This window comes from Mus caroli, unplaced genomic scaffold (assembly GCF_978045245.1).
Source record: "Mus caroli unplaced genomic scaffold, Mus_caroli_1 scaffold_2, whole genome shotgun sequence".
Classification (NCBI taxonomy): domain Eukaryota; kingdom Metazoa; phylum Chordata; class Mammalia; order Rodentia; family Muridae; genus Mus; species Mus caroli.
In genome coordinates, this window is record NW_028227257.1 from 24909260 (window position 1) to 24970207 (window position 60948).

The 60948-nt window shown below is 48.2% G+C and overlaps 1 protein-coding gene and 2 pseudogenes across 1 annotated transcript; 1 reads left to right on the plus strand and 2 right to left on the minus strand.

Annotated features, from left to right (window-relative positions):
- The first annotated feature begins 4952 nt into the window (after positions 1 to 4952).
- LOC110307954 (ATP synthase F(0) complex subunit e, mitochondrial pseudogene) lies at positions 4953 to 5196 on the plus strand (annotated as a pseudogene).
- Positions 5197 to 17909: 12713 nt separating this feature from the next.
- LOC110290345 (small ribosomal subunit protein eS28 pseudogene) lies at positions 17910 to 18223 on the minus strand (annotated as a pseudogene).
- Positions 18224 to 23839: 5616 nt separating this feature from the next.
- Positions 23840 to 60728, minus strand: Chmp4b (charged multivesicular body protein 4B). Its single transcript, XM_021156597.3, has 5 exons — positions 60386 to 60728; positions 28290 to 28467; positions 26687 to 26801; positions 25339 to 25465; positions 23840 to 24163 (listed from the first exon to the last, which is right to left on the minus strand). The coding sequence occupies exons 1-5, from the start codon at positions 60573 to 60575 to the stop codon at positions 24099 to 24101; spliced, it is 675 nt and encodes a 224-aa protein (XP_021012256.1). The 5' UTR covers positions 60576 to 60728; the 3' UTR covers positions 23840 to 24098.
- Positions 60729 to 60948: the final 220 nt, after the last annotated feature.

A 60948-nucleotide genomic window follows, 5' to 3' on the forward strand; every position in this document is an offset into this window, starting at 1 on the left:
TCCTGCCTTCCCGTCAGTCAGTTTGTCACCCTAGAACCCAGTGCCACCAGCAGGCAATCTGGAAAAGCATGTCACCCCCTTAAACTAAACTTCCTCCATCTCCATTGTTCCTGGTGGCTACTGGGGCAGGCACCTGACGCCATCCTCCTTCAATCATTCAATGGGTCAACCAACAACCCTGGGAGAGTCAGCAGAGGAAACTTGTTCAAAGATTTGAGACTCTGGAGCTGGGGATACAGTTCAGTTAGTAAAATTCTTTTTATTTATTTATTTATTTATTTATTTATTTATTTATTTATTTATTTATTATTATATGTAAGTACACTGTAGCTGTCTTCAGACACACCAGAAGAGGGCGTCAGATCTCATTACGGATGGTTGTGAGCCACCATGTTTGCTGGGATTTGAACTCTGGACCTTCGGAAGAGCAGTCGGGTGCTCTTACCCACTGAGCCATCTCACCAGCCCCAGTAAAATTCTTGTTTGTCTTGTTTTGTTTTGTTTTTGGTTTTCAGGAAGGGAGTTTTTCTATGTGGCCCTGGCTATCCTGGAACTTGCTCTGTAGACCAAATTGGCTTCAAACTCATAGATCTGCCTGTCTCTGCCTCCCAAGTGCTAAGGTTGAAAGTGTGCACCACCATCCGTGCCTGGCAAGGACCCAAGCAATGAGTCCAATGCCCAGAACCCACTTTAAAAAGTGGCATATACTTGTTTTGTTGTTGCCTGGTTTTTGTTTGTTTGCTTGCTTGCTTTAGATTTATTTTATTATTATTTTATTTTGAAAAATTTTAACCTTTACTTTTTACTTTATGTGTTTTGTCTGCATATATATATCTGTGTACCAACTGTGTACAGGGCCTGAGGAGGCCAGAAGAGAGCATTGGATCCCCGGGGACTGGAGCTACAGACGTCGGGGAGTCGCCATGTGGTTGCCGGGAATTGAACCCAGGTCCCCTGGAAGAGCAGTCAGTGCTCTTAAATGCTGATCCATCTCTACAGCCTTCTATTGGTTTTGGTTTTTTGGGTTTGTTTGGGTTTTTTGGAGGGGGTATTTATTTGGTTTAGTTTTTACGACAGGGTCTCTCTACATAGCCCTGGCTGTCCTAGAACTTAACACACCCAGAAAACCTATGGTATTTTCAAAAGATTGATTTTATTGATTTAAATGTGTGTGTGTGTGTGTGTGTGTGTGTGTGTGTGTGTGTGTGTGTACAGACAAAAAGTAGCTGCCCACAGAGATCAGAAGCATTGGATCCTCTAGGAACTAGAGTTATAGATGTTTCTGAGCTGCAAGACAGGGTGCTGGCAACTGAACTGGGATCCTCACAAGACTAGTATGTGCTCATAACTGTTCTCCACCACAGTGTGTGTGTGTGTTGGGGTGGGGTGCCCACAGAAACCAGAGAGGGGGAGAATAGCTAGAATACTCCTTGGATCTGGAGTAACAGCTGTGAACTGTTTGACATGGGTTTGGAAACTCAGCAGTGTCCCCTGGAAGAGCAGGCAGTAAGTGCCAACTGCAGAGCTGTGATTCCAGCCCTGGCAGAATGAATTTGTAATCCCAGTTTTTGGACTGCCAAGAGGAAAAGATCCCTGGGGCCCTCTGGCCAGCCAGCCTGACCAAATAAATCAACAAGTTATGGGCCAGGTTAAAAAAAAAAAAAAGGTAAAAAGAGTGTTGCCGAGTTTGAGACCACCGGGGAAAAGATAACCAGACTCAACTCAGATAATTAGCCAAATTTATTAAAACTCCTAGTAGGGCCACCACAGTCTCTATCCCAAACCAGCGACTCGCCATGCAGAAGCAGATTCAGGAAGGGCTGGAAAGGGCAAAACCCCCAAGAGCTGTTCTGCTCTGCCAAGATTACAGGGTCAAGGTGACCTCACAACACTCCTTAAATGACCGCATAAGCAAATTACAGAAGCCAAAAAGCAGTTAGTCATATCACAGTGGGCAATAGTCGCAGCTGTACATTCTCGGGTATGGGTCAAGGAGCCAAAGATGCTGGGAACTTATCTCCGGGAACTTCAGTCAGAGACAAATGGCTGCTAGGTACCAAGGCGAATTAATAGTACAGAATGGATTTGTTGTTGTTGTTTTGTTTTGTTTTGTTTTTCAAAATAGGGTCTCTCTGTGTAGCCCTGGCTGTCCTGGAACTAGCTCTGTAGACCAGGCTGGCCTCAGACTTATAGAGTTCTGCCTGCCTCTGCCCACCAAGTGCTGGAATTAAGGGCATGAGCCACCATTACATAGCAAAATTGGTTGGCCATTACAAATGGTGTCCTGAGAAAGGACACCCGTGAGTGACCTCTGACCTCCACAAGCACACACAGGCTCACTCATTCTCACACCAATATAATTAAAGAGTTGAGACACCAAGACTTCAGCCCAGGTCTGTGAAGTGGAAACTTCTAGTTCTTTGGAAAGTTAGTTATGTCAAACGATGTTTTGCTGGGCACACAGGTGAAAGGATGTCTTGCTAAAGCAAACACATGAAAGGATGCTTGATGAAGTAGTACAAATCTGATGATGCCACGGACAGTGGGAGACGGGCACTGAGCCTTGCTTTGGTTTGCTCCGCCTCATTATTCTTCGCCAACGACATGCACGTATTGGTTAGTCTTACATAGTTGTTTTTGAGCTTAACTTGTAACGCCACCCACCACTGAGTGGTTCCTGCGCCAGCTTGCCATTTCTGCAGCCTCACCTCAGGCTGGTTGGCTAGCCTGGTGGTTTCTTCAGGACTGAACTACAGCTGCCTGGTGTCTGCTTGCTGAGAGGCTGGACTCTAGCTGCCGGTTCATGCCTAGGGTCTGCCTGCCTACAGGACTGGTCTGCAGCTGCTGAGGCATATTTGGTGTTTGCTATGGGACTGAGCTGCTGCCAACGGAGGTCAAGCTCGCCCCCAAAGAGCTATTGCTGAGCAGGTCCACTTCCCCCACATCCTAACGACTTCTCTCTTCCACGACCTCTGCTGGGCGGTGAGCGAGAGGAGAGGTTGGACCCTTATTAAAAGTAGGTTGCAAAAAAAATTTATGCCTACAGCTCTGTTTGAAATCAGAGCTCACACTGTCTCTCACAGCCCTGCGAAATAAGAAAATTCAGGGTTCTTTATGGTTTGGGCCGGGCCAGTGGTTCTGGCTGCTTCTGAGGGTTAGAGTATAGCTGTGGAAATGGTCTTGGAAAAGGTGAAGTGGCTTTAGTCTTTTCTTTTCTTTTCTTTCCTTTTATTGGATATTTTATTTATTTACATTTCAAATGTAATTTCCTTTCCCAGTTTCCCCTCTGCAAGCCCTCTACCCCCTCCCCCCTCCCCCTGCTTCTATGAGATTGCTCCCCCACCCACCCACTCCCACCTCACCCCCCTGGCCTTCTCCTACACTAGGGAATCAAGCCTTCACAGAATCAAGGGCCTCTCCTCCCACTGATGCCAGACAATGCCATCCTCTGCTACATATGCAGCTGGAGCCATGGGTCCCTCCATGTGTTCTCTGGCTGGTGATTTAGTCCCTGGGAGCTGGGGGTGGGTGTCTGGTTGGTTGATATTGTTATTCCTCCTATGGGGTTGTAAACCCCTTCAGCTCCTTCAGTCCTTTCCCTAACTCCTTCATCGGGGACCCAGTGCTCAGTCCAATGGTTGGCTTTCAGCATCCACCTCTGTATTTGTCAGGCTCTGACAGAGCCTCTCAGGAGACAGCCATATCAGGCTCCCTTCAGCAAGCACTTCTTGGCATCCACTATAGTGTCTGGGTTTGGTGTCTGCATATGCGATGGATCCCCAGGTGGGGCAGTCTCTGAATGGCCTTTTCTTCAGTCTCTGCTCCACACTTTGTCCCCGTATTTCCTTTAGACAGGAGCCATTCTAGGTTAAAAATTTGGAGATGAGTGGGTGCCCCCCCCAAACCGGGGAGGCTCCCAGGACCCAATGGGAATGAGATTAGCTGAAATGCCCAACAAAGGGAAGGGAGAACCTGTAGAGACCGTTCTAGAGGCTTTAGTCGTTTCTCTGCTACTTCCTCAGACTGCAAGCTGCAGGCCACAGCTCCAGCAGCAGGGCTGCCCAGAACTTCCCACTTAATTAAAAAATAAAATCAAGGAAAGACAACTTTTTATTACACTTCCCTAATCGTGGAAAATAGTTTCAGGCATAAAAAGGGCATTCAGCTGGCTACTTCCCAGGCGTCAAAAATTAACAGCCACTACATTTTATTCCGAGGAATTAATGGAAATTTTTACACGGTGGTGTAAAATGCAAGGGACGAAATGAAGGACATGATTCTTCAGGGCAGAGCTCAGCCCCTGGCTTGTGGCTGGATTTGGCTCTCTGCTCTGAGCTAGCATCTGGGGCTCCCAGGTAGGGTGTAGGAGCCTGGAGGAAAAATCTAGGGGGGATTGCGGACAGCTTTGGGGGGAGGGGAGCCCAGCGCTGACCCCTGAAGTCAGCAACTTCCTTATACATCTCTTCTCTGGGGTAATGACTGCTGGTGGTGGCTTCTGGGCCAGGAGCCCTGAGATCAGTTCCTGTTTCTGCAATTTGAAACAAGAGACCTGGCTGTTCTCAGGACCCTAATATCAAACTTGGTCATTGTTCTCCATTGTGAATCCAAACAAGAATCGAGGCTTTGGAGCTAAGTGGGTCTGCCCTTGAACACCAGCTCAGACCCATATCATCCTCACATTAAACAGGTCATCTCCTGGGCCTCGGTTCCTACCTCTGTAAGATGGGGACAGTTGCACAACACTTTTGGGCTGACTATTTAAAGAAGACGTCAGTATGTCCTGTTTTGTTTTGTTTCTGGCTCTGAGGCCTCTGAGTGAACTACAGAATGCGCACACCTAAGGCCCACTCCCCTCCCACCCACCCCCATCCCCTTCATTCGACTGGAGAGATGGTTCAGCGGTTAAGAGCACTATCTGGAGTTGAGCTTCCGGCGCGAGGGTCACAGACAAAATGGTGCCCCCAGTTCAGGTCTCTCCACTCGTCAAGTTCGGCTGGTACTCAGCTCTGATCCTCGGCCTGGCATAGGGTGCCAAGCACTACGGTTACCACCACCACCCCACCACCCCATCACCCCACCACCCCACCCCACCCCCGGCAGAGGAGGAGAGAAGAGCGGCAGAGAAAGAGACTAGTTGAGTTGAAATGGATTGAGAGAGAATTGGCAGAAGCCCAAGATGACAGCATTCTCAAGTGAGGCGTCAGTGATCTTGCTTTCTCTCTTGAGGATGAAGAAAGCTTCTTTTTTTTTGGGGGGGGGGGAGCGCTGCCTGCTCTTGCAGAGGTCCTGAGTTCCATCGCCAGTAGCTCACAACCATCTGTGATGGGATCTGATGCCCTCTTCTGGCCAGCAGGAGTACATGCAGATAGAGCACTTACACATGGAAGGAAGGGAGGGAGGGAGGGAGGGAGGGAGGAAGGAAGGAAGGAAGGAAGGAAGGAAGGAAGGAAGGAAGGAAGGAAGGAAGGAAGGGAGGGAGGGAGGGAGGGAGGGAGGGAGGGAGGGAGGGAGGGAGGGAGGGAGGGAGGGAGGGAGGGAGGGAGACAACTTCATTCTCAATGATGAGCCACGGATACTGTACCAAATCCTCTGTGGGCCAGAGGAAGGCGAGAGGCAGTGTATCACCACCAGCCTTCAGAGCCCACTTTGAAGCCAATGCTACAACCCTCCCTGGAAATGGGGACCTGCGGGGAATAAGAGACTTTGTAACATACTAGCATTGGGGACGGTGGTACTGGTTCCACTGTTACATTCTTGTCTATGTTTTTCCTAAAACATCTTTCCGAACCCAAACTTTAAAAGTTTAATTCTATATTTATTATTTGGGGGGGGGGGTGGCTGCAAGTGTCACAGCATTCCTGTGGATAAAGCAACTTTGTGGTGCCACCTGTAAGGGTTCTGGAGAGAGGATTTAGATCCCCGTGTTTGTACACGTATCCACGGTGCCCTCTCCCCAGCTCCAAATTCTATTTACATTTCAAATATGGATGTTTTAATTATGTGACAATGAGCTTGTCAGAGGCCCCACACTGGAGCCCCATCCTCCCAGGGCTTCTGTCCACTCACAGCTTCAGTGTCCCTTGCTCCTCTCCTCCGAGGCTTCTGTTGGCCAAAACAGGCATGGCACAGCTCTTTGCCAGGCTACCGGTGCTATTTCTGTAGCCCAGTCCTTCCCCAGACCACTGAGTCTGCAGCTTCCAGATTGTTCCCTGATGCTTTGCCTCTCACTGGGCCAGACATCAACCATCGCTATTCCTGCCCCTTGCTGCCTCCAGCAGCCCAGAGGTCTGTGAATCAGCGTTCCCCCACCCTGTCCCTCCTCCCCGGCACTTCTGGCACCTTGCTCAAGTCTGCCCCCTGATGTTCAAGTCTGTCCTCTCCACCTTAATCCAGCCACGCCGAAGCCCTCCTGGCCTGGCAGTACGTTGCAGAGGCTGACATGGTTCCTGAGGAAGACACCTGACATTGTCCTCCACATGTGCAAGAGCACCCCTTGAACACACGCAAGCACACACATGCAAACACACACATGCAACACATACACGCAGAAAGGTAATGAGGACCTAATTTGTGCTGGGGACTCACTGCTAATTTTCCACAGCCCTCCTGATGCCCCCTCATGCCTTGTCCCAGCACAAGGCCCCCACCAATCTCCTCCAGGTCTAACAATACCTCCCTGCTGCCCACTCTTGTCTCTTCCTGTCCAGGCCCACAGGGCAGAGGCCAGGCTAAGAATCCCCACACGGCTCAATGCCCCCTTGCCCTTCTAGACAACCCTATCTCTGTAAGGAATCCCTCTGAAGACCGCCCCCTCTCCTCTTGTAAAGGGATAGATACTAAATGGCTTCCTCCCAGGCCAACGAGCTATGATTCAATAACCCTCATGGCCTGGTGCCGTTTTATGCTGATGGGGCCAGGAAAGGCCTGGCAGCCAGGAGAGTGGCTGGAGGGCAGAGACTGTGGCTCTGCCTTTTGTTAGCTTTGCAGGCTGTGCCTGGCCACAATTTAACTGTGCTCTTTAGAATTGGGGTATGATGCATGTGCCTGGCCTCAGTCACCATTTCTGGGGCATGGTGGCACTTCATACTGCTGGAAGGTAAGTAGGAAGGAGGGAGGGAGGGTGGGGAGGAACGGAGGGAGGAATGTTCATCATCTGACCAAAACACTGGAAGCAGGAGGCCTGGTGGCTGACAGTAGAGGAAGGCTTGAGCATGAAAAAGAACAGGCATGGTGGCTCACATCTGTAATACTAGCACGTGGGAAGGCAGAGGCAGGTAAATCTCTGAGAGTTCGAGGATAGGCCAGCCAGGACTACATAGTGAGACTCTGTCTCACCACCACCACCACCACCACACACACACACACACACACACACACACACACACACACACACACTTCTAAAACAAAACAATCCCTCCAAAAAATTCAGGACCACATCTGACTGTTCAATGTTATACCCTAGTCCCTAAGGTGGTACCTAGCACACAGTGGGTACCCAGGAAACATGGCGAAAGGAGGGATGATGGGTGAGGAAGGAGAGAAAAAAAAAGAAAGAACTTAAGAGTGGTTCTTCCAGAACAGCAGGAAGCAACCCGGGTTCCATTCATCTTCATCCATCTTCATCGGAGCTGGAGAAGATGCATGGTGGGGTGGGGGGTGGGGTGCAGGGAGGCTGCTCATTTCAACACTTCCATCAAGTGACATCAGAATCCAATTCCATCCTGAGCATTTTCCCCCTCTCATTTTCATCTCCTGCCATCTTTTTAACACTCTCTGTTGAATTTCGCGTTTGGAAAGGCTGATTGAATTGTGGCTCCAGGGACTTGCGACAGTCACTTTAGATACTTAAGAGTTCCAATCATACTGCCGCCACCCAACCTCCCACCACCTGAGTGCTGGAGAAGCCATCTCTTATGAGAGCTGATTATATCTTTACAGCCCGGAACGTCACATTCTAAAACAGGGGGCTGTAAAAATCAGAATTCGCCATGACTAACACAAGTCATAGAAAAGGCCCCAAAATGCCTATTTATGAGAAACAGGCTGGTGGAGTTTGCAGCTGACATCATTTGAGTCATGGGTGGGTCTAAGGCTAGGGAGGGCTGTGAGGTCGTTCCTGCACGAGTCAAGCTGTCCAGTCTCTAGACAAGCGCCCAAGGTTCTCCCTCCACTGTGACTGAAGAAGCTGCTGGTTCAAGGAGAAAGATGCACACTGATTGGACCGTGCCATATACAATCTTACAAAATCCTAAAAGGTGTTTCCACCTGTTTCTGGGTTGGAGGGTCTTCCCATGGGGCTTCAAAGGATGAACGGGAGTAATGGGAAATGGGAGAGCCTGGAAAGGTGTCAGCTGAAATGGGAACAGCATATGTAAAGTCAAGAGACAACAAATAGAAATGCGTAGTTTGGAATTGCTGCAGCTTTAAATGCCAATGGGGACAGGGGAGGGTGAGGTTGGAGGTGACAGAGGACAGTCCCAAAGAGTTATATGGACCTTATCACAAGCCAGAAGCCAGGGAGGCAAGAGTAGGCTGTCACCAGTTCCCAGAGACAAACCACGAGAGAAATACCCTGATGCAGAGTTAACAGAAAAAGGGTGGCCCGCGAGATGGCATGGAGGGAGAGAAAGCTGATGCTTCAAGTCCAGTCTCAAGGGACAGTGGGACCCACGGGAGGCACCAGCCTGGCAATGGCTCCTAAAGTCACAGGGCTGACAATGTGCCAGGACAATGGTCATAGGAGGCCACGTGGCAGCCCTAGGCCCCTCCCTACACACAAATCAATTCAGCCCGTACAAAATCTTTGAGCTCCTTTTCTGAAAGGAAATGGAGGAACAGTGGATCTGGGGAAGAAGTGGGGGAACAGGCAGGAGAGGAGGGAGGGGAGGGTGTGGTCAGAATGTATTGTGTGAAAGAATAAAGAAAAAAGGAAAGAAAAAATTATTTGAGCCCTCTAGCTTGTCTTGGGAAATATGAGCTGGGAAATCCCAGCGTAGCCATCTCTGACTGGTCTCCACTTGGACAGGATACATGTTCTGCACCCGTCCTCCTCGCCATCCCTGTGTGCAGAGGCTTTGGGTCAGAGGCCATGGCACTTGCCAGGATTTCTATGGCTATACCTCTATCCGTTTCTGGGAAACTCAGAGACACTGTTACTTGTTCCAATCAAAACAGGATAGTGCACTCAGGAGGCAGAGGCAGGTGGATTTCTGAGTTCGAGGCCAGCCTGGTCTACAGAGTGAGTTCCAGGACAGCCAGGGCTATACAAAGAAACCCTGTCTCGAAAAAAAAAACAAAACAAACAAACAAAAACAAAAGACAAAAAATAAACAAAAACAAAAACAGGATAGTATAGCTCTTTGCCAAGACAAGTCCTTGTAAGAAGCAATACAAGGCCAACTGAGATCCAAAGCCTAGGCCAGGCTCTCTTCTGTCATTTGTAAGACCTGCTACTGGGGAATCCTGATCTAAACAAAGACAAGATGTTTTGGTTACTTTAGAATTTCTGTGACCAAGGTAACGTATGAAAGAGAGCATTTAATTTGGGGCTCATGGTTCCAGAGAGTTAGACTGTCATGGGAGGAGGGGGCTTGGCAGCAGGCAGCAGAGCACTGGAGCACTTCATATTGGTGTGGAGCTGAGGATTCACATCTCGATCCACAATCACAGGGTAGAGAGAGCTATCTGGAAATGCCATAGCTGCACCTCCTAAGTGACACACCTCCTCCAACAAGGCCACGCCTCCTAAGCCTTCCCAAACACTTCTACCAACTGGAGACCAAGCATTCCAATGTATGAACCTGTGGGGACCACTCTCCTTCCAACCACAACGCAAGAGAATGAGACACAGAGAAGAGAGGTGAGAGGACAGAGACAGGGGAGGCGGCCAGGGAAGGAGCACAGCGAGTTGTCCGCTGCTGCCAAGAAGTTACATGGAGTAAGATGTGTGAGTTGGTGGCTGTGACATGTAAGGGCCCTCCATGCCGTGCGTGAATCCACACAGAGGAGTGTAGACATGTACATAGACATGTGTGTACGCGTACTAGGCATATATGCAAGCCCACATATGACCCTGTATATTCATGCCCTTTCATACATAGTAGTATATGTATGTGCAGGCACAGAAGGGTGCATACAGGTGTGCCAACATGTGCACATAGACATGTGTATGCATACATATGTGTGTATATATATATATCCATATCAATACACATACACACATATTCATATATATATATACATACACACACATTTAAACATACATTTAGGCCAGCGTATGATCCTGTGTACACATGCTCTTTCATGCACAAGGGTATATATGTGCACACTCAGAGAAGACAGAAATGCAGGGACATAAACACATGTGCATGGACTCAGTCATTAGGTTTGCATGACTGACAGACTGACACACACATGTGCACACAGCCTGTGGTCCCCACCTCTAGGGATCCCCGCTCAGACCTCAGGAAACCCTGCCAGTAACAATCCAACAACTTGTAACTAAATAAAATGATAAATAGCCCCTCCAGATGGCTCCACGCACACGCCCACTCCTTGTGCTGGAGGGATGGCACACTCTGTGCCAATAAATCCTCCTGTTTGAAAACATTTGCCTTCTTAATTGGCCCGTTTATGAGTAAAATATGTTTGGAGAGAGTGCTTTGCCAGAGAGGGCCCCTGGGCCCAGGACTGCTGCACAGTATGAAAGCCCAGACTGGCCTACATCCTCAGGTGTCAGCGGAGTGGGTGTCACTGCTGCCAGTGTAGTCCTTGAAATGTCCTCTGGACTCTCTGCAGTACAGTCTTGGAGAGATGATCCCTCTGTGAGAGCACGTGTTCCCACCAGACCCTGTGAATGCGACATTCCTGGACAAAGGCTCTTTGTAGACGGCTTTGAGGGTTTTAAGGTGATGTCATTCAGCACGTCACCTCTGATGCCAATGACAAGTGTCTTTATAAAGATGAGAGAAGATAGTGGTGGCTCTGATGTGAGGACATGACAGAGATGGAACTGGAGCTAGAGAGGACCAAGGGCTTCCCAGAGTCCCTAGCAGGGACTCTCCACCACCTCAACTCAGACAACCCAGGGCCTCTTGAACCACGAAGGGATGCCTCGCTATCTTTTAAAGAGAGTTTGAAGTATGAGGCAGTGTGTCTCCTCACTGCTGCATTCAGCCAGGGTCTGGTGATGCTTAGGCAGCCTGAGAAACAGTCCCAGACAAGTATAAACTTGTCTACACAGAAAGGGGCCTCATGGCCTCCAGCCAGCTGGAAATTGCCTTTGCAATGTACCCTGAAGCCTCAGACTGGGGAGGACCTGGACCAGCTGAACTTACCTAGTTGCTTCCTCAGATGAGCTGAGTGCGTGGTGCGTGCAGCTCAGAACAGCCCAGTGCAGGGATCGGCTCTGGAATCCACTGGGGCAGGACAGAAAGGGTCCCCACAGGACTCTGTCTGTTTCTTCTGTCCAGTGAGCCCAGGATCAGAGCCACCCTCTCCTCACATACCCACCCCCACCCAGATATGTGGGTGCTCACATCTATCCTCCCCTGGCTTGGCTGGAAAGTGAGGCCAGAAAACCATCCTCCTGCTGAGCCCCCAGCTCTGGCCTGCCTGTGTCTGACCTGCACAGCCATCCTGCCTCCAGGAGAAACAGGGCTGCTCTCAAGTTGTAATTCACAGCAGGCCAGAGCACTGGCTCAGGCAACGGTGCTGCTTCTCCTAAGAGCTGGCCTGTGGCCCTGGGCCCCAGTACACTCAAGTCAGGTGAGTGGGAAGTCTGCACCACACATTAAGTCTTATCATTCCTCACAGAGACTCTGTTTTCTCATCTGAACAATGGTGAACACCATAATGGCCCCTAAGGATCACATGAGAAGGCCCTCCACATCATGCAGGGCACCCAGGTATGCCTAGCACATAGTTCCCGTTGTTAAAGAGACTTTAGAGGCCAGTACGGGACAATCACAGTGTGACAGCAGACTGCCTGACAGATGGGACTGAGCCCTGCACTGGGCTCACCACAGGACACCAAATCCTCTACGTGACTCAGCCTGGCCACTGTCCTCAGAGCCCAGGGTCACCATGGATGATTCGCACACAGGCATGGGTGGAGGTTGAGGGGACAGGACTGACATCTGGATTTACGGAAAACATGATAGCTGAAGTGACAATCTGCCTTACTGGAACATAAACCAGATTGTTAACACACGCCAGGGTCAGGGGCTGAGGTCAAGTGTCTTGGTGACAGTGACGTCACCTTTCTCAGTTCTCAGAGTCACTGTGTGGAATCCAGAGTCAGAGCTGAGGTCCTTTGCCCCTCCTGTGACCCCGTGGCAGGCTGAACAGATGCAGTGTTTTACGTCATAAAGATGCCATTTATCTAAACGATCCTGTTACCAAAAGCTACAGTCCTGGTCCAGGTGGTGTTTATAATCAGTTCAGTTCAGCAGTACAAGGTGCTCACAGAAACACCAAGCACAAGAGTGTCGTGGCTGCTGCTCTCCATGAATTTATGGTCCAGTAGGAGACAGCCCCCCAGATATGTGGGTGCCAGCATGTGTTAGGCATACCTGGGTGCCCAGTATAAAGTGGAGGGCCTTCTCACATGGTCCAGTAGGCACTGAGAAGGGAATGTAAGGTTTCCACAGCTCACGTGTGTGTGTGTGTGTGTGTCCATGTTCCAGTGTGTGTGCATGCATGTGGAGGTTAGAGGTCAGCTTTGGGTGTCATTCTTTGGGAGCCTTTCAGGGTGATTTTTGATAGAGAGTCTCTTTCTGGAATCTGGTGCTGAGTGAGCGTGGAGCTCCTCCCATCTCAGGTGCTTTTACATGGATGCTGGGGATCAGACTCAGGTCCTCATGCACGGCAAGCACTCTACTGAGCCATCTCCCCAGCCCTGTCCTAGCTCTTTTTTTTTTTTTTTTAAGATTTACTTATTTGGTTTATGTATATAGCTATAGGTTGTGAGCCGTCATGTGGTTGCTGGGAATTGAATTCAGGACCTCTACTCACTCCAGCCCCGCTGGCTCCAGCCCAAAGATTTATTTATTATTATATCTAAGTACACAGTAGCTGTCATCAGACACACCAGAAGAGGGCATCAGATCCCATTACAAATGGTTGTGAGCCACCATGTGGTTGCTGGGATTTGAACTCAGGACCTTCGGAAGAGCAGTTAGTGCTCTTAACCGCTGAGCCATCTCTCCAGCCCCTGTCCTAGCTCTTAAGACAAGTGTCAGGTGGAAAAGTGACAAGACCTGGACTAGATGCTAAAATGCTTCTCTACCTGCCCATTGGAAGCTGATGTGCAGGGAAGGGTTAGGCAGATAGCAGGAGGCAGGTGGAGGTCATGGCTGGCAAAGATGGTGGTGGGCTGGACTAGGTAGGTTAAGTACCACCACAGTCGTTCAATCCTTGAAGCTACACAGAGCTCTTACGCCGTGTCATGCTTTATATATGCTCTGCCCTAGGAGTGGCAATATTAGGAGGTGTGGCCTTGTTGGAGTGGGTGTAGCCCTGTGGGCATGGGCTTTAAGACCTAGCTGCCTGGAAGCCAGTCTTCTAGAGGCCTTCCGATGAAGATGTAGCTCCTCCTGCACCATGCCTGCCTGGATGCTGCCATGCTCCCCCCTTGATGATAATTGACTGAACATCTGAACTTATGAGCCAGCCCCAATTAAATGTTGTCCTTGTAAGAGTTGCCTTGGTCACGGTGTCTGCTCACAGCAGTTTGCAACACCCACCTCTAGTTAAGGCTCCTTGACTTGAGATTCTTATTTAGGTTTGTTTTTTCTTGTGTCTTGTTTCCTGTATCCCAGACCTGGAACTCAAACTTGGCTATGTTTCTGAAGTCGGCCTTGAACTTTTAATCTTCTTGCCTCCACCTTCCAAGTGCTGGGTTTATAAACGTGAGCTACCATGCCCAGACCAAATCCATGGCTTAATGCACGCTAGGCAAGTACTTTCCCCACTGAGCTACATGCCAGCCCTTTCATCTGTGTGTATGTTTAGTTTTCCTGTTTGATTTGCTTTGTGGTTTTTTTTTTTTTTTTTTTTTTTTTTTTTTTTTTTTGGTTTTTCGAGACAGGGTTTCTCTGTGTAGCCCTGGCTGTCCTGGAACTCACTCTGTAGACCAGGCTGGCCTCGAACTCAGAAATCCGCCTGTCTCTGCCTCCGGAGTGCTGGGATTAAAGGCGTGCGCCACCAACGCCCGGCCAATTTGCTTTGTTTTTTGAGACAGGATCTCGTATAGCCCAGGCTGGCCACAAGCTTACTACATAACTGAGAATAGATATTGAACGCGTCACTTTCCTGCCAAAGCATGGGCCACCACCCAGCTTGCTTTGCTTTCTTGAGGCAGGGTCTTACACTGTATGGAGCCCAAGCCGTCAAAACTTTCTAGGTGGTCCCAGCAGCCCCTCCTGGGGAGGGACTTTTCTTCCCCTGCAAAATGGGCCAGGGAAAACCTTCCCTGGACTGAAAGCTTTAAACCCACAATGCTAAATGTAGGCCCTAAGTCCCGTGACTGTCTCAATGGCCTGTTGGTCCCTCTGAGGTCTTCATATCCCCCTGCCTCTCTGGCAGGAGGAGAGCACACACATCCTTTCCTCGACTGCTAGCGACATCTCTGGACAGCAGGCAATGGTTGGTGGGTGTGTGAGGGCGATGAGATTCCTCTAGGGGTGCAAGGAGAGGGGACTCTCAGTGACACTCCTCCCAAGGCCCCCTCGCAACCAGCGGTCTGTGGCCAGCGCGGGAGGAGCCCAGTTACTTCACTGCCTGGGAGATGGCGCCACCTGCAGGCCTCCCGGAGCACTGCTGCCCTCACGCCCGACGCTCCTCTGAGTAGCCAGGTTCCTTTTCTGGCCACATACCACCGCATCCTGGCGACTCCCAAAAGGTCTGCGGGTCTAGGAATTTGGAAATGTTCCTTTTACGTGCTCAGTGTACGTCTGCCCCACATCTGACTTGAGTTAACCCTAAACAAGGCCTTGGGAAAGGTGTGTGTGTGTAGGAGGAGAGGGGAAGAGAGACAGAGACACAAAGAGAGGTGGACTCAGCCTGAAGCCTGGAAGCTATGACCAAGGAAGTTTTCGAGAGAGAATGGTAGCTTTTTTTCTCTTTTAAAAGAGAAGATCTCATTGTGTTATCCATGCTGGCCTGAAACTCACACTTCTCAGGTTTCTGTCTCTAGGTACAGGGATTACAGGTAAAAGCCACCAAGTCTGAGTGTGACAGGCAAGCTGGGCGGCAGGAAGACCAGTGAGGCAGGTACAGAAGTTCCAGTGAGAAAAGAATTGATGCCCTGTGGGCCAGTGATAACAACAGGGCGAGGGGAAATGGCAGATTTCATACGTAAATTCTTTCCCTCCTTTAGAACACAGGAAGATGCCACCACAAGTCTTTATATACATATTTCTTATGTGTCTGCCTTTAAAAACTTCAAGCAGCTATGTGTATATTGCTATCCAATCTAGCACAGTGGTATATATAGAATTTATAAATACAGACTATGGTATATATTAAAAAATAATCAGAGATCAGATGAATTAATTTGTATCTGGAATATACTGAACACTATAAAAAGCTGGGGGTATAGCTCAGTGGTAGAGTATTTACCCTAGCAGAGGCAAGACCATGAGTTCTCTAACCCAGGGAAACACACACACACACACACAATCTGCAAGCTGTCACAGATTGTTTCATGGGTTGGGGGACAGCCCAGTGACATTTCCTGCCCTCCATGCTCTTGTAGAATTAGTCATGTTCCTGTTGAAGTTGGTCACTAATTCCTTACCTCCTGAACTTGGGTGAGTTTACAAGCCAGTGTTTCTGTGTATCCTCCAAGACTGGGTCACATAAATGCTGCTCACTCCGCTGGCAGGGACAGTCAGTCACTCAGAACTCCGGGTTCCTACCAACAGCCCCAGCAAGCTCCAGTGAGGCATGGGCCATTTTTCACAGACTGAGTGAAACTGAGGGAGATGCAGAAGCCTGCAGCCTGGTCCTGGCCTTCTGAATTCTCACCCTCGGGCTGAGTATAATAATGGCTGCTTTTCACAACCTAAGCTTAAGGCTCGATGGCTAAGTGCTGGCCACGTGAGCATGAAAACCTGGATTTGAACCCCCAGAACCCAGGTAAAAAGTTAGGCATGGCACCACACCCAGTGCTACTCCTGGGAGATGGGAGGTTGAGACAGGAGACGCCCCAGAAGCTCATGGGCCAGCTGGCCTGACATACACAACAGCTAACAATAAAGACTCCACTCAAACAACATGGAAGGCAAGGATCAGCACTCAAAGTCATCCTGACCTCCATACATGACTCACGAACCATGGCAAGCATGCACCATGTGCACACGTGCACTCGTGCACACACACTGACAGACACATACACACACGTGCACGCACACACACCTTTCCGGTGCCCCCCCCCAACCCCCGCACCAGTAGAGAAGCAGGCAAGCTTCTTTCTTATATACCTTGATGGCTTTGTCCACTCTTCCTGTGAAGGAGCTGAGTGTCCCCAGAGATCCATCCAAGGTGAAGATGGAGAGGAGGAAACTGTCTGGGAGAAAAGAGGAAAGGCCTCAGGTTGTGGGAGACTCGCTGACCTAGGTTCCCTATCATATCAGTTGCTATGGAAGGACACTGGAGCCCAGTTACTGCACGGCTCTGATCCCACCGCTCTGTCTCATGGCTGTCTAGATCAGCAGTTCTCAACCTCCCTAATGCTGCACCCCTTTAATACAATTTCTCATGTTGTAGTGACCCCCAATCATGAAATTACTTCACTGCCACTTCATAATTGTAATTTTGCTGGTATGAAATATCTGATCTGCAGGATATATCTAATGTGGGACTCCTGTGAGAGGGTTGTTTGATCCATAGGTTGATAACTTTTTTGGCTCTCAGCAGCAGGCAGAAATGAGAGGCAGTCTTCTCTTTGGACCCAGTACTTGGTTACACTCAGGTTTGGCACCTTCTGAGACAGGTACGTGCCTCTGTGAATACGCCTCTGCCTCACCATGGTCACAGGGAAGAGTATGAGGAGAGAGGTGGTTCTTAGGCTACTTGCTGGATACTCAACCTTAGACAGATCTCTTTAACCCTTCTGTGCTTGGGCTCCTCCCACTGTAAAACAAGCAACAATAGCTCTGCCCCATGGTCTGTGTGGGTTGGATGGAATGATGGCTTTGCAGTGTTCCGAGCTGCTCCTTCAGAGCTGCTGTTCCTACTAAAAATCAAGTGTTCCGGCCTGGGATGCTCTGAGCCAGAGAAGACACCTCTGCTGGAAAGAGAGCCAGCGAGGCCAGTATGCAACTTGAGGATGGGGCTCTCTCGGCCTAATATGTTTCACCACACCAGATGGCAACCACCTTTCTCAACTTCCTGTCAGACCACAGTTTCATGAGGGATGGCAGAGACACTCAAAATAATACACTTGTCAGTTTGGGCTTATAGTGGGCCAGAAAGTGCTGGGTTCTGATCTCAGCAGCAGCAGCAACACACACACACACACACACACACACACACACACCCTGGAGAGGGGCAGGGGAGAGAAGAGAGCTGTGTTCAGGAGTGAAGACCCAGTCAAGGGTCTGAGAATTCTGGGTAACAGTAGCTGTGTGATGAGCAGGACCAAGTCACAGAGTGACCACATACGTTTTTCTGGGGACATAAGTCTCCTGGCTTTAAGGGTAGGCTTCTAGAGTTACCAAGAACTTTGTTAAACTGGATCCTCAGATCTACCCTATTTGGGGGTTTTGTGTTTTTTGACAAGGTCACACTCAGTCCTGGTTGGCCTGGAACCCTATAGGTTCAGGGTGGCCTGGCCTCAAACTGACAGAGATCCCTCCACCTCTGCCTCCTAAGATTAAATATTAGATGCACAGCTATTCCAGGGCTTTTTTTTTTTTAATATAAATGCTTTATTTAACAGTTGCAGATCATTCCGTGGGCTAAGTAGTGGATATCCAGAACCCCACCAGCTGCAAGATCAACGCAACCTTCGAGCTTCTCTTTCTGACTCCAATAGGGTGAGCACGTCACCCTCTCGAACGGGGCCTTTGACATTTCGGATGATAGAGCGGCTGGTGTCATCCATAAATTCCACTCGCACCTGCGTGCACTGTCCCTGCGAACCGGTCCTGCTCAGCACTTTGGTTACCCTAGCCAGCTTGATGGGCTGCACGCGACTCGTGTCCATGATGGCTGCGATCTGGCGGAGCTATTCCAGGGCTTTTAAGGAAGAGACTATAAAGGGATTGAGGACTTTGCACATGTTTAGATTCCATTTATTTTTAGGGGTTTAGGGGCTAAGCGCACGGGCTGCTCTCCCAGAGGATTAAGGTTTGATTCCCTGCACCCACTATAGCCCACAGCCATTTATAACTCCAGTTCCATGGTCTCGGGTACCTGCTTGGCCCTTCTCAGGCACCAGGCAAACGTGGTGTACAGACATACATACAGGCAAAACACTCATACATATAACATAATCTTTAAAACATTCAAATCCACGGTTATTTGCCACATGGCTGATTTTCAGTGTCTGTGTGGTGGACCCTGCTGCTGCTGCCACCTGGACAACATTCAGTCCCTTCTTCCTGGCACCAGACTCTGTTTTGTCTACATAGGCCAGGCAGACTGGCCTTGCCACTGCCTCTCAGCACTGAGATAAGAAGATGTGTGCCACTCTGCCCCAGCTTGTCCAGGCTTTGAAGTGGGACACCATCTTAGTCAGGATTTTACTGTTGTGAACAGACACCATGACCAAGGCAACTCTTATTGGGACAACATTTAATTGGGGCTGGCTTACAGGTTCAGAGGTTCAGTTCATTATTAAGGCAGAAGCATGGCAGCATCTAGGCAGGCATGGATCGGGAGGAGCTGAGAGGTCTACATCTTCATCTGAAGGCTGCTAGGAGAAGATTGGCTTCCATGCAGCTAGGACTAGGGTATTAAAGTCCACGCAAAACAGAGACACACTTACTCCAATGAGACCACACCTCCTAAGAGTGCCACTTCCTAGCCCAAGCATATATATATAAACCATCACATTCCACTCCCTGGCCCCCATAGGTTTGTTTAAATATATGAGTCTATGGGGGCCATACCCAAACATAGCATAATGCAAAATACATTTAGTCCAACTTCCAAGTCCCCATAGTCTATAGCAGTGTTAAAAGTCCAAAGTTCAAGGTCTCTTCTGAGATTAATCCCCAAAGCTAGACAGGAAACCAGCTGGGCACACTCCAAACTCTGCATCTCCATGGCTGATGTCAAAGCAGTCGTCAGATCTCCAACTCCTTTTTCATCTTTGTTGACAGCAACTAACTTCTCCCTCCTGGGCAGGTTCCAGTCTCTGTTAGCAGCTTTCCTCAGCAGAAAGCCCATGGCTCTGGCATCTCAAACATCTTGGAGTCTCCAAGGCAACTTCAATGTTACAGCTTCTTGTTCCAGTATCTGGGATCCACACATGATCTGGGCTGGTGTCACTTCTCCAGCTCTGCCCTCTGTAGCTCAGGTTGATCCACTCCACTGCTGTTGCTGTTCTTGGTGACCATGCCATGGTACTGGCATCTCCAATACACTGAGGTCTCCCACTGCAACTAGGCTTCACCAATAGCCTCTCATAGGCTCTCTTCATGGTGTCAAACCTCAACTCCTTTGCATGACCCCTTCAGTCCTGGGCCATCAACCACAATGAATGCATGAAAAAGGTGCTTTTCATGACACCTTCATGCCTTCAAAACCAGTACTACCTGGGTGACTTACACATTACCAAGTACAGCTGTAGCATGAATTACAACCTTGGCTATCTCTAGAACACAGCTTGTGTGCTCTCAGAAAACACTTCCCAGAAGATTTCACCTCAGTGATACTAGTCTCTTCTTAATCACCACTAATTTCTTAGCTCCAGCTAACCAGCATCAATTGTCCCAGTAGTCACTTCTATTCTGGACTCTGAAGCCAGAGCCACATGGCCGAAGCTGCCAAGTTCTACAGCTCGCAGGAGCTGAAACATGGCCCCCCTTGTTTCATCACATTATCACGAGCTTTCTGTTTCCCAACTCCTTCACTGCCTAAGCTTGGCTGTCCTGGATCTTGCTCTGTAGACTGATCTTGAGATCTGTGTGGCTCTGTCTCTGGAATGCTGGGATTGAAGGTGCACCACCATGCCTGGACTTAAGCTTTTCTTCACCTAGAACCTGCTTTGTTCAAGACTGGATGTAAAATCAGAGATCTGCTTGCCTTTGCCTCTTGGGATTAAAGGCTTGTACTTTGCTGTGTGGGATCTAGGCCCAAGGTTACCACTCCCTTAATTCAATTTAATAATCCCTGAACATACGATTCAGTTCCATTTCACTTCCTGGTGCCCCTTTAATACCATATATTTTGTATTTTTTCTTTTAAGCTTGCTAAGCTTGTTCAAAACGCTCTTCATAAGACTTAAGAGAACAAAGTCTCTGCTGGGCTTTTCTGAAACTTCCTTTGTCAATGCAATTAATACAAATCTCTACCTTAGCCCCAGGCAGACTCTTCAAACAAGGGCAAAAAGCAGCCACATTCTTCACCAAAATACCACAAAAACAGTCTCTAGGCTAGACACTGATATTCTTCTTCTCTGAAACCTCTTGGGCCTGGTTTGCAGTTACTCTCAGCAAGTCTTCCATATTCCTACTAGGACAGTCCATTAAGCCCCATTTAAAAGATTCCACCACTTTCCAAATCCAAAGTACTGAAATCCACATTCTTCCAAACAAAAGCATGGTCAAGCAATACCCCAGTCCTTGGTACCAACTTTTGTCTTTAAGTTAGGGTTTTACTGCTGTGAACAGACATCATGACCAAGGCAACTCTTTTAAGAACATTTAATTGGGGCTGGCTTACAGGTTCAAAAGTTCAGTCCACTATCATCAAGGCAGAAGCATAGCAGCATCCAGGCATGGTGCAGCAGGAGCTGAGAGTTCTGCATCTTCATCTGCAGGCCTCTAAGACTCACTTCCAGGCAGCTAGGACTCGGGTAGTAAAGCCCATGCCCATAGCCTACAGTGATACAAGGCCACACCTCCTAACAGTGCTACTCCCTAGCCCAAACATATAACTATCACAGACACTCTGGGACAGGAAAGTCCATCTCCTGCCTTAGCAGGGAACCCTAATAGACTCTTTTGTATACATCCCATCTCCCAGACTCCCTTGTAGTAGGAATGAGTCATGAGGCACATGACCCATGAGACCCAGAAATGACCTGTGTGTGATCTTCTGGGATCCGTTAACACAGGCAGAGGTGAAGCAAGGCCAGATGCCGATCCTCCCATTGTTTGCTCTGGAGTAGATCGTGACCCAGGGTAGGGCCTGGACCAGAGGCAGCAGTTTAAGGGAAAGGCCCATGTGCCTAGGCAGAGCAGGAGGCAAAGCATTTTTTGTTTTGTTTTGAAGCAGGGTCTCTATGCAGCCCTGGCTGTCCTGGAACTATCTATATAGGTCAGGCTGGCCTCGAACTCACAGTCTCCTCCCTCTACTTCCTGAGTGCTGGGATCAAAGGCATATACCACGTTTGGCTGTTCTGGTTGCATCTGAGACAGTCTCACCACTACACACATCAAGCTAACCTTGAACTTGTTGTGGTCCTACTGCTGGAATTAGTCATGCGCCATCACACCAGAAAGAGCTTTATTCTTGAGAACACAGTCGAGCCACTTAACCCTAACACTTCCATCGAGACTTCCTGTCCTGAGACCAACCTGCAAGTCCCCCAAGGTGCTCTGTTGCATGTAAACCCAAGTTCCTACACAGAGTAGGTGCTAAAAAAAAAACAAAACAAAACAAAACAAAAAAACCTGAGTGAATTTAGAGTAAGTATCATTTCTATGTGTTGGCTGTCTTCTGTTGCTTGTACCCAGAGTATCTAGTACAATAACATCTTTTCAGGTCTGAGAACAAAAAAAAAAAAAAAGAGAGAAAAAAAAGAAAAAAGAAAAACTTCTAGACACTGGTGAGCACTATGCCCCACGGACCCAGGCACGAGGTATATGTCTCGTAGAAATAAACACCCTTTTCTTGGAGGGAGCCCAGACACCGCCCTGGTGTCTGTGCCCGTCAGAGCTGAGGGGGATCAAGAAGCTCTACTCGTGCAGACTTAGGGATAGATGTTCTAGGCAGCTGGAGAGACTCAAGAAAGGCTGCTCTGGTTTCCCCACATCAAAGGATGCCTGGGAGCCCCGGTCCTGTTGGCAGAGAGACCCTGGCAAGTAGAGCTTGTGACATTAGCCAAACCCAATCTCCCCCAAACCAGGCAATTTCAACTCAGGCATCAAGCCTCAATCCTGAGTGTGGCAGCCAGGGTAGGAACTGCTTCATACAAAGAACACGAGACCGACCTAGGGAGCTGTGGGGTTTGAACGCTAAGTCTGGGGAAGGATTAGGAGGCGCAGCCATGTTGGAGGAGATATTCCACTGGGGAATAGGCTCTGAGGTTTCAAAAGCCCACGCTGGGCCCAGTCTCTCTGCCTCTAAAGTGTAGATTAGATGTGAGCTCTCAGCTACTGCTCCAGAACCATGCCTGACTGCTGCCACGCTCCCCGCCATGATGGTGATGGAAACTGTAATCAAGTCCCCAATCAAATGTTTAAACATTGACATGTGTCGGACTAAGGCAGGAGAGTAGGCAGCTTGATCTGGGCACACTGAAAATAACAATATCCCATTGTGAACTCAGCCTGGTTTTAATCTTAGGACATTGAGAAGCTGGGGGAGTGGGGGTGACTTCTCAATCCTGAACTTGACATCAGGAGGAAGGTGGAGACCTACTTGGCCGGAGGAGAGTGCCCAAAGCATCTGTCAGTTTCACAAGAGGGTAGAAGGATAAAGAAAAGTGCAGGGTGGAAGTGCTGGGCCAAAGATGCAGTGATTCAGCAGACACAAATGGAGCGTGTGAGCGTCATGTGAGCACCCGTGCATCGGTCCTCTGCCCACCACACGTTCCTGCTACGGGAACACACACCACCTGACTGGGCCGTGTCTCACGAGGGCATCAGTTTCCACCAGACAGAGGCTCCCACAGGCACCACCCTAGGTGCTGTCGGCAGACCAGGAGGGAAGAGTCTGGGCTGCATAAGCACCATCTCTCTGACAGTGGACCCAGGCAGTCCCAGGCTAAGTGGGACCACAACTCTGGGGCCTCCAGGATCTCTCGGTTTCTAGAAGATCCGTCTTCGCAAGCCCTTCAGGTTTCCCCAGAGGACCCTGGACGAGTGTTGGCCTGGAAAGGGTCAGCTCCCAGGGAAGGTGAGAGATTGACTGAACACACAGCGATATGAAAATTAAATCGAGATATTTAATAGACGGTGCAAACCATAATTTCATCTGAATATAAATGTATGCACACGTTTCCAATGAGCTATGTATCAATTATCACAACAGCAATGAGGACCTTAGAGCTAAGTTAGAAAACTGGATAGCTGGAATTAACTCTAACAATCTTATTCGCTCGCAAGAGAACACATCCATTTCAGATCTGTGTCAAAAACTCCAAAAGACCAGGGGGGCAGGAGTGACAAGGGCCAGGATGGTAGACATGGGGCCAGTACACAGGTGACAGACAGAAACACAGCTCTTGAGGGAACCAAAACTAGATGTGTTATTACAGCTAAGAACAAGGAAAAGCCTATCTATGGCTTTTAAAAAACGACTTTTCTGTCAGTACCGTACACGTCTTACAGAGTGAGACACGTCAGCTGCAGGGCTACATTTCCAGTTCGCTTCAACTGCAAACGGCCGACCCTCCACAGAGGACGCAGCAGTGGGCTTAGCGCAGCCCAGCAACTCAGTGTTGGATTTGCAAATACAGTTTATTTTACAGAAATTCAACATTATAAACAGCAGGCACCTCCCCCCCACCCCCCTCCCCCCACCCGCCCCTGGGCACAGACCATGCTATGCGAGAGTGAGCAGTGGTGCGGCTACTGCTTTGGGTGAGAGCTGAGCGATGGAGGCTGCCTGCACCGCATCCTGCCTGCCCTGCGCACGCACATGCCTGCCCGATGCACAGGCCACCAGAGTCCGTCTGGGCCCAGCCTCTGCTGGAACAGTTACATGGATCCGGCCCAGTTCTCCAATTCCTTCATGTCGTCGTCTTCCTCTTCCTTCTTCTTGGCTGTGGATACAGAAAAGACACTTTTTGAAGCCTGGCTGGGAGCTGGAGCCATGCTTCTCTATGTGTATGTGTACACACACACACACAGCCCTGTCCTGAGCGGAGGCACACCTTCCACAACAACTCCCTTCAGCCCTCAGCAGGGGTGGCCACACCAGGTGGGACTGTTTCCACACTGAGGGTCCCTTGGCTCTAAGCTCCCGGAGCTGGGGAGACAGACAGGAGCTTCCCTCCCAAGAGACACAATCCTTGCCAAGCCAACTCCACATGGATCTGCTGGAGCCTGCTTTGCTAGACTGCCTCCAACAGAGGAAGAGCTGCAGGCAGAATTGCCAGGGGTCTTTCCTCTTTACCATGGCAGGGGGTGGGGTGGGAGGGGGCTCTCCTCTTTACCACGGTGGAGGGAGGGGGAAGGAAGTGCCCTGTTCACACCCTGCTGCTGGTAGGCTCTTTTGCCACTCTAGACTGGCAGTTCTGACTTTCTAAGAGCTGTGGGTGGAGCATCTCTGTGAGGAGTGAACACTCAGGGTTGGGGGGCGGGGTGGGGGGGGGGAAGAGGGAGAAAAATGCAGGCAAGGAAAGAAATGACAGAAGCAGGTTTCCACCCAGCTAGAGCCGTTTCCCTCCCTGAGAACAGCATGGGCTCCTAGCTGGGGCAAGACTTAAGTTCACAGTACACACAGTGCCCAGAACGGACCTGTATTTTGGTGGTTAAAAAAAAAAAAAAAAAAAAAAAATTCTAGAACAGAGGTTTTTTGTTTTTTTTCTTTTTCAATTTTTAAATTAAAAAAACAATTACATGGTTCCCTCATTCCTCCTCCCTCTAATCCTTTAACCTCCCTCACTAGAACAGAGGCTCTTAATTCCCACTCCCAACCCACACGGGACATGCAGTAATGCCGGGAGACACTGAGGGTGACACACCGGTGTGTCAGTGGCTGCTACTGGCATCCGGTGGGAAGTCGGGGGTTATGCTACGAGGCATCCCCACTGCTCCCCCAGAATTGTCTGGCTATGTTGCCCGTGCTGAGGTTAGGAAGTCCTGTTCTGGAGAAACCCAGCACACAGCTCTGGCACTGTGGCCATCACCACACATGCCAAACCGAAGTCAACTGACCATGACATCACCCCTTTCACATGGCACCAGGGTGTGTCCCAACTGTGGGCATACTCACCAGGTTTGGATGGTAGGGCTACGGAGGGGACATTTGGTAGAGGGACTGTTTCGGGCCCACTGATCTCCAACAAATTCTTGTCCAACTCCTCTTGTTCAAGTTCCTCCAACTCTGCCATGAGCTCATCCTGCAAAAGGAAGTGTGCTGGGACTGCAGCCACTTGGCCCCTGATGCCCTGTGAACCTGCTGGGACTCTCCCTGCAGCCACACCTCCCCTTGATGCCCTGTCAACCTGCTGGGACTCTCCCTACTCCCTGCAGCCATCAGGTCCCTTGATGCCCTGTGAACCTGCTGGGACTCTCCCTGCAGCCATCTGGCCCCTTGATGCCCTGTGAACCTGCTGGGACTCTCCCTGCAGCCATCTGGCCCCTTGATGCCCTGTGAACCTGCTGGGACTCTCCCTGCAGCCACTCGGCCCCTTGATGCCCTGTGAACCTTCTGAGGGGATCCCTGGTGTGCGTATACATCTGGGGTCCTGGCCATGAGCTTCTTAAGAGAGTGAATTGTATCTTTTCTTTCCTTCCTTCTCAAGAGAAATACCAGGTGCTGGACCCAGGACCACGCATGTGCTAGGCAAGCGTTTTGCACTGAGTGATGTATTCAGCCTTGTGTACCTTTTGAAAAGCTTGCCCAAGCTCTGTGGTTCAGAGCTGTCTTCCTGCCCTGAGATTTGCAGCATTTGTGTCTGTGCACCGTGTGCATGCAGTGCCCCCAGTAGAAGGCATCAGATCCCCTAGGGCTGGAGTTACTGAGAGTTGCTGGCCACCAAGTGGGTGCTGACACCCTCTTCTAGCCTTCGGGGCATGTAAATTATATACAGATACACATGCAGGCAGAATAGCCATAAACATAAAATAAAATTTCTCTCTCTCTCTTCCTCCTCCTCCTCTTCCTCTTCCTCCTCCTCCTCCTTCTCCTCCTCCTCCTCCTCCTCTTCTAGACAGGGTCTCACTGTCACTCTGAATGCCCTGGAACTCTATGTAGAGACCACTTTGGCCTCTGCCTCCTGAGTTCTAGGATTAAACACATGTGCCACCATGCCAAGCATAAAATACATTAATTTTTTTTGTTGTTGTTTTAAAATCCAGAATCCAGCCAGGTGGTGGTGGCATAAGTCTTTAGTCTCTAGCACTTGGGAGGCGGAGGCAGGCAGATGTCTGTGAGTTCGAGGCCAGCCAAGTTTACAGAATGAGTGCCAGGACAGCCAGGGCTACACACAGAAACCTTGAATCAAAAAACCTAAACAAACAAACCCAGACCCCGAGGATGTGCACACTGGGCTGTCTGTTGTATCTGAGCATGAAGTCTGCCACCCAGAGATGCAGGTGGCCTTCCTGGAGTCACTCACCTCGTCGAACTCCTCTCCAAAGCCCACAGGTTTGGAGATAGCTGTGGAAATCTCCTCTGCAAGTTCTTGCTGGTCAGCAATGTCCTGCATTAACTCATCCACCTTATCAATGTCCCTTGAAATAAAGGAACAAGTTATCATCTTACCTAGGGCTGCTCCCAGCCCAGCGCGAACCCGCTGCATACCATCTGCTTCTCAGCACACAGTAGCAAGTCTCCTCTGGACATGGCCTGTTATTCCTGCCTTCCTCCTTCCCTTTAAAACTGGGACTCAAGAGCTGGTGAGACAGCTCAGTCAGTTATGTGCTTGCAGTGCAAGCCGGGTGATCAGTTCTTATTCTAGAGCCCACATAAAGGTGGAAGAAAGAACTGACTCCACAAAGCTGTCCCCTGACACACACCCCTCCCCCACAGTCAAAGTAAATGTAAAATTGAGAATCAGGCAGATGGAAGTGTCCTTAACCATCACTTAGTCCAACGCCCAAGGAAAGTAGGCTTAGCAGCCAGGTGGCATCAAAGCCATCCCCTCTCCCCCCCGCCCCCCACACACCAGGATTTGTAAACACATCAGATAAACACACATCCACTCAAGTTCCAAATAGGGTGACAACTTTTAACTCCTGCACCAAGACCTCATCTTCAACCCCCAAAGCAACTCTGGACAGGAGGGCAAACTAGAAAATGTAGTCACCTGAACAGCAGTGTATTAAGTCCCAAAGGCAAGGCAAACGTTTTATACACTGGGTCACACACAGTTATTCAGGATGGTCTGTATACTTCAAAACATACACACTCTTAATATCTTTCGTGTTAAATGTCCGGGAAAACACAACTAAAGGGACAAGGCCGTGGCCTGAGCAGCACATCCCACGCCTCACTTATGGAGGAGGGCAATGCTCCTGCACCCCCTGTTCCTAGAGCAAAGAGCATCAAGTTCTTCCAGTTACTATGAACGTGGTTCATAGAGACTGCTAACAAACGCTCGACTCCGCTTTGGAGCATATGTAAGGGAAGGGCAGTTGCTACGGGCAGGCATGAGGCTGTGTCCAGCAGATCCTGGTGCTACGGCATGCCAAAGCAGCAAGTGCTCCAAGGGCCCCTCTGTGCTGGCTGAAGTGTCAAAAGCTATAACAAGTGCAGTTTTTCATAGAGAGACCCCTGCCTTTTGCAAGTAGAACCAGGCTGGGTCTCTGGTCCTCAGGCCAGCTGCATGAGAAGCAACCATCCACAGGGAAGGAAGGACTGTGGAGCGCAGGAGCACAGGACAGTCACAGCCCCAGAATAGACTAAGAACATATAAAAAGCCCTGGGAGGAGGCTCACATGCCAGGGCCCAGTCCTGTCCACACTCAGAACAGTGGCTTCCCTCTCTGGGACACAGGCTTCTGCAGTATGACGGACAGAGGTGGCCGAGAAGACCTTCTCAGGACATTCCCAACTGCCTACCACAATAACCTAGAATTAGCTGAAACAAGCAGACAGCTTTCCTTTCCCAAGCTCTGTATGGAAATAGCGGAGGCAGACACATCCACTCAAACTCCAGAGACGGTGACAAACACAGCAACCAGCCACGGCCAAGGCCACAACCCCAGCAGCGGCACATACATGTTATCGTGGGCAGCCTTCATGGCCTTGGCAGCATAGCCCATGTTCTTGAGCACCTCCGTGTTGGTGTTGGCGTTCTCTAGGGCCTCCCGCTGGAACTCGATGGTTGACAGGGTGCCATCAATCTGTGCCAGCTGCTTCTCATACCTCTTCTTGCGCTTCAGAGCCTGCAGGGCGGCTAGAGGGAAGAAGACGGGCTTGAGTGCACGGCATGGCATGGCATGGCATGGCGTTAGACAGGACACAGAGCCTTCCTCCCAAGTGCACTGTACTCGCCTCAGCTGTAGTCTCTGTAAGACAGCTAATGACTGACATCTTCTACCCAGGGGCACATTCAATTCTCTAAGGAAACACACAAAGTTCACACACCTCACAAGGAGACAGGAAGAAGCATGCAAACACAAGCTTAAACTCTCTGGCAACCATACATATCAGAGTAAGAACAAGTTCTGGGGTCAAACGACAGCTCACAGACAGAGGTGAGAGGCTTCGCTTCCCTGCTATGTTCACTGTGAGGAGTGAACAGGCCTAGCACACACAGAAGCCTAACAGATTAGTAAAGCAGGTATCACATCCAAAAAACCCTGCAAATTATTATAAAACACCACCCCATACCAACTAAATAACAAGAATAAGAATTGACCATAGCGGCTGGGCGTGGTGGCGCACGCCTTTAATCCCAGCACTCGGGAGGCAGAGGCAGGCGGATTTCTGAGTTCGAGGCCAGCCTGGTCTACAAAGTGAGTTCCAGGACAGCCCGGAACTCAGAGAAACCCTGTCTCAAAAAAAAAAAAAAAAAAAAAGAATTGACCATAGCAAATACTAGATGAGTTTGGGTTAAGATGCTATGCCACACAAAAGCCAACCATCCTGTAAACTGTTCTGCTCTGAAAGTAAGATGGCAGCGGAGCTCTGAGCAGGAATTTCTGTCTGGAAGTCAAGTGAACAAAACCCGAGAGCCACATGCCTAGAGACGGCCAGTACTCCATTCTCTATAATAGGAAACACACAACACGACTGAATCTGGAGTTTGACCACTGGGTCAGATTGATGGTATCTGCTTTCTTAGCTCCCAGCCTGTATAGAAATAGATCGTTGACAAGTGATTCAATAAGACGATCTATCTGTGGCAGAGCTAGGACCAAAGTGCATCTCCCCACTCAAACCCAGGCTCCTTCCCCTTACAGTCTCAGAAAGGCAGCCCAGCAGGTTCGAGCAGAAGGAACAGCTGGCTTGTGCTGGACCAGGGAAGCTGCATTTATCTGCATGCTTGTGAACGTACTCCCTCATACAGCAGGGGTGCTCCAGTGCCATCTCCACAGGCTGCAGGTGGTTTCTTTGTATGTCACAGAAACTAACACATTCCTTCCACTTCCAGGTGTGTACACCTTACAGCCTGCAGGGCACATGCTCCACAGGTTACTCCCAACATCCAACACAGAACCGTGAAGTTACCTGAAACACTGTAAGATTACTTCATTCATTCATTCATTCATTCTCTACTGTGAGCTTTGTGTCCCAACGGCTGAAGGCTGAAGACACATGACTGTTAGCCTGGGCATCTGTCCTAAGAACCACTTGGCCAATGGTTTGGTCTCAAAAAAATTTTTTTGTTTGTTTGTTTTTTGAGACAGTTTTTCTCTGTGCAGCCCTGGCTGCCCTGGAACTCACTCTGTAGACCATGCCGGCCTCGAGCCCAAAAATCTGACTGCCTGTAACTCTGCCTCCTGAGTGCTGGGATAAAGGTAGATGCCATCATGCCCGACATAGGTCTTTGAGAGAACATTTAACTTGATTAAGACTGAGGGCATAAGCCAATGGCAGGGCAAGCATGGCCTGGGCTCAATCTCGAGCACCGCAGTACAGCTAACGCCCTCAGAGAGAGGGACAGAATAGTGATTCTCAACATGTCACACATCAGACCCTCTGCAGAGCAGACATTTACAAGTCACAACAGTAGCAAAATTTGTTATGAAGCAGCCTCAAAATAATTGTATGGTTGGGGGGTCACCACAGCATGAGGAACTGCATGAAAGGGCGCAGCATTAGGAAGGCTGAGAACCGCTGACTCAGAGATTGAAACAAACAAGAAGAGCAATGCACTGCTCCTCATTAAAGTTTGAAGAGCTACTGGATCTGCTTAGAAAAGCTGAAAGGGCCGACCAGCACCTTGTTGAGCATTCTCACGTGTGTGCTGTGCAAGTGCCTCAGAACAACCTTACAAGGTTTCAGCAGACGAGGAAACTGAAGTTCAGGGCGGTTCTGCTCCTCGGCCGAGGCTCTCCAGGCAGAAATCACAAAGAGGAGCTTACAGAGTGTGGATCCAAAGACAACCCTGTGCCACTCTGTTCAGCCTCCCACTTGATTAAAACAGCAGGCATGCCCTGGAGGGAGTCACCCAGCCCAGCAAGACGTGTCCAAGGAGAATAAATCCAACCACTTTTGCTTAAAAACTTCCCATAGCTCTCTCTGCCACCCTACAGCTTCTATCGATCGACCCTCAGGGTCCTGCCTAGGTAAGGGGTAGGTTTCCTCCACAAGTGTAGTCCTGGGAACCCCAGTATCTGCCATCTTCAACAACCATAGCAGCAAGAAGTTACCCTGAGAGAGGCCCTTAACCATCCATGCCTAGGGCTACTTCACTTGTGACATAAACCCCCACCCCAACATCCAGGGATGTCAGGTCTTCCTTCAGGCCTTCTCGGGCAAGGCGTCACACCTCACAGGCGTTCCTTTCTCAGATCCCCCCTCCTAGCCATCCCCAACACTCAGGGCTCAAATGAGAATAGAACTTATTTACAAAGGAGTCAGGAATGTAGCTCCATGGCTGAGTACCTGTGTAATCTCTAGTACCAAGGGACAGGGACAGATAGACAGTTCCTTATGTCACTCAACCCCTCCAGCACCCTGTCGTCGTACAGAAACTCCAGATCCCAGCCTAACAGGAAGACTTAGGGACAGAAAGGGGAAGCACTCTCTGGGGTCACCTTCTGATATGTGCGGAGAGGACAGCTCAGCCACTCCCAACTCTTGCCTACTGTTCACTAGTACCACAAACTCAAGTGACTTCAAGTGTTTTCATATACAAATGGTCCTATCCTAACACTTAAGGTAGCTATATAAGGAATACTAAATGCATTTTTTATTTAATGATACTGTCCACTTGCAATGAGCTTATCAGAGTAACCAGAGGAACATACATGTTCTATGTAGGAGTCTACAGGTGGGGTACACCTCTCCCTGTCTTATTGGTCCATACAACAGGATCTCTGGCAAGCCCCTCACTATTAAGGTAAGTATGCAAAACCTAAGGAAAGGTCCCCAGCAAACACCCTGGCCTCCAGGGTCACCCTCCTTCTGTAGGCTTAGAAAGCTTAGCCAGAAAGCAGTGGACTCCCAGGCTGCTGTGTGGCAGGGACTGTGGGTGTTTTTTCTCCTATCCCTTCTAAAGTCTGTATTTTTAAATTACCTGACAGCTACACCCTGAGAAACCCCTCAAATGTTTCACAAATAAAGCAACCCATTTGGTCAGCATTGGCCCACGGGAACATGTGCAAACACAGGTATCACAGCACTTCACTTCCTATGCCTTACAACTGTGGGAAGTCGCAGTGGAGGGGATCTGGGGGAACCTGGTGCTCCATGGGCCAAATGACACACTTCTTTCTGAACACTGTCCAAGTAAGACTCCCTCCATTCCACCTGGCTATTTGAGGTAGTGGGAGTTTGAGACAGGAAGGCTTGGAATTCACTCAATAGTCCAGGTTGGCCCTGAACTCTCAGCAATCACTCTGTCTCAGACTCTCAGATGCTGACAGGATTATGGGTATGAGCCACCATACCCAGCTCTAACCAGATCTCCAAGCAGACTTGCTTTTCTACATGGCCAAAGTCCACAAAGCCCAAACCCAGTATTTACATAAACAAATGCAAACTGGCTTGGGGGCCAACCTCCCCAAAATCTGGATGGTTGGATTAAAGAAACAAGTTGGAAGCTAAGGAACAGCTGTTCATCAAAGCCAAATCTTCAGAGAAGGCCATCTTCTGCTACAGAACTTAGGGTCATATATAAACACACTGGCTCTAGTAGCCTAAATTTAACCCTACCAACAGAAGTTTAAGAGGTTGCTTTTAGATGAGGAAAAAAAGTCTGTGAAATCTCCATATTTAATTATGCCTTTGCTAGTTCCAAGAGAGTAATTACAGCAGCAATTACAGAATCTAATAACCAGCTTTATTGGCTCTGAAAGCAAAAGCAAAAGCAACTGCAACCATGTTGAAATAAACATTGGTCTCCAGACAGTTGCTTCATTAGACCCTCCTAACAGCTCTTCAAAAGACAGCATGCAAGAGATACCCGAAGAAGCAGAGCGACTCAGGGAGAAACTTTCACCCAGGACTAGAAACCTCTTCTACAAGGCATCCGGCGGTGACAGCAGTGGATTTATCAGTTCAGTACAACTAGAGAGGACTTCCTTTCTTCTAGGCCAAGGTCAGCTAGATTCTCCTGGAAGAACAGAGGTCTGTCTACTGTGACGATTCCACATTCAGTATAGGTGAGACAGCCCAAAGCATCTCAGCAGATGTGGAGAAAGCATGCCTACACACGCCCTGCAGGCTGAGGGCCTCAGCACAGACAAGGTGGGTTCGGGAAGCAGCTCTCATAGAATGGACAGTGTCTGCAGTCCTTCCAAGAGTCATAATTTACACCCAGTAAAAGTAAGATGGGAGGGCACGGAAGTGGCATATGCACTACTTTCCCAATCAGTATAAACCACACAGCAAACACCAGCACACTCCAGACGGTATTTCCCCAGAAACACAGTGAGCCAACGGCAGCTAAGAAGGCTTGCTTCATCTACTCTAGCCATCTTAAGGGTTCTTGCCTCATTGTGCTGTGAAGATTTTCAGAGACCCTTGAGCTAGGAGACCACAACTAGGTATCCAGCCACTGGCCATTTTACTGAAAGCAGGGCAGGGGCTCATCTGTCCTATGTATGAGAGCAAGACAAGACACAAAAGTCAAAGTCACAGTTATACAAAGTAAAAGTTATCCAAAGCCCAGCACCTCTTCAATTAGCTAGAAGTGGGTGCTGGATCACCGGGAGCTAGAGATAAGGTGTTGTGAACTGCTCAGTGTGGGTCAGTGCTGGGAACCGAGCTGAGTCCTCTGCAAGAACAGTACTTATCTGTGGAACCATCCCAGCTCCCTCACCTCATTCCTAAAGTCTGCCCTTCGAAAATCTTATCTAAAATTTCTTTTTTTCCTTTTTTAGAATTATTTATTTTATGTATGAATGAATGTATGTATGAATGAATTTAATGTACGCTGTTGCTGTCTTCAGATGCACCAGAAGAGGGCGTCAGATCTCATTATAGGTGGTTGTGAGCCACCATGTAATTGCTGGGAATTGAACCCAGGACCTCTGGAAGAGTAGCCAGTGCTCTGACCTGTTGAGCCATTTCTCCAGCCCCTTATCTAAGAGTTCTGATGACCTATGGAGGAACTGAAAAATGACAGTTTGCTCTCCTAAATCCTAAATTAGAAGAAAAAGAGGCCAGTCATGGTGGCTTACATGTAATCCCAGGCTAGCTAGCCTGGGCAACAGAATAAGCCCTGATTTAAGAAAGCAAATCAGGGGGCTGGTGAAATGGCTCAGTGGGTAAGAGCACCCTACTGCTCTTCCAAAGGTCCAGAGTTCAAATCCCAGCAACCACATGGTGGCTAACAACCATCCGTAACGAGATCTGGCGCCCTCTTCTGGAGTGTCTGAAGACAGCTACAGTGTACTTACATATAATAAATAAATAAATCTTTAAAAAAAAAAAAAAAACTCTCATCTTTAAAAAAAAAAAAAAAAAAAAGCAGTGGTGGCACATTCCTTTAATCCCACACTTGGGAGGCAGAGGCAGAGGCAGAGGCAGAGGCAGAGGCAGAGGCAGAGGCAGAGGCAGAGGCAGAGGCAGAGGCAGAGGCAGAGGCAGAGGCAGAGGCAGAGGCAGAGGCAGAGGCAGATCAAGGCCAGCCTGGTCTACAGAGTGAGTTCCAGGACAGTCAGGGCTACACAAAGAAACCCTGACTTGAAAAAAACAAAAACAAAAGCAAACAAACAAACAAAAAACAAAAAAAAGAAAACAAATCAGGGAGCTGGAGAGATGGCTCAGTAGTCAAGAGCACTGACTGACTGCTCTTGCAGAGGTCCTGAGTTCAATTCCCAGCACCCACATGGTGGCTCACAGCCATCTGTAATGGGATCCAATGCCCTTTTCTGGTGTGCCTGAAGACAGTGTTCTCGTACACATAAAATAAAAGGAAAGAAAGAAAGGAAGAGAGAGAGAGAGGAGGAGGAGGAGGAGGAGGAGGAGGAAGGGAAGGAAGGAAGGAAGGAAGAAAACAAATCAGAAAAGACCAGTTATCATTTGACCAAGGTCAAGGGTAGTAGGTGGTACAGTCCCACCAGGCTGCACCACTTCTCATTCTCCTACCCTGCATGAGGGCAGCAGGACCAACTTAGGCTTTAGAGAGAACATGAAACTCCTCAAAAGCCAGGCCCAGCAGGCAACCAGCCTGAGTCGGATCCTCGGATTCACACGGTAGAAAGGCAGAAATCCTTTCCTACAAGCTGACCTCCCGCTCTCTAAGAAATGTAGTCTTTTTTTTTTTTAATTTCAGAAGCCAAGATGTACCTTTAAAGCCCAGACTGGCTGCTTTGTTTCAGCCTTACCTGTAGACTGCCAGCTTCCTTCTGCAACAGCCGTGGAAGGATACCCTGACATCAACGTATTTATTCCCACAGCTGGGGAGTTCAGCCAGAAGCACAGGCACATTTTTCCAAGCAGCCTCATTCTCGTGATGTATCTCCCTGCTCCCCTAATTTGCTCTCCGTGGCCTGGAGCTAATGATCTCCATTTAGAGATGGTAAAGTAAGAACTTGTGTATGACCAGGAAATGGGAGTCCAAAGCCCTGCTGACTTCATCAGCAAACACACAGGGAATACAGTACTCTGCAAAGAAGATTCGAGAGAGAAAAAGAAAAAAAAAAAAAAAGCCTCTTCTCTGTTTAACACAGACAAAGAGGAAAGAAATAAGCCTCACAATTAACAACCTTACAGAATAGCTGACCCACCCAGAGGCACTGAAATGGCAAACTGTGTGTTTTGTGTAAAGCTGGCTGAGACATCTGCATGGTCTAGGGAACAGGATCTGCTGACTTACAGCGTGTTAAAACAGTGGTTTAGGGAGTCCAGGTGGCCAGCTTCCTGGTCCAGCTCCACCATTATCAGACTGAGCCAATTGCTTAACCTCACCAATCCTCGTGGTGACAACACCCATCTCAAGAAGATGCCAGTCAAAATTAGGTACGTGACATGCTGAGCACAGAGTCTGATATGCAGTACAGGCTCAGAAAATGTCTGTCACTGGTATATGAAAGTGCAGAATTTCTGGTCAGAGCCTATTTTAACAGGAAAATATAATCATCAGCTCCAAGATTAAAAAAAATCAAAACTGTACATGTGCACACACACAGACTGAGACATGTATTTGTAAAACATAGCCTGGACCTGAATTGGATTAGTGCACATCTGTAACTCCACCACTCGGGAGGCAGAGGCAGGCGGATTTCTGAGTTCGAGGCCAGCATCGTCTACATACAGAGTGAGTTCCAGGACAGCCAAGGCTACACAGAGAAACCCTGTCTTGAAAAACAAAACAAAGACAAACCTTACAGCTTGGGAAAAAACCCCAAGTGCTTTCTGCATAAGCCTGAGTAGCTGGGCTCTGACCCAGCAAGCACATAAAACACCAGGGATGCACAGCTCTAACCCCAGTGCTGGGGAGATGAAGGTCGGTGGTGGATCTTTGGAGATCATGGCCAGGCAGCATCGCTGAATCAGTGAATGCTAGGTTCAGTGAGGAACCTGCCTCGAAGACGAAGGTAGAACTAAGGAAGAAACCTGACACTGATCTCTGGCCTCCACATCCCTGTGCACACACACCAGCACACATGCATCAGTGCCCACACCCACACATGCATCACATACAAAAGCATCTTGTCACTCCTGTCAATGCCAGCCTGAGCATTCCCAACCTGTGGCTAAGGCCAATTAGCACTAGGACATGAAGGGATCATGGGGCTTGCTACCAAAAGAATTCTGGCCCTGATCCTGAACAAGAGGCAGGCTGAGTTATTAGACCACTCTGAAAGTGAGAGTGGTGCTAACACTTTCATGGTCAGAGAGGAAGATAACCTCTAAGAAAATACTGGATGGATGGGGCACTCAAGCCACACTGCTTACTTCTTTCTCCTCTCCCTCTTTCCTTGCCTTGCCCAACATGTCCAGGATGGCAGGTGTCATGATTGGCACTTTCCATGCTTATTGGTACTTTGGGGGGGGGGGGGGGATTGTTGGTCATCTACCATCCTCCCATTGACCCCATAGGTAGGTGTTATTATTGTCTTACTTAACAGATTAGGATATTGAGGAGCAAAGAGTTTATCACTTGTTCAAGGTACACACAGAGGCAGGGATACAGCTCACAGCCTAGTGTACTCCATGCCCTGGGTTCTATCCCCAGAAGCCCAGAACCCAGGTGTAGTGGTGCAGACCTGTAATCTGAGCCAGTCAGAAGGATCTGAAGTTCAAGGTCATCCTGGGCTACATAGCTAGTTTGAGGCTTCCTGGGATACATGACACGTCATCTAAAGCAGGTGGGGAGGGGCTGGTGAGATGATGCAACAGCTGAAGTTGCTTACTACCAAGCCTGATGGCAGGAGCTCAGTCTGTGAGACAGATGGTAAAAGGAGAACCAATTCCTACAGGTTGTCCTCTGACCTCTACCAGCATACTGGTATGTAAGTACCCATGTGCATATACACAAAAATCAGTGTAATATTAAAAAAAAGTAGCAGGCAGAGGATCAAAAACAGGCTGCCTGTCTCTCTCTGTGGCCTGCTTCTGCATGAACCGTGGCTTTACCTGCTGCACCCAGACTCTGAAAGCTTAGTATTCTGGCACCAAGGCATCTGCCCAGAAACAACCATCTGCAACCCAAGACAGCAGGCAGAAAAATTCTGACTAGACAAAAAAATTACTTCTCGGTAGATTGGTTAAAAAAAAAAAAATCATATGCTAAACTCCAGCACTTTAGCATCTCTCGGCATAAGTTAGTGACCCTGCACCAGGCTAACAAGGGGCCTCTGTGCAAGCACCAAGGAAATGAAGATGTGTGTGCTCCTCTGTGCCCCCATAGGCAGAGCCCACTTTTCTGTACTGCATGGAGGCAGTGGATGCCCAGCCTGTCAATCAGTGCCTTCAGTCCTCTCACCTAAGGGTCCCAAGGGTCTAAACTGGTCTCTTCTCTGGAAGGCCAGAGCTCTTGGGAAGAGCTTTGTTCTCAAACTGTCACTCACCCACCCACTTCTCTCCAGGTCAGTTCTCACTGGGATTCCTTCAACTCTGAGACCACAAGGCCCAGTGGCTTGTTAAGGGACAGTGGGCCTGGCCATCCTGTGATACTTGGGGCGAGGTGGCAGATACAGTAAGTAAAAGGAGACTGCTCTAGACTATGATAAGCAATGGCCAAAGACTCAAGAAAGGAGAGGCAGAGGGAGTCACCCACCAAAGGAGAGGGTTCAGAGGCCAGGGTGGCAGGCACCTCCTACTCCTAATAGGGTGGCTAATGTCTCCCCACGGCTCTGCTACCTCAGGGTTCTGTCTGGGCAGGGAGAAGCAGGGCTTTTATTGTTGTTGTTGTGTTTGGGGACATGCATGTGCTAGACAAGTACTTGTCACTGAGCCACATCCCTGACCCAAAGGTGGTTCACTTCCTAGACACTGCAGGCAGCCTGGTGATAACTCAGGACAGGACAAAGAGCTAAGATCTTACGAAAAACACTAGCCTATCCCTGACTATTGAGGATCTACCTAAAGCCAAGGTCCTCTCCTTTACCAGCCACACTGAATTCCACTTAAACAACTCTCAGACATTGAAACTGAGAACCAGACAGCCCATAGGTCTTGGCTATTCCATGTCTTTATTAAAACGTGTCAAAGCCAGTGATACAAAGCTGTTCTCCCAGCACTCATGAGGCTGAGGGAGGAAGATTCTGGTTTGAAGGACAGTGTGGACTTCAAAAGTGAGACCCAGTCTCAAGGAAGGAAAGCAAATTCATAAAAATAAGCAGACAAATGCTTGCTACGCAGCAAACACCTGTAAGCTCTGCACTTGGGAGGTGGAAGCAGCAAGACCAGAAGTTCAAGGCCATTCCTTAGCTACACAGTAGGCTTAGCATCAGCTATGTTACATGAGACCCTGTCTTAAAAAAACAAAATAAAAAATAGACAAAAGGTCTTATATAAATGTAAATTTACTTATTTTACCCCAGAATTCGCATCTGGGGCTTCCTCTGCAAATGCTAAGTATGTGGCATCACAGAGCCCACTCTGCAGCCTGGCGCCCATCTCTTAGACCTTAGGAGCGGTCAGGACTTACTTTTCCGTCCATCTATCTCCATTATTTTGTGGCATGGCCTCACTGCTCTTGAGCCCCCTTGTCTCAGGACCTTTTGCACACTGGGATTACAGGTGTGCACTGGGCATGCCCAGCTTCTGAAGAGGCCTGTACTTTCAGCTTACTAGAGCCCATCTCTTCCTGATAATTCTGAATCTTTAGCTTACCTCGGGAGGAAACAGCCTGCCTTCAGACAGCTAAGCCTACGTCCAACTGAAAACAAGCTCAACCCCTTGCTCCAGGTCAGAGCATTAAAGGTAACAGACAAGCAGAATCTAGGTGCGTTGTTTTGAATGGACAGCTCTCTCTCTGACCTCTGAGGGACACTTGGCTCACGACAGCACCTGTAGCACACACCCTGTGGTCCTGTATATGGCATCTAGCTCCCACTGTGTCATCACCAAAATATGTCACAAGTGGGACCCCTCCCATCTCACGGCCTCGGCCAGGAAAGGCAAGGGAGTGGGGAACAGATATTCTCCGAGTCTTCCTCCAACTTAATCGGTATTACCGGAGCGCACAGTTCTGAGATTTCTACTAGCAGACTAAAACAAAGATAAAACTCTGATAGATGTGTATCATCCTGAAATGTAATTAACACCCACACACTCCACTTCCTGATTATGTCACGTAATCACATGTGAGGTATTAGCAGCCTCTCCTCTTGACTAGTTTCACAACCTGTGTTTGGAAAGATCAGAGACTCCAGCTAAGGCAGAGGGAGTCAGCACACAGATTTAATGGTAGTCACAAATGACACTCGGGAAGAAGTGACGTGAGACAGATCCCTCCTGCCTACTTCTCACACTTCCAGCACGGCCATCCTCCCCTGCGAGGGATTCTCCAGCCATGGCTTGCTTTGTTCTCTTTTCTCCGTGTGCTAGTAACTGAACCCAGTGTCTCAAACAGGAATACAAGTCCTAGCACCAAGCTATAACTCCACCCCTAGCCACTTCTTTTCGAGTTTAAGGGGTTCTCAAATACCCCTGAACTACCTTGAACTCCCCTTCTGCTTAACCCCTGAGTGCTGGACTATAGCCACATAAACACCCAGTGTGGGGCTTTTAAGATAACATGGACCTTCAGGCTGGCCTTCGTCTCCGACTCGTGAGTACTGGCATTACTCATCTGCCCGCCATATCTAACAGACCTTAAAAGGACAAACGGTTCCCAAGAAAAAAGCTCTATAGGAATACAGAAATATAGTATCCAACAAGGAAAAGTTTACACTTGTGATTCAACCAAAAGTTCCCGATTATGTACAAAAGATGGGGCGATAACCATACTGTAAAGATGGGGTGAGAACCATGACATAAAGAAAACCCTCAGCCAGTTACAAAGCAGTGCTGCACAAGCGCAGACGCCAGAACTGGGAGAGACTTTGGTTTTGCGATTGGGTGGTTTTTGTATTTTTAGTTATTTATTTGTTTTACTTTCATGTATGTATGTACTTAAATGTGTGTGTGTGTCTGTCTGTGTATGTGCACCACATGCATGGAGGAGCCTGCAGAGGTCAGACGAGAGCATCAGATCCCTTAGAATTCGAGTTACAGACAGGTGTGAGCTGCCATATGGGTCTGAGAATTGAACCTGGGTCCTATGCCAAAGTGTTCTTGATTGCTGAGCTATCCCTCCAGCCTCTGGGTCTTAGATAGCCCAGGCTACCCTCAAACTCACCACATAGCTTAGAATCACCTTGAACTTCTACTCTTCCTGCAGCTCCTACTCTACCTCCTGTGTAGTGGGATTACAGGTGGATTATAGGCAGAACCACTATATCTAGTTTATAGAGTTCTGAGGAAATAACCCAGCCTTCCTGAATTTGAGACAATCACCCTGACGACTGAGGTATATCGACAGCCACAACCAGGACCAATTATAAGCTATTATTATTGTTACAACCCAGTCATACCTATAATCCTAGCACTTGGGAAACTGAGACAGGAGGATTGTTTCAAGTTAAAGTAGACTGTGCTATATCATTAAGTACCAGACCAGTTGACAAGGTTAGACAACAAAACCCTGTCTCAACAACACAAAACAGGTTTAACTATGCTCTATGTTCAATGTAGTAGGACTCATACTACAGGGGAGACTGGTAAATGTGGACACACAACAGCAAAGACTACCTGAAAAGAAACAAACCTGGCACTAGGTTAAAAAAACTTTCAAAAAATAATGATCTAAGCACACAAGCGCGCACACACACCCCCTTATCTCAAAGCATAAGAGGGGGGCTGGAGAGATGACTCAGCGGATAAGAGCACTGACTGCTCTTCCAGAGGTCTTGAGTCCAATTCCCAGCAACCACATGGTGGCTCACAACCATCTGTAATAAGATTTGCTGTCATCTCCTGGTGTGTCTCAAGACAGCTGCAGTGCACTCACATAAAATAAATAAATCAATCAAAAAAAATTTAAAAAGCATAAAAAAGTGCTCAAAACAGAGTAAGAAAAAAAAATCTTTAAAGAAGCCAGAAGAAAAACAAAATTATGATTCAAATTCCTAAGAGAAAACAAGTTATAGGCTAGAGGATTTAAAGTATTTGTCATCTTAGTTCCAACAGCAGTGATTAAACACCACAACCACCTCAACAAGGCAAAGCTAAGAACATGCTTTTAAAAAGAGTGTTGTGGCTGGGCAGTGATGGCGCAGGCCTTTAGTCCCAGCACTCAGGAGGCAGAGGCAGGTAGATTTCTGAGTTCAAGGCCAGCCTGGTCTACAGAGTGAGTTCCAGGACAGCCAGGGCTATACAGAGAAACCCTGTCTCGAAAAACAAAACAAAAACAAAACAAACAAACAAAAGAGTGTCGTGGCTGGGCCAGGTGGCACACAACTTTAATCCCAGCACTTGGGAGGCAGAGCCAGGTGGAGCTCTGTGAGTTCAAGGGCAGCCTAGTCTATAGAACAAGTTCCAGGACAGCCAGGACTACCCAGAGAAGCTATCTATCTATCTCTATCTCTCAAAAAAACAAAACAAACAAACAAAACAAAAACAAAAAACCTGAAAGAAAGAAAAAAAAAAGAGAAGAGAAAAATGGAAAAGAAAGGACAGAAGGAAGCGGCAAGCACGGCGCTCTTTCCCTTACAAGTCAGGCCCTGGGCTAGACGCCTTAGCCTGGACTGGGACAGAAGCAAACTGCCCGCCCATGGTTTCCGTTCCCAGGCTGGGATGTACTGTTTCTCTTCCAACTGGCTTTTCTTCCTAGCTTCCAGCTGAATCCATGCCAACAGAAGCCCCCTTCTGCCTGAGCAAGCATGAGAGCGCCCTGGCAACGGAGATAACAACAGAGCTGGGGGCTGGGACGCTGGGTGGAAGTAGGGAAAGAGGAATGTGGGCAGAAAACGCTTCCAGTGTACAACTGTTAAGAGTGGAGCAAGAGACCAAACTAACGCGGCCTTTCCGAATCACAGGGAGAGGGCTGCAGAGACAGACACATTCCCCTGTCCAAAAGACAGCAGGCTAACCAGGGGAGGGGGGAAAGACTTTCTTCTAGGAAGACAGCCTTGTGCTTGATTGGTCCGTTCAAAAATAGGGCAAAAACCTCAGAGCCCTGATGCTTGTCTTCCTTTTACTCTGCACGCAGCTTAACTAGAATATGTACCCCGAGGAGCAGGCAATGTCCCACTCCCTCAGGATCCTCGGTACACAGCAAGTGCTCAGAGACACTCATGCATAGGAAGTTGAAGCCCTGGGCTCAGAGCTCAGCAGATCCTAACTGGTAACCACTGAAGGAGGGGGCCTAGGAGCAGAACCCCGGTCTCCTGCTTTCCCTACAAGCTCAGCTTGAGCTAGGAGACAACACCTGAGCAGGACAATAAGCCGGATCAGGAAACAGAAGAGATGAGACAGACAACAGTTTCCCATGAACATATACCCCTTAAAGCCTTAGCAAACAGACCGCTTCCCTATGCAGGGTCCGGTAGGCCTGTTAGCCACAGATCTCAAAAGCGCCGGTTTGTAGTGATTGGCTAGTCGTGAACACATGATCCCAGCAGCCAATCAGAATCCTTTTGAGTTTTCTCTCTGCGATGGGAGATTAAGAGGTAGGAAGAACTTAACAGGAACAAAACTATTAACCATACTGGCCAGCTAGTCAATGAGTAGACTTACAAGGGAGTCAAAAACAAGGTGGTAACTGGCAGAAGAGAGCCCAGCCCCACCCCGCCCTTTCCCACAGTCATCGAGTCAGTAAACCCTTTGGCTGCGGAGTAACCAATGCCAGCCCCTGTAACAAGAGCAGCAGTGGCTCTGCTTGTAATCCCCATACTCAGAGGTGGAAGCAGAGGACTCTCTTGATTCAAGGCCATCCTCCGGAAGTTCCAAGTCGGCCTGGGGTAATGAGCCCCTATGTCCAAAACAACTGCACTTAGCCAGAGATGGCGCCCGAACTCCATCCCGCTCAGTCCCTCTGACTCCAGAACCTTCCGTTACTGCGTCCCATTTTGAGAAGCAACTCATCCTAACGACAGGAGGAGCCAAACATGAGAATAGTTTACTTAAGAGTAAGCATGGGAGGGCTGGAGAGAGGGCTCAGCTTGTTAAGATCAGGACTGCTCTTCTAATGGGCCTGGGTTCAACTCAGCACCTGCATGGTGGCTGACATCCACCTGTAATTCCAGTTCCAGAGGACCTGACACCCTCTTCTGGCCTGCCTGGACACCAGGCATGGTACACATGCATACATGAAGGCAAAGTATCCATATACATAAAATAAAGCAAAAATTTCAAAATTAAAAAAAAAAAAAAGAGTAAACACAGGAACTGGGAGATGGCTCAGCAGTTAAAAGCACTGACTGCACTCACAGAGGACCCATGTCCAATTCCCAGACCTACAGCAGTTCACAACTGTCTAACTCCAGTTCTAGAAGACCTGACACCCTCACACAGACATACATGCAGGCAAAATGCCCATGCTCATAAAAAATTTTTTTTCAAATAAAAATAGTGAAGGGAGCAGTTTAACAAAGTAAGTGTACTTAATGTCACAGAGCTGTCACTACATGCTAAAATGATGAGTTTTATCTTCTGTGTTATATATATTTTTTTACCACAACTAAAACACAGAACCCGGTGGCTGGAGATGTAGCTCAGTTGACAGGTTATTTGCCTAGTGTTTGCAAAGTTCTGGGTCCCATCCCAGCACTTCAAAAATCAGATGTGGTAGCACATGCTTAAACCCCAGCCCCTGGGAAAGAGGCAGGGGGATCAGAAGCTCGCATTCCATGTTGGCTACATTCCAAGTTTGAGACTGGAAAGCACTCGAATGGCGTGGGCAAATCCCTGGGCTCAGTCTCCAGCACTAAAAGCAACAGCAGACTGGTCATGAGCCCACTACCTGCTCATCCCTGGAGACACAGCAGATAAAATGTGTCATGTATGTGACATGTCATGAATGTAAGGCAACAACTGGAGGACAGGTGTCAAAGTGCCCAGAATCATCAAAACCTGAAATACTGGATAAAAATAATCTCTGCTCCCTTGAGCAAGTCACAGCAGTGTAGGCCAAAGTCCAGTGGTGCAGGAAAGAATGCAGGGTAGGAAGTAATCACATTGCCCCACAGTCACAGCTCTTAGGAGGCAAAGTCAGGAGATGATCATGAGTTCTAGGGCAGCCTGAGCTAGGCAAGATCCAGTCTCAAATACAAGCAGGAGTGCTGAAGATACAGCTGTTAGAGTGCTAGGTTCTGGTTCCTGGACTGCATAAATTGAGCACTGTCTCAAAAAACAAGGGGCTCTGTGAGTAAAGACTAATGATCGAAGTTCAATTCCCCCGGACCTATACAACACAAGGCAGAACAGCTGACTCCACAGTTGTCCTCTGACCTCCACAGATGCAATATGGCATGTGATAATGTATATACATAACAATATAATTGTTAAAAGATTAGGGGACAGAATAAAGACATTTAAAAGGGGAAAAGGTCCCAGGGTGTTGGCTCAGTGGGTAAAGCATTTGCCAGAAGCATGAAGACCTGAGTGTCCGTCCATCCCTGAAACCAATTTTTAGAAGCAGAGGAGGATTACAACACATTTGTAATCCCAGAGGGAGGTGAAAAAAGAGACTCCCTGGAGTTCCACATATACAAACATTAATACACACAAACACACACACATGCACAAGCGTGTGCACGCGCGCGCGCGCACACACACACCAAACAGTAAAACCCTAACCAAGACGAGAGGGGTACACCTGCCATGCTATCCACCCTCCTCCTCAACACCACTCTCTGACCATTCATGACTTGAAATCTGGCTCTGGTCACAAGTCTTAGTTCTCGTGTCTGTAAAATGGGATAATTCCTGGTCTTTTTATTTCTAAGAGTCAGGGACTCATTAGAACCTAAGCATCACCCTCCTTCTTCTCTATCCACCGCCTCCACGTGTGCCCCAATACGGCTGCAGCTTTCGGACAGCCCAGACTGCTGCCTCTCCCCAACTGATTCCACCTCAGGAGCCGTTTAAAAAGTGGGTCACTAGGAATCTAGTTTGGACATAGCCTTCTTTACTCCCACCCTGTCAGCAATTAAAACTTCCACTGTACTTCAAAAAACTGGATCAGAAAAGTTGCTCTTGGGTCTTTTTTCACTTGAGCAAAAAGAAAACTTCTGTTTTAAATTATCCAAAGAAAGCAGAGACAAACGAGCCAAAATTATCTCAGATGTGTGGTCTCACAGTCTGAAGACCCAGAGAGAAGTCAGCTTCTGGGAGCCTGGGGCCGAAGGAAGAGGGGCTGAATGTTGTTGTGCCTGCCTACTTGCCAGGGGGAGGTAAGGTGGAGACACAATACAGCTCTGAGACAGAGCCTGCACCTCCCAGAGCACTAGAGCACAAAGGCCCAGCTGGCAGGCTGCAGAATGGCTCAGTGGCTAAGAGCATGGCCTCCAGAGAATGCAGAGCCCTCTTTGGTCTCCACAGGCACCACACACACTTGGTGCACAGACGCACATGCAGGCAAAACACACACCTGTAAAAATAAGTATTGTTGGAGGCTGGAGAGATGGCTCAGAGGTTAAGAGCACTGACTGCTCTTCCAGAGGTCCTGAGTTCAATTCCCAGCAACCATATGGTGGCTCACAACCATCTGTAATGAGATCCGATGCCCTTTTCTGGTATGTCTGAAGACAGTTACAATGTACTCATCACATATATAAAATAAATAAATAAAATCTTAAAAAAAATTAGTATTGTTATTTTTTATTTAAGGGGGAAAAGAACCAGCTGGAAGAGGCAGAAGTGGGAAAGTATCTATGAATAATGAAAGGGCTCTGGAGGGGGTGATACCCATGTCTACATACATTTCTGACTCACTCCTCTGCCAGCAAGAAGAATCTCCTTGTAGACTCTCAGCCCTTCTGGATTCCTCCCTTGGACTCAGTCACAGCCCACAGGCCAGAAGTCTAAGACAACAGCCATTAATCATGTCTGAGCTCCCCACAATACAAGAGTCTGAGAAACACTTGTGTATCTCCTCCCAAGTCCTAAGCGGTGGGCTAGGAGGTCAAGACAGCTTTTAGAGGGAAGGAAGTTTACTCTCTGGACTCATCTGCTTTACTGTAAATAATGTACACTTCAATTATAACACACACACACACAGAGTTGGAGAGATGGCTCATAGAGGACCTGGGTTCAAATTCACAGCACCCACATGGCAGCTCACAACTGTCTGGTAACTCCTGTTCCAGAGGATCCATGACCCTCAAACAAACATGCTGGCAAAATACCAATGCACACGAAGAAAAAAAAAAAAGATCATTTTTTAAAATTAAAAGAGAAAACAACTATATACTGCTATGCCAACTTTCTTCTTCGGTCTCCAAATCCTCCCAGAATCCGCGCAAGTTAAAAGGGGGCATTATTCTGATCCTCTGCACGGGAGGAGCTGCAACAGGGAAAGCCGGTGTCTTCTCAGCCTGGTCCCAGAGTAGAAATGCAGCAGCAGCAGCCCCTGGGTTTGTGATCCTCCACCCAGGCTGTGCCACTCCAGCAAACCACCCACAGCCACTTACAACTCCAAAGAAAACAAACCCCCAAATAGCAACTGTTCATTCCATGTCTTCTGTCAGCCGACTCTCTGCAGCAACTTAATTCTGAAAACTCTCCTGGCAGGGTAAGGAACACAGTGCCACAGTGCTCGTCTGCCTGTCAGGAAGCATCAAGGCAGGAGAACTCACTGGAACAAAAAGAGGATCCATGGGTTCCATTGCTAGTGTGTCTGCAGAGAGCTGTCACTGTTAACAAGTCGCTGAGCCTCTTAGGCTTGGGATATCCTGGGTATGACAAGAAGAGTTCGAGCTCTCTGACTTCCCAAAGTTTCTTAGAAGACAAGAATGTACTGTTGAAGTTAATAGAGAGAGAGCCACTAGAACAGGCACTACTTGAGACTTGGGTTTAGGGTCCTAATTTAGAAGCAGAGGGTAAATGTTTTCCATATTAAGAGGCTTAGCTGCTCATGGTGAGGCCAGGACTTATATCGAACACCAAGACCTTCAGAGAAAAGCCTGAGTCTCTTCCTGATACTCCCAACATCCCCAGTAGAGATGATGTCTCAATCACCACTCTGTATTAGAGTACATTTAATTAAAACACTCAAGGTACGCCAACCTTTAACAACTGGTCCCTTTCTCCGTCATCTGTACACAGAGACAAATCCTCTATACCTGCTGAGCCCACATGTGGGTCAGTGAGGAAGTAAAATCCTAGCAAGGGACACATTCCTAGTACTTTTTTTTCCCCAAAACATTTTTTTAAAGATTTATTTATTTATTTTATGTATATGAGTAGATCATTGCTCTCTTCAGACATACCAGAAGAGGGCATCAGATCCCATTGCAGATGGTTGTGAGCCACCATGTGGTGGCTGGGAATTGAACTCAGGACCTCTGGAAGTGCTCTTGACCACTGAGCCATCTCTCCAGCCTGCATCCCTAGTGCTTAACTGGTCACTGTAGGCTTTTTGTTCAGTAAGACCTGAGGCTTCTCAGACCAAAAGGAAATCTGTGTTTGATTCACCAAATGGCTATCCTGTTACAGACCCAAAGTTTGGGACCAGGAGAAATGCCCTCCCAAATCTGTGCTGTTCCCTGGATCCAGGCTTGGGGAGCACTGTGCAGTTCTAGCATCTGAACTAGGGAATCACAAGGGAAGAAGGTCGGCACCAGCTACAGAAAAGCCTGTGGCTGCCCTGGCTCGACTTTACAGTGTGCAGGGCTGTATGGACACAACTGCCAGCCTACAAAATGAAGACTCAGTTACTTCATCTTTTAACAAGGCCAAACTGCTTGGAGCAAGTCCTGGCTCTCTGGAGCCACACTAATGTGGCTCTTGCTGAGTCTGAGGATGGCAGGGCATGAAAGCACCTCAGCACTCAGTTAATCCATCTTCCTTTATTGGTGAGAAAACAGAGGCCCAAAGGTGAGAAGCGCTGGCCCAGAGATACTTGGGATTAGAACCAGAACCTTAGTGCACAGTAGCTTGAGACCCCAAGGCTGGGAACCTAGGAGGTGAGGATCTCAGATTTTTTTGTGAATGAGATAAAAGTCTGGACTGAATTGGAAATGTATGGCTTTAGAAATAAAGGTGATTCCATCTGAGAGTAGCAACTCCTTCTGTCTTGGATCAAAAATAAACATACAAGAAAAATTAAGTAATTTTTAAAGGGTTAGAAAGACGGCTTAATGGCTAAGAGTACGTGCTGCTCCTGCAGAGGACCCAGATTCAGTTCCCAGCACCCACAGTAGCTTGAACCCACCTGTAACACCAATTCCAGAGGACCCAACACCCTGCTGGCCTCCATGACCACCAGGCACACACAAGGTCCACACAGTCACATATACACATGTAGACAAGAGCACACATGCCAAGTAAGATGTATACTTTTCTTTCGTTTCTTTGACACAGGGTTTCTCTATATAGCTCTCTTGGGCAGTCCTGTCCTGGCACTCGCTCTATCCGCTAGGGTAGCCTCAAGCTCAGAGATCTACCTACTTCTGTCTCCCTGTTGGAATTAAAGGCATCTTCAGCCACTATGGCAGGTCCTTTTTTTTTTTTTTTTTTTTTTTTTTTTTTTTAATTTACTTACTTATTTAGCGACAGGATTTCTCCATGTACCCTGGCTGCCCTAGAACTTCCTATGTAAATCTGGCTGGCCTCAAAAATCACAGATCTGCCTTCCTCTGCTTCTCAAGTGTTGAGATTAAAGGCATAACACCAGCATACCTGGCTTTATTTTTATTATTTTTATTTGTGTGTGTGTGTGTGTGTAGTGTGTACGTGTACACTGATGAAGGTGACAGAAATGATTTGATTCCCCTGGAACTGAAGTTACAGGAGGTTGTGAGCTGCCAAGTATTGGGAACTAGGTTTGGATTATCTTGAACAACCCCAAATGCTCTTAAACACTAAATGGTTTCACTGGGGGTGGTGCATGCCTTAAATCCCTGTGCTCAGGAGGCAGAAACTACTGGATCTCTGAGTCTGAGGTCAGCCAGGTCTATAGAGTTCCAGGACAGTTAGGACTATACAGAGAACCCTATTTTGGGAACAACAAAAACAAAAAACCAAACCACTAAGTGATTTCTGAGCCCTGAATTAAATAATTCTGAGGATCACAGTGAACTGGATGAACGAGCCTGGTAGCTGAAAGTGAGCCACACAACACATACCAGGAAGCCACAAGCCTGCTGGTTAACTGAGGGTGTGTCAAGGCAGTTTAAGCAGCAAGGATCAGCCTGCTTACTTTGCCATGTCGCCTCAAATAGCTTCAGAATAGGGGGAAAAGCTATTCTGCCTCTGTTCAACTGCCCAGGATGTGCTGGGCACAAAACCAGGGCAAAGTGAGGAGAGAGTGGTAATGGCTGGGACTTCCCTTACAACAAAGTAAGCAGCCCTACCCTACCCTTACAGGCAATGATGGACAAGAAGCTGCAGAGATAACTGCTGCTCCTCACACTCTCTGGGTATAGAGAGTCCCTTCAGGATGGACCTCAGCATGGCACAAATCTAAAACAATTCAAGTTCTTTGACTTAGCACCTAGAGCTTTCTGAGGCAAACTGCAGCCTGCCTTCCCAGGCCGTAACTCTCATCACCCTCCAAACATCGTCCACAGAAGACACGGCGGGCACATGCTAATCCTTGCACTCTGGCTTCCACAACCTGTCTTTACCTGGAATGGTCCTACTCCTTCATTTCTTCTATACCCCATTCCTCTAAGGACTCAGCTCAGAAGCACCCCCACAAACGCATACTCCCTGGAACCGTCTGACTCCCAGTTCCAAGTCTCCCTTCTCCTGCCACACTGTGGCTGTGACTGGATGCCAATGGTGGTGTGCCTTATTTGAGAGATAACTGGATGCTTCTAGAGAGTAACAACTGGGCCCCAGATGGCCCGCCTGGGCAGACAGTTTCACAGTGTGCTCAACATGTCTGCAGAGCTGGGTGGAACTATAAACTACCAGCCTCTTGTCTTTGCCATCATGATCTAACAGAAACAAACAGTCCACCCTGGGATGCCATCCACGAGCCCCAGCTCCTAGTGTTGGGAATGGCTGGCTCTTTTTCTGGGATGATTTGTGTGGCTTGGCCTCTCTGCTTCTTACCTCTGAACTAAGAATAATGGTTCTTGTCAGAGAAGCTGAGTGTTTTGAGATGAGCAGCCCTAGAAACAGATTCTCAAATTCAAGGCCATTATTTTAAACCCCCTTTAGAGCTATGTACCATTTACCAGCTAATGCCAGGAACTTGAAGCCTATTTGCAGCCAAAGCCTCTTCTTTCCTCACAAACACCCTAGTGTACAGCAGCAGTCAAGAGAGCCGCACTGAGGACTCTTGGGTAGCCCGCTGACTTTGTATTCCAGAGTGCAGGGATCTCCATTTCAAGTGTGGAGACAGTTCACGGTTTCAGGCCCCTGTGCTCTCCAGTCTCGGGTACAAATTACCTGAGCCCACAGGGTTCTCAGTCAGCACCAGAGTGATGTCACTGTGCTCACGACCACTGCCTACACACTGATAAGTGAGTCAGCCTCTATACAAGCATCTGCCTGCCCACTCCCCATTGTTAGGTCAGACACATCCCAAGGGATGCTTAGTGGATCCTGTCTGGGAAATTCTGTACCTGCATTTATGTAGTAGCTATTGGTACTAAAAGTACAACTATTACCACTTGGCCATTCTTGATAATTTAAATTTTTAATTTAGAAATGGGTCATCCAGCCGGGCGTGGTGGCGCACGCCTTTAATCCCAGCACTTGGGAGGCAGAGGCAGGCGGATTTCTGAGTTCGAGGCCAGCCTGGTCTACAAGGTGAGTGCCAGCACAGCCAAGGCTACACAGAGAAACCCTGTCTCGAAAAACCAAAAAAAAAAAAAAAAAAAAAAGAAATGGGTCATCCAACTTTTTTAAAGGGTCCCAGCTGAGGCGGAAGAGATGGCTCGGTGATTAAGAGCATTGCCTGAGACAGTTTCTTCTTCTTCTTTTGAACAATCAGGCTAAAAATCACAATCTAGTCTAGGCATAATGGTGTATAGCTTTAATCCCAGTACTCAGAAGGCAGAAGCAAGCAGATCTCTGTGAGTTCAAGGCTAGCCTGGTCTACAGAGCAGTTTCAAGCCACCCCAGTGATATTATACAGTGAGAGTCTGTCACAATAAATAGATATAGATAGACAGCCTGGTGGCTCAGTAGTATAGCATTTGCCTAGCACGTGCTAGGCTTTGGGCTCACTACCCTAGGTTTGATCTGTTTATTTACCTTACATATATAACAGTACTCTGGATGCCATAAAACCCAGCAGTTGCTTGTAGGTACTCAAGCTGTGAAAGGATATTATAAAACATTCATTCCCAATTATATTGATAATTTATGAGTGTTCAAGGAGATAAAGTTCTAGACTTATGAAAACATCAAAAATATCAGAGCCGCTGTTGCACAATCCACCTCAGAATGCCTAAGGCAGGCCTGGGTTAGTAGCAGTAGTTTATATAACCCAAGTCTCAGCTTTCTCATCTCTAAAATGGGAGACGCCATGCAGTGTACAGGGTTACTGAAACGGCTAAAACAGTGATCAAATCTGTCAAGCACATGCTGTCTTCCCTAGGAGCAACAAACTGAATCACAGGCGGACAGATAACCACTCCTTCCTAAGGCATGGCCACCGAAGCAGCATTGTAACTTGATGCCCAGACAGTCTAATGCAGACTTGCCATGCAATTAGTGGCAATATGTTACTTGTAGGCAAATTCCAATGGGAAAAAATGCTCCAGAGAAGTAAAAGCAACGGGTCCACCTGAGAAAAAAATTAAGAAATTAAGAATCCTAGTACTCCAGAGGCAGAGGCCAGCAGAGGTCTACATAGTAAGTTCTAGGACTTATGGAGAGAGACACTGTCAGAAAAGAAAAGAAAAGAAAAGAAAAGAAAAGAAAAGAGAAGAGAAGAGAAGAGAAGAGAAGAGAAGAGAAGAGAAGGAAGAGAGAGAGAAAAAAGCAAGAAAGGGAAGAAAGAAAATAAGTTAGCAATCATTTAACTTTTAAACGTCAGCCTTGAGGCTGGAGGGATGCTCAACAGTTAAGAACACTTTCTACTCTACCAGAGGACCCAAGTTCAGTTCCAAGCACCTATATCAGGTTGACCACAATTGCCTGTAATGGCAATCAGGCAGGCACGTGCACACGCACATACACAAACAATGTTGTTGGCTTGGTTTTTTTTAATGCCAGTCATCATATCTGAGTCCTATGAATCCTGGGACACCAAGATGATGAAATGTCTCACACTAGTGGGGAAATCTCAAGCAATCATCTTTCGGGTCGTCTTGTCTAAAGAGCCCTCCCTCTCTGGGTCTGAACAGGGAAGAGCGGTAGGGCCGTACAGAGACAAGTCCCATTTTTGTGTTTACAACTATTGGATCTTATTAGGATTACAAAAATCCACAGTTCTTGCTTAAGCAGATAGTAAAGAATCCATTCCTAGGGTTCGTAGATCCCACGTCCTTTTACAGGAAGGGAAAGAACTGCTATCAACTGATTTAACTGAATTAGTGAAGCAGATTCATCATTCGAACAAACAATGCCTTCAAAGAGATCCTCATGTTAATTACTTTATTACTAAACAGACTTAAACATCTGTCCATTCTTACATCATCTATCACTGGAGTATCTGATTCAGACACAGCTTTTAAAAAGCATAGCATACACTTCCATATTTTTAAAGAATTATTTATTTTATATATGAGTACACTGTTTTCTCTTCAAACACTCCAGAAAAGAGCATCAGATCCTATTACAGATGGTTGTAAGCCACTATGTGTTGCTGGGATTGAACTTGGGACCTTTGGAAGAACAGCCAGTGCTCTTAACTGTGGAACCATCTCTCTAGCCCCTATGTCTTTCTTTCTAAAAAAATTAGTTTTTTTTACTGGGGCTGGAGAGATGACCCAGTAATTGGGTACGCTTGTTGCAGAGGACCTAGGTCACAACCTGAAACTCCAGTTCTAGAGGATCTAACAGCCTCTTCTAGCCTCCATGGACACTGCATGCAGACATATATGCAGTCAAAACATCCAGACATATAAAATAAAAATAAGCTTTTAAAAGTATATATAATAAAATTCTAGGCCGGGCGTGGTGGCGCATGCCTTTAATCCCAGCACTCGGGAGGCAGAGGCAGGCGGATTTCTGAGTTCGAGGCCAGCCTGGTCTACAAAGTGAGTTCCAGGACAGCCAGGACTATACAGAGAAACCCTGTCTCGAAAAACCAAAAAAAAAAAAAAAAAAGAAAGAAATAAAACAGCCGGGCGTGGTGGCGCACGCCTTTAATCCCAGCACTTGGGAGGCAGAGGCAGGCGGATTTCTGAGTTCGAGGCCAGCCTGGTCTACAAAGTGAGTTCCAGGACAGCCAAGGCTACACAGAAAAACCCTGTCTCGAAAAACCAAAAAATAAATAAATAAATAAAACTATGTCTTCAAACAAGAAGCAAAAGTGTCACTAAGGGAAATTCCCACTGCTCAGCTCCTTGGGTTTCAAGTTTTCCACCAAAGGGCCTCTGGGCCGGACAGTCCAGCAGGCACACTCACTATTAAGATACTGTGGCTTTCAACCTGATATCACTATCCAATTAATTTAGTAAGATTCCTTCCCATATGCTAATGATCTAGAGTGGCTTTACTAAACGTGAGGATACTACCTTTGTAGTAAGTCACAGCAATGAGCAGAACTTCTTGAAGATACATTTCGCATAGGCTCGGTCATACATTCTCAGCGGAACTAATAATAAATGATTTGCTTCCATGAATCTAAAGAAATGTACTGGGACTGGAGTGATGGCTCAGTGCTGTTCTTCCAGAGGTCCTGAGTTCAATTCCCAGCAACCACATGGTGGCTCACAACCATCTGTAATGGGATTGGATGCCCTCTTCTGGTGTGTCTGAAGAGAGTGACACTGTGCTCACGTACTCACGTACATAAAATAAATAAATATTTTTTTTAAAAAAAGGGGGGGCTGATGAGATGGCTCAGTGGGTAAGAGCACTGACTGCTCTTCCAAAGGTCCTGAGTTCAAATCCCAGAAACCACATGGTGGCTCACAACCACCCACAGAGTGAGCAGAAGTCATAAATTCAATTCCCAACAGCCAGATGAAGGCTCACAACCATCTGTATAGCTACAATGTGTACTCATATACATAAAAGTAAATAAATAAATCTTTAAAAAAAAAGAAGTATACCAAGACAGAGTGTAATCGCCAGTCTCCACTGCTCAATCTTAGATAACTGTATGTAACTAAAATAAGGCCCTCTCTACAAACTCTTTTCTTCTTTATTAAAATAAGAAAAAAGAAATCTGAATGACCTAAAGTAGATGCTTCCTTAATTAGCTCCCATGCCATAAAAAGAAACTGGGGCAGTCAGATGGTTCAACAGGTAAAAAGGCAGGAAGTGCCTGACGACCCAAGTTCAATCCCCCAAATCCCAGCCCCATTCACATGGGGTAGGGAGAGAAACAACTCTACCAACCTGTCTTTTGGTCTGTGTGTATGCGTGTGCACACACAAACACTCATGTGCAAGCACACAGCATGCACTAAAAGCTAAAGATGTGGTGGTGCACATCTGTAACTCAGAACCCCTGCACTCAGGAGGCTGAGGCAAGGGGTCACAAGTTCAAGGGTAGCCTGGGCTATATATTGCAAGGCTCACTCTTGCACTGCTCATACTCACCCTTAACAAAATAAAACAAGGAGCTGCAAGATGGCTCAGCAGGCAAGGAGCTTGCAACACAAGCCCGATGACCTGAGTTTGAGCCCCAGCACCCACAGGAAAGTAAAGGCAGAGAACCAACTCCTAAAGGCGGTCTTCTGACCTTACACATATGCTGTGCCATGAGTGTCCCAATAATAATAATAATAAAATAAAATTTTTAAATGTAGAGGCTGGAGAGATAACTCAGAGGTTAACGGTGCTTGCTGTTCTTACGGAGGACCTGCGTATGGTTCCTAACACCCAATTAGGCAGCTCTCGACTGTCTATAACTCCAGTTCTAAGTGATCTAGTGCCCGCCCAGTCTTCCAGAGCACATGCACACATGTGGAGCACATAAACACACTGAGGCATTCATACATACACATAAACAGTAACTAAACAAATCTCTTTAAGAGGGTTGGAAAAACAAGAGAAGAGACCCTTAGACATCTGAACATCTTTCTTAGGAAACTGTTAACAGAGTCTTGACTATAAAGGTGCTCAATAAAGTTAGTTCTTGTCCTTAGGCTAGCTCCTGAGGCTGGGTCCTATTAACACTGAAAAGGCTGGGCAGTGATGGCACACTTTAATCCCAACCCTTGGGAGGCAGAGGCAGGCAGATTTCTGAGTTCGAGGCCAGCCTGGTCTACAGAGTAAGTTCCAGGACAGCCAGGGCTACACAGAGAAAGAAACCCTGTTTCGAAAAAACAAAAACAAAAACAAAAACCAAAAAGACAACCAAACAATGAAACAATGTAAATGTGGTCAGTGGTAACTTTATCGGACAAGTGCCATGTATCCCTTCTCTGTCCTGCATACTGTAGGTAATGTTCGCCTCAACCATCTCAAATGAGAATAAACTTAAGTCTCCTGGAAGGCAAGGCCCATATCCTGGTCACGTCTGATTCTCAGCTCTGAGCAGGGAGACTACGACCAGAGAACATAAGAACGAATATATAGCTTAAAGGTAAAGGAACTTGGAAAAAGCATGTGACCCTCTCCTCATCTAATTGGAGTTACTACCTGAGACACACTGCAAATAATCCAGTCTGGCTTCCACGCTGTCCTTTCAAAGGGCAGGGCACCAGCTTTGTAATGTGTATACTGCCAAGATAGCTTCTGAACTTGGATCCATATTCTGATGGGCAGACTATGGTGCTGACTCAATTCTTCCCTTCTCAGCCCCATACGGGGCTTGCATACATGGGGTATGTGGAGGGACAATGTCAGCCATGATAATGCCTATGGCAATCACAGAAGTAAACAGAACACATGATGTCTCTGATCACTTGATCAACAAGTCTCTGAGATGAGATACATCGCTTTATAAGCCTCACTTTCCTCCCTCTACACTGGGACGAATAAATACACCTTCTTTTGTGTGTGCCTGTGTGTAGTTGTATGAATACACATATGTACATGTATATAGATGCTAGGTCAAGGTTTAAAGGTCAAAGTTGAATAGCTTCTATTAATCACCTTAATTTTGGAGACAGGATCACTCACTGAACCTGGAGCTCTGAAATTCAGAAAAGCTGACTGGCCACTAAACTATGTGATCTGCTTGTCTCTGCCTTACCCCAGCTGGGTGACAGCTGGGTACACTGCTGCCCCTTCTCATGGGCGCTGGGGATCTGAACTCAGACCCTCATGCTTGTGTGGCAGGTGCTTTACCATGAGCCATCTCTCCAGCCCCAAGTCTGGGTTTAGTCATACAATACTCATCCGTATCTAAATACCCACTGAGCATTAACTGTAATGCAGACGCTGCTGGGGATACAGCCATGACATGTCTGTAAAATCCCACCTCGTGGAGCCATAGACACTGTGGATACTGTAACGCTCAGGAGAAAGCACTTTACAAACTTCAAAGGATTATCCTACTATGACATGCAGACTTGACCTGTGCATCACCATACCCAGCTGCCCGCTGCCCCAGCTAAAAGCCTGGAAATGATCTTCTCCTGTCTCAGTCCTGCTTACTCCAATAATCCCAGGATATCACCAAGTCTCTTCTGACTCTCCGTTAGAAGTCTTGGGTGTGTATTTCTTTGTCCATTTCCATGTGTCTGTGCTGGGCCTTTATTCCCACCTGCTAGCACCTGTGCAACGGTAATGTCGAGCAAGGACTGATCTTTTACCATATGGCAAGCTTTGTGCTAAGAACTTGCATGCACAGCATACCTCATCCTGTACTGCTGATGCTAGGACGTACAGAGGGGGGAAAGGCACGGAATAACCTGCCCGGGCACACAGTCAGGAAGGAAGCTACAGCTCAAGCTCTGGTCTGTAAGATTCTGTCTTTATGTTACTAGATTCCTGCTTCCGTCCCTCCCTGGTCAGTTTACACACCTTAGTTTACACTGCTGCTGGAAGGTTCTTTAAAAACCCAAGTAGATAAGATCTTCTCCTATAAAAGAAGCACCAGAGGCTCTTGGGCATCTCCTGGGTAAGATACCAAGGCTCCCAGCCAGTCTCCAAGGTAACCTACAGCCTGTCCAGTCCCAGACTCCAGCTAGGAGGCCCGTAAGCTGCTCCGGAATACACTAAACCCTGTGACCTCCCTCAATCTCCTTCCTCTGCAGAGCCTCCCTCCCTCCCTCCCCTTCAAACAAGAATCTCTCCCTGCAGGGCAGTGGTGGTGGTGCACACCTTTAATCCCAGCACTCGGGAGGCAGAGGCAGGCGGATTTCTGAGTTCGAGGCCAGCCTGGTCTACAGAGTGAGTTCCAGGACAGCCAGGGCTACACAGAGAAACCCTGTCTCGAAAAACCAAAAAAAAAAAAAAAAAAAGAACCTCTCCCTGTAACCTCAACCATCTAAACACACTTCACCACTGGCTTCTAAAATTACTCCTGGCCCTTCCCACCCCCACATTTCCAATCCTGACTTCTCCCAGGAAGACAGGCAGTGTTTTCTCATCTCTGACATTCAGAGTCCCAGCCAGCAGTAGGTCAGGAAAGGAATGGCGTGTACACGGTGGTAGTAAAGCCTCACAGCACAGTCTGAGGAAGTGGTTAGGTCCTAGGACAAGAATACATCTATCAGACCGCAAGACAATAAAAAGAAGGGAAGCTTGCAGCAGCTCCTGTCCTCACAGGCAAACTCACAGAGAACGGTCAACAATTTCCTTACAACTGAGTCACTTCTCCACAGTCTCTCTACAAGCGCGTGGAAAGCCAGTTCGGTCACCTCTACAACTGCAGAAACTAAGCTTGCCTGGCCAGGGACATGAGTTTCTGATCTCACTGTATGGCAGGAGGGCAATGTGCTCGGTATCTGGGAGGCGGGAGAGGATGCATAGTGACAACCCTCCTCCACTCCACGGTGAGGAAACAAGCCTCCAACATGCAGATTGGCAAAATCCAGGACTCTAATTACCAATAGTGAAAAGAGGGTCCTGATTAAGGCAGAGCTGTCAGAGAAAAGGGCTGATTAGAGAACACAGCCCCGTCCGTTCTCCATCTCCACAGCTCTAACTGGTGTCCGGTTCACAGATGGATGCCTGCACCTTCCCTGCATGCTCCTCCCACTCTCCAGACGCAGCCAGATGCTTAAAACTCTAACCAATGATTAGAACTGGCTTCAGAACACCCTTCCAAAGCTTTCCATCCATTCAGAATTAAAACTCTGTTAGCAATTCAAGGCCCACCCCTCCCTCCGCTTCCCCCACTCTCCCGTCAACCACTAGAAAGATACAGAGATCTTCCAACCTCTTAAAGCAGGCCAACTTCCCAGCCATTCCTCTGCTATTCTCCCAACCAAGAAAAATCCCCCCAAAGCTGGGTCCTTCAAAAGGCCTCAGTTCAAACTTGAACTTTCAAAGATGTTACCCTGACCATCCTACCAAGACAGCACCCTACTCTACTATTCACTATGACCCCACTTCTTAGTCCTAATTAGTGCTCATCACTAACATCTTCAAAATGGTTAGTTTCTTCAGGTAGTGTCTGCCCTGCCCCCACCATCTCCCTTTTTGAGACAGTATCTCTCTTCTTGGCCAGCTGGGCCTTCAGACTGCTCTGTAGACATGGATGACCTTGGCTCTCCTGCCTCTACCTCCCAGGTCTGGGCTAACAGGCTTTCAGGGACACGCACCGCTAGTACCTTTTCTTTAAAGCAGACACTGTTTGATATCCCTCTATGAATCAGACTGGATGTCCTGGGTGCTCGGAATTCCCTGAATATTTGCTACGATATTGGCAGAGGAGCAGCCCTCAAGACAGGTTATCATTGTGATACAAAACAAGCTAATGTTTCCCATGTTAGTTAAGCCCCTACTAGTACTGGATATTATAAACACTCTTAGGAGGATAAATCCACTAAAGGTCACAATCCTGGAACAAATTTCCCTGGTAACCTTCTGGGTTAAATACTTGTTTGCATGATTCCCAAACCCCCCCCCCCCACCTTCGGCCCACTCTCAAGGGGTGACCTGTCACGCTATGATTCATGGTCACATTGTTGTAACAAAAACACACAAGAGCATTTTGACTTTCTTTACAGTCATTCACACATTTCCACATTCATCTCACTGAGGAAAACTACAAGGTACTTCCTAGACAGTTTCGCTTCCTAGACAGGACGCAAAGAAGCTTTCAAGTTCCAATCAACAACAGGACTGGGTCAACAGCGGCAGAGTCCTCGTCATTTCTGGTTCAAGAGGAACGGGAAGTGGTGAGTCACAAGAGGGCAAGGCTTACAACACGGAAGCTCTGAGAATCACAGGGTTATCGACATCTTAGGTCTCGCAGAGGCCAGCTCCTAGCTGGTGGATGTGGAACTCAAACTCAAACAAGTACACTCAACAAGTGAACACAGCGAGCGGGTCCCGGAGGGTCTCTTCACTCCCCAATTCTCCATAAAGGAGGCTTCTCAACAAGACTCCCAAGTCAGGGGCAGAAGGCAGCTCAGACGTCACCAAGGGCTCAGGAGAGGACAGAGGTGGACCAAGAAACACATAAATGATAGGGTGGGGCAAAGAAATGAACCAAGGTGGGGGTAGAGGCAGTGGCTGGAAAGATGGGTGAGGCCAAAGAGAAAAGAATACAAAGGAACAGAGTGGAACAGACTGAGCAAAGTTAAAGTGCTGTGAGATCTGGGTCAGAAGAGGCCTGCCAGGGTAGGGAGAGTTTGAAGGGAGTCTGATGATGCAAGTGAACCGGCTCAAGGAGACCCAGAAGGAGTCAGATGGAAAGGGATCCCCGGCTCGGACAGACAACGAAAGAAGTCTGGCCGGAGAGTTCCAGAGTCGAGAGAGACCCCGAAACGAGTTAGACAAAGTGGAGTCCCGGCCTGGGGAGCCTTAGGAGAACCAGTGGAGAGTCTGATGGGGCCCCGGCCGTCTCACCGCGCTTATTTTTGGTGCCGTGCTTCTTGGCAGCCGTCAGCTCCTGTTCGATCTTCTTCTCCAGGAACTCCTGCTTCTTGCTTAGCATCTCCTCCGTGTCCCGAAGTCGCTGGATGGCCTCCTGGGGGGTCGGGCCGCCCTTGCCCGCCTTACCCCCTCCAGCCCCGAACAGCTTCCCGAACACCGACATGGCTGCTGCTCGCCGCGCCGGCCTCCGGCGCCCACTCCGGCTCGGCTCGGCTCGGCTCCCGCGCCCACTCCCGGCCTGCCGCTCCCCGCAGCCGCAGGCCTCGCCTCCACCTCCGCCCCGCAGCTGGGCCCGGCCGCGCCACCTCCCACAGGCCCCCACGCCCGGGCCCGGCCGGCGTCAGGGCAACGCGCCGCTGACTACAGCTCCCAGAGCAGCACGCGCCCGCAGCCCCTCGAGTCTAAGGGAGGACCGCGCGCTGCATGCCGGGAGTCTGAGTTTTCCGGCTCCTGGCGTACTGTGGCGCACCTTTTTAGTCTCGCAGAGGTCAAAGGGCAATGTGGCATGCTGGAAAATGTAGTCTCTTTGGAATGTG

Bases quoted from the DNA above. Each gene is read 5' to 3' on its own strand.
- Chmp4b (XM_021156597.3), bottom strand. From the start codon at position 60,575: ATGTCGGTGTTCGGGAAGCTGTTCGGGGCTGGAGGGGGTAAGGCGGGC. The intron at 26,802-28,289 runs GTATGTGCCGCT...CTTTATTTCAAG, and splicing joins AAGGCTGCCCACGATAACAT to GGACATTGATAAGGTGGATG. The intron at 25,466-26,686 runs GTGAGTGACTCC...TTCCTTTTGCAG, and splicing joins TTGGAGAGGAGTTCGACGAG to GATGAGCTCATGGCAGAGTT.